This window comes from Artemia sp. Qi Xiang Cuo, chromosome 2 (genome assembly GCF_049724085.1).
Source record: "Artemia sp. Qi Xiang Cuo chromosome 2, ASM4972408v1, whole genome shotgun sequence".
Classification (NCBI taxonomy): Eukaryota; Metazoa; Arthropoda; class Branchiopoda; order Anostraca; family Artemiidae; genus Artemia; species Artemia sp. Qi Xiang Cuo.
Genome location: NC_142795.1, coordinates 83,267,689 through 83,339,777, shown reverse-complemented (window position 1 = coordinate 83,339,777; position 72,089 = coordinate 83,267,689). Strand labels below are relative to the sequence as shown.

The 72,089-nt window shown below is 34.7% G+C and overlaps 3 protein-coding genes across 5 annotated transcripts; 1 reads left to right on the top strand and 2 right to left on the bottom strand.

The window, feature by feature from the left end:
• Positions 1-1,708: 1,708 nt before the first annotated feature.
• LOC148955706 (uncharacterized) lies at positions 1,709-18,931 on the bottom strand. The gene is made up of 3 exons (XM_089108317.1): positions 18,880-18,931; positions 13,767-13,925; positions 1,709-2,913 (listed from the first exon to the last, which is right to left on the bottom strand). Exons 2-3 carry the CDS (start codon positions 13,891-13,893, stop codon positions 1,880-1,882), a joined length of 1,161 nt encoding a protein of 386 aa, XP_088964443.1. The 5' UTR covers positions 13,894-13,925; positions 18,880-18,931; the 3' UTR covers positions 1,709-1,879.
• Positions 18,932-25,815: 6,884 nt separating this feature from the next.
• Dlc90F (dynein light chain 90F) lies at positions 25,816-62,346 on the top strand. 3 transcript variants are annotated; one of them, XM_089108315.1, is made up of 4 exons: positions 25,816-25,947; positions 31,440-31,578; positions 50,279-50,444; positions 62,103-62,346. In XM_089108315.1, the coding sequence occupies exons 2-4, from the start codon at positions 31,525-31,527 to the stop codon at positions 62,249-62,251; spliced, it is 369 nt and encodes a 122-aa protein (XP_088964441.1). In that variant the 5' UTR covers positions 25,816-25,947; positions 31,440-31,524; the 3' UTR covers positions 62,252-62,346. The 3 variants fall into 3 exon arrangements, with proteins under 3 accessions (XP_088964441.1, XP_088964440.1, XP_088964442.1); XM_089108314.1 differs by lacking the exon at positions 25,816-25,947 and adding an exon at positions 26,589-26,719; XM_089108316.1 differs by lacking the exon at positions 25,816-25,947 and adding an exon at positions 26,669-26,690.
• Positions 58,731-59,835, bottom strand: LOC148955705 (uncharacterized). The gene has a single exon (XM_089108313.1). The coding sequence runs from the start codon at positions 59,586-59,588 to the stop codon at positions 59,409-59,411; it is 180 nt and encodes a 59-aa protein (XP_088964439.1). The 5' UTR covers positions 59,589-59,835; the 3' UTR covers positions 58,731-59,408.
• Positions 62,347-72,089: the final 9,743 nt, after the last annotated feature.

Sequence of the window (72,089 nt, the reverse complement as noted above, 5' to 3'; positions counted from 1 at the left end):
ACCTTATATGCCCCCAGGGCATAACTTGCAACCCTTGCCCTGAGGCCTGTTGCCATCCTCAAAGACATAATTTCTGGACCTTTCAACTATGTTCAACAAAATAGATATCTCAAAATTTTTATTGAATGCGTTTGGGGAAATGGTGGGCGTGGAGGGGGGTTAGTTGCCCTCCAATCCCTTTTGACTATTCGAAAGGAGACTAGCCCTTTCAATTTGCAATCGAATTAGCCCTTTTCGAAGTTTCTACGACAACAAACGGCCATCTCAAAATTTCTATGAGATGAATTTCTGGAAAATACATGGTGTGGGTGTCGGGGAGGGGGGGGTATCCACCCTCCAATCACCCTGAATGTTAAAAGGGTCACTAGGACTTCTAATTACCAATCCAATGAGCCCTATCAGAAGTTTATACAATCTCCCTTCCTATGAGAACCTTATATGCCCCCAGGACATAACTTGCAACCCTTGCCCAGAGGGTTGTTGCCATCCTCAAAGACATAATTTCTGGACCTTTTAACTAAGTTGAACAAAATGGCTATCTCAAAATTTTGATTGGATGTGTTTGGGGAAATGGTGGGCGTGGAGGGGGGTCATTTTCCCTTCAATCACTTTTGACTGTTTAAAAGGAGACTAGCCCTTTCAATTTGCAATCAAATTTGCCCTTTTCGAAGTTATTACGACAACAAATGGTCGTCTCAAAATTTTTATTGGGTGCATTTCGGGAAGACATAACGTGTGGGACGAGGGGAGGGGGGGGGTAGTTGCCCTCTGATCACTTTGAATCTTAAAAAGGGCACTAGAACTTCTGATTACCAATCTAATAAGCCCCTACGAAGCTTACATGACCACCCTTTCTATAAAAACCTTTTATGCCCCCATTCAATTTCCAATCGAATGAGCAATTTTTGAAGTTTTTACGACATTTCCTGCGATACGAAGTGCCCTAGTCTAAGAAAAACAAAAAAATAAAATAAAAAAATAAATAACACGTTGTGCCCACATCGCTCTTTACTGAGGCAGCGCTGTTGCGCTGGCTTTGATTCAATAAAATAAAAAAGTTAAATTCACCAGTTTCACTTCTATTCATTCTTTAATTTAGATTTATAATATTACGTTCTTTTTCTTTTCCTCTATCTGAGCTGGTTTGAAAAATTTACCTATTTTCACATGTTTTCAACGAATTTTTAAATCTACAAAAACTAAAAACTAAATTTGAGAAATAAAAGATGGAAAACAGACTCATAGCTATGGAATAACAACCCAGTAAATTCTGTTACTTTTTCAACTCTTTTCAGTTCTTCTTTTTTTTTTGCGAAATAAATGGTGTTTAGGCACCTTTCAAATCATTACCTTGTTTTTTTTTTGTATATTTTTGGATCCCTAAAAATCCTAATAGACATGCGCTTTGGACGTTAGATTCTTCTATTTCTGTTCAAATAACTCATTAAAGAAAATATTGTAAACTAACTGTGCAAAAATATTGTAAACTAACTGTAACTATTGTAAGAAACTGTGCAAACTAAGCTCAAGTATATCTCTGCTTGTGTAGTTCTACAAATGATTGGGTTATTGGATATAAATCAAACTTCACTTGCCAAAGAAGCAGAGAAACTGGAGTCATAAATCTCATTTAAAAAGTTTCTTGGGTGCATGCACTTTTAAGCTTTTTCAAATTGAATAGGCTAGAAAAGCTCTTCTTACATAAACCACATTTAAATGGTTTTTCACCAGTATGCACCCTTTGATGGGCAGTCAAATTACACTTTTGAGAAAAGCTCTTTTTGCATACCCTACATTCAAAAGGTTTCTCGCCACCGTGCACTCTTAGATGCGTTTTTAAATTGTTTGATCCAGAAAAGCATTTCTTACATACATCGATTTAAATGGCTTCTCTACATTCAAAAGGTTTCTCGCCTATATGTACTCTTTTATGCCTTTTCAAACTGAATAGTCTAGAAAAGCTCTTCTTGCATAAACCACATTTAAACGGTTTTTCACCAGTATGCACCCTTTGATGGGCAGTCAAATGACACTTTTGAGAAAAGCTCTTTTTACATACACTACACTCAAAAGGTTTCTTGCCACCGTGCACTCTTAGATGCCTTTTTAAATTGTTTGATCCAGAAAAGTATTTATTACATACATCGCATTTAAACGGTTTTTCACCAGTATGCACCCTTTGATGGGCAGTCAAATGATGCTTTTGAGAAAAGCTCTTTTTACATACACTACATTCAAAAGGTTTCTCGCCACTGTGCACTCTTTGGTGTCTGTTCAAACTATCCAGTAAAGAAAAGCATTTTTTACATATATCACATCGAAAGGGTTTATCACCAGTATGCACTCTTCGATGCTGATTCAAATTACCCGAGGAAGAAAAGCCTTTCTGACATCTATCACATTTATATGGGTTTTTCCCAGTGTCTATTATTTTATGTTTTTCCAATTTTCTCTGCCTTTTACTTTGCAAGCAACTATTCAAAACCATTTTCTGATTATTTAAGCCTTTTGCTTCAGATTGCAATTCAGAAGAATTTAAGTCTAGTTCAGAAAGATTCGGTGAAAAGTGGTCTAGTGAAATTAGATGATGTCGCATATCACCAATATCTTCTCGTAAACAAATTGGACATTTTCTCCTCCCTCCCATTTGGTGTTCCATAAAATGAACAACAAAATTGTTATAATTGCGAACCACTTCAGGACAGACATCGCATTCTATTGGCGAAAGTTCTTCACAGCCAGTGTCTACGTGAAGATCTAATATCAAAAATGACCTCTCTGCTTTTCCGCAAATGCTGCAACGCCAGATACCGGCTGTTAATTCTTCTATATCCTTCTTTGTCAGCCTTTCTACAGCAACGATTGGTTTTGGGTCGAATAGTTTCGGCTGAGGTAGACCATCAGAACTGCACCCTGTAAAATTCAATATCTCTACGGTAAAGAAATTGTTTTATTTTAGTAGAATGATATTAAAAAATTAAATACAGGGGAGTCATAGCAATTATAAATGAAAGGGGAACACTCGACAAATAGTACATGATTGGGATCTACGTCATCTACCACTTGTTTCATCTGATTAGATTAAACATTAACAAAAAGGGCATAAAAACACTCCCAATCAATTTCATTTCATATACATTAGAATACTAAAACAATCTTTTTAAGAGTTAAAAAAAACTTTAAGATGTTTAAATATGTTTTAACGGTTAATTTCCTTTTCTATTTCTCTGTCTCTCTCGGTTGTGCTTACGTTAACCGTGAAAAATAGATTTTCTGACTTAAGTAAAGAGTGAAGATGAAGCTTTTAACAAAAAAAAAAAAAAAATGCACCCTTGGCTAGATCCAATCATAATTGGGGAGGAGGATGTTTTAATGGAAAGACTTTAATTTTCTGAATATAACAAAGTAACAATTTGCCGATTTTAGTGTTTACTTTTGCAGCAAGAAACAAGCAAAATTAACTTGCAAATTAATTAGCGAACAATAAGCAATCACAATTTTTTGTAGCACTCGTAGATAGCGGAGAGCAGAAATTGTAGACAGTAGAAAATAACAGTTAAGTTGCAAGGAAAGAAATATGAATGGAAACGGAGACCTTTTAACGTTTCATTATAATTAATTATAAAAAACTTTTTCCACAAAATAAGTTTTTTTCAAAGAAAAGTAAAGAACTCCATTAAACAAAAAATGAGCAAAAATCAAATAAAAAAATCTTCCAAGCGTGAAATTACCACAAATCAGCATCGACAAATAAATGAAACCCCAAAAAAAAAAGAAATTACAATAAATGACCGAGTCAGGTCAAAACGAGTAGAAATTAACATAATTTGGGCTCAATACCCCTATGCTTTCCCAACCCCAGAACAAAATTTGCACTTTACTGAAAAATATAAATGTTTTTATTTTTATAACTTTAATAAATCAAATAATATTAACATTTTGATAACTAAATATCAGTATATGTATATTAAACTGACAATGCACATTCATTTGTACTTTTTTCAGTAAAGTGCAAATTTTGTTCTGACCTTGGGAAGGCATAGGGGTTTTGAGTCCAACTTATGTTAATTTCTGCTCGTTTTGAGTTTGACTCGGTTACTTATCTTAATTTGTGTTCGTTTTGGGTTTCATTTAATTTATCGATGCTGATTTGTGGTAGTTTCACGCTTGGTAGATTATTTGATTTTATTTTTGCTCATTTTTGTTTAATGGAGTTCTTTACTTTTCTTTGAAAAACTTATTTTGTGGAAAGTTTTTTTCTAATTAATTTCTGTTCGTTTTATATTAATAATAATAATAATAATATATTGCGAAAACAGGCTTGCGCCTCTATCTACAAAAATTTAAATAATCAAATGCTTTATCACTATAATGTTTGTCAATTTTGTTCTTAAATGCATTGACTGAATCTGAGTTAACAGTGTCTGATGGTAGAACATAGTCTTTTCAGGCAAAAAGAAAATAATACTTTAAATCTTTTCGTTTTTTTTAAGACTTTATAGTTTGGCCTGCTATTTGTATGCTGGAGAAAAATTTTCAGCAATTTTTAACAACATACAACCTTTTAAAAATCTGGACACAATAAAAGGGTTTAACTTAGTTTCATACCTCCTCTAGTTGACCTGAAATGGAAAACTTGATACTATTCGGCAAAAATCTGTTTACTTTCTTTGATAGCTTGGATACATTTACGCTATTTTGATTTAGTTAAATTTTAAGAGCAGAAGTAGCCCCGGAAGTCTGAACATAATACCCTCAGTCGTTCTTGGGATACTGCTGAGAGATGACTTATTGGAAATTAGCATTAAGACAGTACATTTTGATTTAATCTTAAGGCAACATTTAGTTTTTAAACACAATGGGCAAATGGGACGGTTGGCGTGGGAGTGGGATTACTTTTGCCCTCCAATCACTTTCGAATAATAAAAAGGGCATCAGCCCTTTCTATTTTCAATCGAATGAGCCGTTTTCGAAGTTCCCCCGACAAATCCCTCGCTAAGAAATGCCCTGGTCTAAACAAAAACAAAAATAATACATTATACCCAAACCGATCTTTACTATTAAAATGTCAAGCCTTCCAATCACTTTCGAGTTTTAAAAAAGGCAGTAGGCTTTTCGATTTCCAATCGAAAGATCCCTTTTGGAAACGACAACACTTTCTATAAACACCTTATATGTCCCCAGGGCATAAATTACAACCCTAAGGGTTGTTAGGGTGATTGTCATCCTCTAAGACCTAATTTCCAGAACTTTCAACTACGTTAAACTAAATGGCTATCTCAAAAATTTTATTGGATGTGTTTGGGGAAATGGTGGGCGTAAGAGGGACGTTATTTGCTCTCCAATTACTTTTAACTTTAAAAAAAGGCACTAGCCCTTTCAATTTCCAATCAAATGAGCCCTTTTGAAGTTTCTGCGACAACGCTTACAATAAAAACCTTATAGGCCCCCCCAGGGCATAGATTACAAACCTTGCCCTGAGGGCTGGGGGGGGGTGTCATCCTCAAAGACCTAATTTTCATAAATTTCTACTAAGTTGAACAAAATGGTTATCTGAAAATTTTTATTGGACGGGTTTGGAGGAATGGTGAGCGTGAGAGGGGGTTAGTTACCCTCCAATCACTTTTGACTATTAAAAAGGGCACTAGGCCTTTTGATTTCCAATCGAATGAGCCATTTTTGAAACGACAACACTTTCTATAAACACCTTATATGTCCCCAGGGCATAAATTACAATCCTTACCCTAAGGGCTGTTAGGGCGATTGTCATCCTCTAAGACCTAATTTCCAGAACTTTCAACTACGTTAAACTAATGGCTAATGGCTATCTCAAAATTTTGATTGGATGTGTTTGGGGAAATGGTGGGCGTAAGAGGGGCATTAGTCGCTCTCCAATCACTATCAGCTATTAAAAAGGGCACTAACCCTTTCAATTTCCAATCAAATGAACCCTTTTGAAGTTTCTACAACAACACTTTCAATACAAACCTTATATGCCCCCAGGGCATAACTTACAACCCTTTCCCTGAGGGCCTGGGGGGGTGTCATTCTCAAAGAATTAATTTCCAGAACTTTCTACTAAGTTGAACAAAATGGCTATATGGAAATTTTGATTGGATGTGTTTGGAGGAATGGTGGGCGTGAGAGGGGGTTAGTTATCCTCCAATCACTTTCGACAATTAAAAAGGACACTAGCCCTCTCAATTTCCAATTGAAAGATCCCCTTTTGAAGTTTTACGACAACTCTATTTACAAAAACCTGATATGCCCACAGGGAATAACTTACAACTTCTGCCCTGGGAGCTCTGAGGGGTTTGTCATCCTTGAATACAGAATTTCCAGAACTTTCAACTGCGTTAAACAAAATGGCTGTCTCTAAACTTTGATTGAATTTTTTTGGGAAAATGGTGGGCGTGAGAGGGGCGTTAGTCACTCTCCAATCACTTTCGACTATTAAAAAGGGCAATTTCAATTTCCAATAAAATGAGCCCTTTTTGAAATTTCTATAACAAGTTTCTATATAAACCTTATATGCCCCCAGGGCATAATTTACAACCCTTACACTGGGGGCTCTGAGGGGGGTTATCATCCTAAAAGACCTAATTTCCAGAACTTTCAACTACGTTGAACAAAATGGATATCTCAAAATTTTGATTGGATGTGTTTGGGAAAATGGTGGGCGTGATAGGGGGGTTAGTCACTCTCCAATCACTTTCAACTATTAAAAAGAAACTAGTCCTTTAATTTCCAATTGAATGATCACCTTTGAAGTTTCTACGACAACGCTTTCAATAAAAACCTTATTAGCCCCAGGGCATAACTTACAACCCTTGCCCCGAGGAGTGTGGGGGGGAGGGGTTGTCATCCTTAAAAACCTAATTTCCAAAACTTTCAACTACGTCGAGTAAAATGGCTATCTGAAAATTTCGATTGGATGTGTTTGGAGAAAATGTGGGCGTTAGAGGGGGATTAGTTGCCTTCAAATAACTTTCGACTATTAAAAAGGGCACTAACCCTTTGAATATCCTATCGAATGAGCCCTTTTTCAATTTTCTGCGACAAAGATTACAATAAAAGCCTTCTATTCCCCCAGGGCATAACTTATAATACTTGCCCTGAAGACTGTGGGGGGGGGGTGTCCTGCTCAAAGGTATAATTTCCTGAACTTTGAACTGTGTGGAAAAAAGGCTATCAAAATTTTCATTGGAGGTGTTTGGGGAAATGGTGAGCACGGAAGGGGTGTTAGCTGCCTTCCAATCACTTTCGACTATTAAAAAGGGCACTAGCCATTTCGATTTTCAATCGAATGAGCCCTTTTTGAAGTTTCTACTACAGCGCGTTCTATAAAAACCTTGTTTGCCCCCAGGGCATAACTTACAACCCTTGGCCTGGGGGCTGTGGAGGGATTGTCATCCTCAAAGAACTAATTTACAGAACTTAAAACTATGTTGAACAAAATGGCTATCTCTAAAATTTGATTGGGTTTGTTCGGGGAAAAGGTGGGCACGAGAGGGGGGGTTAGGTGCCCTCTAATCACTTTCGACTATTAAAAAGGGCACTAGCCCTTTGAATTTCCAATCAAATGAGAATTTTTTGAAGTTTCTACGACAACGCCTTCTACAAAAACCTTATATGCCCCCAGGGCATAAATTACAACCCTTGCCCTGAGGGCTATGGGAGAGTGTCCTCCTCAAAAACATAATTTCTATCTAAAAATCAACTACGCTGAACAAAATGGCTATCTCAAAATTTTGATTGGATGTGTTTCGGGGAATGGTGGGCGTGGATGGGGTGTTAGTCGCCTTCCAATCACTTTCGATTATTAAAAAGGGCAAAAGCCACTCCAATTTCCAATTGAATGAGCCCTTTTCGAAGTTTCTACGAGAACTTCTTCGATACGAAGTGCCCCGCTTTAAAGGAAAAAAAAAATAATGCATTGTGCTAACATCGTTCTTATATGCCCCCAGGGCATAACTTAAAAGTCTTGCCCTGAGGGTTGTGGGGGAGTGTCCTCCTCAAAAACATATTTTCTATCTGGAAATCAACTACGCTGAACAAAATTTTGATTGGATGCGTTTGGGTGAATGTGAAATCTCAAAATTTTGATTGGATGCGTTTGGGTGAATGATGGGTGTGTGTGGGGGGGGGGGGGGTTGAGCAGTTGCCCGCCAATCACTTTCGACTATTAAAAAGGGCACTAGCCACTCTAATTTCCAATCGAATGAGCCCTTTTCGAAGTTGCTACAACAACCCCCTTGATACCAAGTGCCCTGGTATGAAAAAAAAAAATACTTTGTGCCAACATCGTTCTTTACTTAGGCAGCACGATTGCGCTGCCTATGATATCAGAACAAATATATGTTTATAATAAACATTCAATTTCAGTCAAAGGAAAAGATATTTTTGTAGGGTATATAAACTTTTGTCTTTTTCCCGCGTTAACAATTTTCACTTATTTTAAAAGTTCCTTTAAGTAAGAGAGAAAATCTCAAATCATTTCTTTAAGAAGGAAAATTCTGATGATGGATGTTTAGAATGGCGACACATACAACGACAAGGAGGTTCTAAGCATTGGTGTGATGCTGGATCATATCTGGTGAGTTTTTTCGGTGCTATTTTAAATTGAACAGCCACACCCCAAAATGGCATTAGAAAATTTGCAGATTCTAGTTAATTATTTATTATTCAATCCAGTTATTTTTATTATATTTAGTTATACATGTAAAAACACATGTATAACTTATATTGTTTAGATTATATTGTTTAATCTAAATAATTATATTGTTTAGATTTCGTCTGTCCCCTATCTTTTGCAGAAATTGTGCGTGCGCTCGACAAATAGTCGATGAAAGAAATCATAATAAGTGCCAAGTCAGCTTTTATTTTTCCCATTTCTCCAGATTGTCAGTGGATTCCCTCATCTTTTTCCTAAATTAATAAAAAAAATTCTGATAAATGTGTTTTTTGAAGAAAAGCTAAGATCTATAATAAATTTACGATAGAAAAAGTAAAGAACAGAAAACTAAAGCAGAAATTGCAATTAAAACCCAAAACAACCACAAATTACTATTAAAGGATAAATGCAACTCTAAACCAAAAGAACTTAAAAAATAAATGACCATATCAAACATAAAGACAACAGATACTGATATAGATAAAAAAAAATAAGTCTTAATACGAATAAAAATTAAATTGAATACTTAAGCCAAACCTAAAACTCACAAAAATTCTATAAACAGGAGTTTGGCTACTGCCCCATTCCTATCCCCAAGCCATAAAAGCTCTAAGGCCTATTGCGTTATTTCTATTTTACTGAACAATATATTTCTTGGAACAATGTGCTTTAGTTTTTCCAAATAAATAGACAATAAATAAAACAAAAGTCACTATAATAATCAAAATAAGATTAGAGAGCTTACGAAAATAAACTTGAATATTTAATAGATAATGGATAATTTGCATAAGTTACAATGGTTGCCCTGGGGGCTGCGGAGGGATAACTGCTTGAACTTTTGAACAAATTGACCTTTCAGAATTTCTATCACTGAAGAGAAAAAATAGATAGACCTTGATTTTCTTAGTTTTCTGATCCTTTTTTCAATCTCAAAAGGGTGAATAACAGGAAAAAAAGGGAAATTGAATCAGCTGGTAATTGAAAAAATAATGCCGTAAGGCTTTGGACAAAGGAAGCGAGGAACATTTAAACGGTATTGGTTGTAATTTCAAGTGATTCAGGTAGGTTGAAATGAAGCTGCTCGGGTCTCCTGCCATACAACTTTAACCTCGGAATTTCAATTTTTGTTTTGCTATTAAAAAATTGTGCTACCTTATTTTTGTAATAGGATTGGACAGATTACGAATGTTTCTTTAGTATTTTTCTTAGTGTATTGCCTCATTCAAATTCCCATTTTTGAAAAACTTTAATTTACTCCTAATTAGTATTTTGGTAAATTGACCAATGTATAGTTTATCACTGGAGCACTTTTTGAACCATTTTTCTAGGAATTAAGTTAAATATTCATTATCTAGCTTTTTTACGGAAAACTGCAATTTTAAATCAAGATTTTGTAAACTTAAAATATCTGACCAATTTTCGGCATTCCGCCACGGAACAAGAGTAAGAAGACCACAATTGTTAAGAGGGTGGTAATAGCCAGGGGTGTCGTTTGGGGGTGGCAAGGGGGGCAGTTGCCCCCCTCCCCCAATAAAAATGCTGGAGATTCGCTCCTGGTAATAGCTATAGATTATTGAAAAAGAATGCTTAGTTTGAAGACGGAGATAAAAAAGAGAGAAACATGTTAACTAAAACCAAAAGAGGGCATAGCTGAGAGAGGGGGGGGGATAAAAACTAGTCATACTGGTTGGAATCACAAAAAGAGAGGTGTTTTCCCTAATAGTTGGTATTTTAACTATTTGCTTATCATTAAGAGAAGACTAAATCCATCTTAAGTTAATTGGTTTTGCTTTCATCAACTAAAAAAAGTCCAGCATTGAGGTGGTTAGAAATAACAAAATCAACACTAGACTGCAATTGGTGTATGAATCTAGGTTTTTCATTACCATTTTGGTTTGACGAGCAATAAGGATATCATGATCAGATAAACAGGGGACTCGGATAATTTTGTGATAAAAGGTTAATCTCAGTAAAAACAAAACACCACCACCATCACAAACACCTATTTTGTTTGATTCCGATAGGACCTCAATTTGAGTTAGCTTATCAAAATTTAGACTTTCAGCATTAGTAACAAGGAGTTCTAGAAATTTCAAACATTTCGAAAAGCCAAACACAAAATGGATTTGTGTAAAGGATTTGGAGCGCTGAGAAAGAAAAAAGGTACGGTGGAAGAATTAACTTCTATCGAAGCACCCTTATTGTCATGGTAACTAGAACAAGTGAAAAATGGAGGGGCGTGGTTAGGAATGAAATTACCTTGTGTTGGGGGGTGAGGAAGGGGATAGAGACAACAGGGGCAAGCGATCAAGGTGGTGGAAATAGTATACAGTTAGGGACAAGGAGGATTAGTATTATTCATTAGGTGATACCTTGCATCCACAAAAACCATGAAACCTTAGGCATATGGATGGAGTACCCTAGAGGAAAAAAGAGATATGAGGTTATTTTTCGAGAGATCTGGTTCAAAGAAGTAGCATTGCGTGGGTTCACAAGGGGGTTGGGAAGGTTGAATGGTGGAGAAGGGGGATAATGCTGAAAAGCAGTGTGGAGGATGGCTAAGGGGTGATTGGGCTCATTTTGGAAAAAAGAGAAAGGGGGCATGGGTGTGGAGGCGAGGGTATCCTTTGGACAGGTATTCAATTGAAAAAAGAACTGGTTGAACTAGTGACTGGTTCAAAGGCTTTCTTGTGTGCCAGGGATGGTCTAAAAAATAGTCTTTATAATTAGGAGAACCAAGGTGGTTGCAGAACAGCTCGGTTTGGGATATTTTTAAAGAAAATTATAGGGCAATTTAATGAGCTTTTCAACAGCTAAAACATATCTAAAACCGGTTTTCTCTTCATTCTTCAATATCTCCCTTAACCGACCCAGAAAGTTTCAGCTTAAAGCCCTCAGTATGATAACCTCAGAAAGTTTCAACTTAATACCTCAAGTTCCATGTGAATAAAGATTTTATATTCCTGTATTAACATTACTACATTATGATAGACAACATGCAACAACCACAAAAAAATGGTAGAGATTGATCAGGGTCTGAATGTGCTTGGATAATGCAAACTGCGGGACTAATTTCATTGGGTTCTGAGCAAAAGTAATTAACAATGGGGCTTCAAAGAGTGAAACCAGTAGAGCTTCACATTCCACCCTTTGATATGTTGATGGACTTTATCTTTGCCAACTAAACTCACAAAAGAGAACCCCCTTTGGATGAGATGAAGAGTTTCAGTACTGATCATCAGGTGCTAAGTCAAGGTATATAACATATAATCAACTAAAGAACCCCCAACATTAAACTCAGTTGAACTCTACACACCACCCTATGATACATTTATGGAGTTTACCTTTACCAACTAAACTCACAAAAGAGAATTTGCCCCTTGAGATAAAATGAAAAAGTTTCAACATAATTCAAGGAACTCCATCACTCAGGATTAAACAAACATAGTTTTTGAATCAAAAGCAATGAAATACTTAATAGCACTCTTGCAATTTTAACATCATTTATAAAGACTATCATTTGTTATTGTATTAAGGATATTGTTGATTTCCTCTAATTTTATCAATTTAGATCCTCATCAAATTGCTTCCAAAATACTAGACAAATGAGGGAATTTTCTAGATTTTAACTTGTTTTGAAATAAAAAGAAAGCTGTCTGTTTAAAAAAATAACAACAAAAAACTTGCAAGTCATTATATTCAGTGTGATGGTTAATATGCATTTCAAATTAAATTCCATAAATATCAATCTCCAGTCTTATTATATAAAATTCTTAAGCTGTTGAAAGTTTAGCAATATTGAAAAAATAAGGATTTTGCAGAAAAATGCCATAACTGCAAGAAAAACGATTTCCCTGCACTGCAATGGTCTACCTTTCCAGTTACTTAAAAAAGGTTGCAAAAGTTTAAATCTTAAAAGAGCATCACAAGAACTTTTTGTCTCACAATTTTTTTTCATTTTACATTTAAAGTGCTTGAAAACATTTTTTTAGGAATTGAAAATCAAACCCAGCCTTACTTTAAATTTTTAGTGGCATAATTCAATGTCCTAAAAACATAGGATACTCATATGTTATGCATCATGAAACAGTTTCGACGTTATAATTTAATATTCAAACTGAATTCGAAACATTGTTAGTTTGGAAAATACCCTCGTCATTGCTATTTTGGTTTCAAGAGTTCAACTTTGGTGGTAAACTAAAAATTCTGGGTGTTTTTATCCTATGTTATCCATATGTTGATTTTGATTTTCATGAGATAGAGTAGAATTTGAAGCTTTCATGAGCATCTGTTATCACTTGACAAAGTAAATTCAGCTGCTGCAACTAAACAATAAATAAAGAAATTCAAAATACTTGAACAAAAAGCCTGAACAAATTAGATTGTGATAATTTGATTACTTTAAAACTGATTCCTATAGACTAATTAGCATTTTGGTCATAGATATACACATCCAAACAGTCATTAATTAATTTTTATAATTAGACTAACATGGACACAGAAAAATTTTCACTCAGAACTAGCCTTCCAGGATTAGAATAGGAAAACGGCAAAGAAATTGGGCATTTACTAACTGGATTTAACTTTTTTATTTCCTGAAAAAGCGCTGCAGAACTTCAAATGCAAAAATTATCCCACAATAAACTTTCAAGCTCATCATGCTTTGTGTTTAACTCTTATATTCCATTGATGTGTTTTCTTAGGATTCAAAATTAAAACTTAGCCCAAAATAAAAAGACCTCAATATAAAAGATTTATATTCACTTGGAATTACCCTTTAGGGACTAGAATGGGATAATGGCAAAAGAATAAGCCCTTTGCAAACTTGATTTAACTTTTTATTTACACAAAAAGTGCTGTAATACCTCAAACATGAAAGCAGTCCTACAAGAAGCTATTAATCTCTCAATTGTTTTGTGTTTAATGTATAAATTGCTTTAGTGTTTTCTAAGGATTCCCAATGAAAACTTAAGACTTTTAGTAATGCTATTTGAAAGTTTTGTATTATGTCTCATGCTTTATCCAGGATAAGACATTTTTTAACACAAAATTATTTTTTATTGATTTCACAACAATACAGGTTTAAATATACCTTCACCATTGCTATCCACTTCCTGGAAGCCCAATTCTGGCAATAGAGTGGAAGTTCTAGGTGAAATACCACCAGGTAGAATTTGTTGTTGAAGCAGTGGAGTAGAGTTTAAGCTTTCCATGAGCATTTCAGTATCGCTTGATTAAGTATCTTCAAATCCTACAAAAAAACAAATAGAAATAGAAAACATTTTGAATTACTATTAAAAATTCTCAATAAATTATAATCTATAAAAATATAAAGCTATTATAAAAATATATAAGCTTAGAAATTAAAAAGCTTACACAAACAATACATTCCTGAGAATTTTTGTTCACCTGACTCAATTACTTTTCAAGATATCAAGAAGCTCCTAAACTAGAATTTTAGGCTATCTCCTACACTTTTGACCAGGAGCAGCTCTACATTAGTACAACTGAAATTTTCATTCACTTAGCTAAACCACTTTCTAAAATACTTCAACCTATTTAAAAATAGTTAATGTGTGTCACAACAATTGTCTTAAACTAAATGTGTCCTACATTGAGCTTGTCTATGATTTATATTCTTTGCTCTAACTTTAGCATCCTCTTTCTAAGATTAGATAACATTTTTAAAGAAACAGCTCATGGTTTAAATGTGTGTCCAAGATAATGCTCCATTATAGACTATTTGTGTATGTAAAGTATTCAGCATTTTTTTAAATCTATATCTCAAATATTTGAGCATTCATATTCTAATATAGAAAATTTAATAGTAGAAATATATAATTCCAAGAAATATAATATAATAACAATTTACATTTTCCAAATTTTATGAAGAAAGCGGTTATTAGCTATCTGACTAGCCTATTGGGTATCTTGCAATAATTACTAGGATAGTGTAGGACCCCTGGACTTGGATACTGCCTAATCTCAGACAAACATCTTGATTTGTATCTTTCCTGAATATAGGCCTAAACATTGGCCCCCTAATCTTTGACATGATGTAGATAGGTTTAGATAGCTGGGATCAGTTGGACTAGGTTTTATCAGCAAGGGTTTTCCAGTAAACATAATGTTGCTGGATTTTGCAAAAGCATTCAAGAAGGTGTGTGACAGGAGACTGTATATACATGCTACATTCTATTGGTACTAATACAGCAACTACTGACTCAGGGATGTTTTTCTCAGTAATAGAAAACAAGTAATAAAAGTGTTTTGGGAAAACTGGCAAACATTTCTCTCTAATATTTTGGATAAGAGAGTTAGAGTGCCTCAAGGCGCAGTCCTGGGTCCAATTTTATTCAATATTTTCATTACTGGTGCACATCCAAACATCAACAATAAAATATGCCTTTTTGCAGACAATTTGAAAGTAATTGGATCAGTCAAAAGTTCAGACAAAATAGAAGCCATTCAAGCAGACTTGGACTAATTTACATGCTGGGCAGAGAGTCAGAAACTGGAGTTTAATGCCCAGAAGTGCAAATTAATCCACTTCAGTAAAAAAAAAAAATACATAATATATATAATAAAAAAAAAAAAAGCATTATAAAAAAAAAAAAATACAAACAAACAATACTCAATGGAGTCAGTGGACAGAAAAAGGCACCCCATTGTCAGTAGTCATCCCAAACAAAGCCTGGGTCTGTTAGTTGATGAAGGGTTAAAATTTAGTTAACGCACTGAGACTGCTGCCACAAAGGCCAGTCAGACTCTTGATATGATAAAGAAAACTTTCAGTAGTCATTCCCTTTCAGTTGTTCCAAGCTTTTTAAAGGTTTACTTTGGCCTAAGCTAGTCCTGTATGTACATTGCCAACCCAATTAATAAATCAGACAAAGAATCCCTATAATCAGTTCATAGACATACAACTAAAAACATCAAAGGTCTCTGAATCTGAAATCCCTTACCCCTCTTGGCCAAAAAAGATTACCCTCATTGGCTTATTGCCAAAAGATCATCACTTTTTAAAACATCACATGATTATAAAATTCAAGCTACTCAACCATGAAAAGTTTATCACATACATCTTTCTACCAGATATTTCTTCAAGAACAAGAGGACATGATCAAAAACTTTTTAAGAAGCAACCCAGCCCAAGGTACCCTGGAAGTACCAGTGGATGCATTTGATCTTTAGTGATCCACATCATCAAGTATGGAGGTAAGGTTGCATTTAATTCTTTTTGAATCAGGTAGTGAATCTATGGAACTTGTTGGACCAGGATACAGTCTTTTCTGCCAGTATTGAGTCATTTAAATCAATACTTGGCAAGGAATGGTGTAAGTAGCCCTGACAAATAGTTTGGGACTTACCTGATCAGTCAACACATTATCTTCACTAACCAGTGACAAGTGTGATACTTCACTAACCTATAGCTGACAATTGTGATTTAAGGTAATTGGCTGACTGTAAGCTTCAAAAGTACAATTTTTTAAATTTAGACTAAAGTTACCCCTACAGCTAGGCCTATTTAAATACAATTAATCTCCTTCAAAACAGTCATTTAAGAATATATCTGTAATATATCAGTGTGGAAAAAAGCAGTTGTAAAGCCACTCTATAAAGGAGGATCTAAATCCAAATTTGGAAATTATCATCCAATTTCAAACACTTCAATTTTTTGAGAGTTTTTGAAAAGATTGTTGTATATTGGATACAGGATTACTTCAACCAAAAAAAATTATGGCATCTGTCATAACATGGTTTTAGAAAAAACAGGTCATGTAATACACAGTAGCTAGAAGTAGGAAAAAATTTCCAAAATATGGCTGATTTTAGTTTGAAGTTTGATTGCTTGTACATTGACTTCAGTAAAGTATTTGACAAAGTTTCAGTAAGTGTATTGCTTGAAAAATGTGGAAAGTATAAGCTAGGCAGTAGAACTTTAACATGGATTACAGATTATTTATCAGGCCATTCCCAACAAGTTATAGTCAGTAGTGCACTTTCAAGTGAGAGTCCAATTTTGAGTGGTGTGCCACAAGGCAGTTGCTTGGGCCCAGTGTTATTTTGTTTATTTGTCAACGATTTGCCTGAAGTATTTTGTCACTCCACTGTCAAACTGTTTGCAGATGATGTAAAACTGTATAAAAGTGCTACCTCCCTGGTTGATGTCACACTTATTCAAGAGGATCTGAATGTCCTAAATAATTGGTGTAAATTAAACTCCATGCTTGTAAATCATGAAAAACGTTTTTTACTTTAGTGCTTTTCAAAAAGCACAACTTATTATTATTTTCTTGGTTATACACTTGTTTCATCTGCAGATTCAGTAAGGGATTTAGGTGTCCACTTTGATAACCAGTTGAAGTTTCACAAGCATGTGTCAATAATTTTACTAAATGCTAATTACAGTCTGCTTTGGATTAAAAGAAGTTTTATGAAATTTAACCTTCACACTTTTATGACACTATACAAGACAATAGTATGTCCAATGGTGGAATATTGTTCCTCTGTGTGGTATCCTACATAAAAATGTGACTTGCAACAAATTGAAAAGGTTCAACACTGGGCATCAAAGTTTGTGCCATATAGTATCAGTGTTGACTGGAGTCTTTGGGACTTCCTTCTCTGGAGTTTTGATGGGATAGGATTGACCTGATCAATACATTCTGGATTATTAAGGGTGCCAATAATCTGGACTGGGCTGATTTCTTCAAACTTAGTCATTACTCAGCCCCTTGACAAAACTTGTATAAAATGTATCAGCCACAAGTGCACAAGAAAATAGGTCAATGTAGCTTTGTTAACCATGCAACAAAACTTTGGAATAGTTTACCCAATACTGTAGTTTCTACTCAAACAGTGCAATTATTTAACAGTCCTCTTTTTGTAACCGAGTTCTATGAAAAACAGTTTTGTAATATAGTTGTTGTATAGTTGTTTTTTCACTGATGAATATTTAGTTTTGTTTATTTTTTTTTGTGTGTGTCTTGCAGTGTTACTGTTTAAGCTGTCATTTTTTTGTGTTTGTTATGCGACAAGCCTATGGCTTCTTCCTTTATTGGATAAAATAAAGAAGAAATCTTCAGAACAAAAGAATATTGAGCCATAGAAAAAACACTGAAGATGAGTGCCAGAAATGACCAGAGAAACTTAGATGAGTAGAAATCAGCTTAGGAAAAAGAAACAACAGAGAGGTGACTCAAGAGTTGTCTACAAAATCACCAATGAAAAATTGGCAAGAAATCCTTCATTCAACACAGACAGGTAAAAGATGTATCAAGATAACAAAGCAGCTTGTGATGAACAAAGTTTGGACAGCTACTTTGAAAAGCTGTTGAACAGACCTCCATCAGACAATTCCCTAGAGATTGCAGCATCAGCTTTTTTTTTCCTTAAATGTTAACATGGATCTACTATCATTCACCAAAATTGCAACAGCAGCAAAAAAGTTGAAAAATGGGAAGTCACCAAGCAAAGACTAAATTTTTCCCCATTGTTAGCTGCTGAATGCATTACTCTACTGGCAACCATTGGGCTTATGCTACAGAGGGTAACCTAGAAAAACAATGTGTCAAATTTAATAGACAGATATAAAAAAAAAAACATGAATACCTCAATCCAGCCTCAGTGACAGAACATACTGACAGCAGGAAACCAACAGGAAGATTTGTGGCTCCTTCTTAATGCCCTGGGTGCCTGTAGAGGAGCAGGTGGATCTAAGGAAGTTTAGATCCTCTGTTTATTTGTTGTTTTTTTTTATTAGCCTAAGCCAAGAGCAATATAAAGAAGATAAGCATGAATTGTCAAAACACAGACAAACTATAGAAATTAGCATCATAAAAGCTATCTAAAATGTCTTGTTCTAGCATGTCTCCTTCTAGAGCATGCACAGTAGGCCTAGGCTATCCTAGCCTATTGAGCAGGCTTACTTTACTAAGTTGGCTACAACACACACCAAGTATTTGAAAAAAGGTAAAATTCTAGTTTGGCTACTTTGTGCTATCTTGGAAAAGGGTTAGGAAAATGAAATTTCCAGTAGCCTAATGAATCCAGGGCTAAAACATAGGCTACTCCAGGAAGGTATTGCCAAGCTTCCAAGTTAACCTTCTTCTGATTTCTATGTCTTAGAAATTTGCCTAGGATACCAAACCAATTACCGAATAAAGCGACACCCCCAAAAAGATTAAGAAAACAACTTATACCTCCCTGATTATCCTGATTATCCTCAGGAATGAATTAGGAATGGCAGTTTTTCATTTTATTCTTCCTCATGGTTAATGTAACTTTGTCAGGGTTGCCACTAGTGACACTTTAGTGTCAGTTTTGACACTTTTTTTAAAAGAAACTTTTTGGGACATCTGACACTATTAGGACACTTTTTATCAAAAGTGGCAATTTTTTTGCTAAGTAGCACTATTTTACAAAAAAAGAATTTTTTCAGACAAATAACCGGAAGGAAAACTGTCAATGTAGATATGCATGGATATCCTTTTTCTGTCAGTTAAGATTCTCATCTTAACTCCGCGAGCGGCAATTATTGGATGCAAGAATCTTTCTCTGCGGTGAAACACGTAAACGTGTTTGTCTCTACCTGTGTGTGAGAAATTTTAATATTCTTATCACTGATAAGCGAAGATCACCCAGTGATCTTCTGTGCGAAATACTTGGCAATGAAAAGGAAAGAGACAGGCATTTAACTGCAATGTGGTGGAGAAGCCTTCAATTGTTTTCAGTTGTTTAGTTCAACTATTTTGTGTTGTTGCAATAATTTGTAGGCTCATAGACGATAAGTCAGTCAAGCAGTTTGCAATTCTTGATTGGATCCGAATTCAATTTTTATGTTTTATTAGTTGCAGTTTGACTACAATTCAAAGAAGAAAAGAGCAAGAAAAGCTAAGAGTATATTTTTGCGCCACTATGTTAATAGCTGTTACTATGTTAACCAGTCACTGGGCCAATGACTGCTTAACTTTACGCGTCTTTTATCGATTTCCGTCACTGGAGCTCTTGAAGCCCAGTGACTGAAAAGCTCACTGGTGACATCACACAACGACTCAGCAACACAAAAACATTCACTGAGCTCACTGGTGTCCCACAAGAATATTTGGTGACGTTTTCAGTGACTGGGCCAGCGACGCAAAAATGCGCTCTAACAGTTCCCTTCATATTTTTCATATTTTTTTCTTTGAACTCTTGGCAATGGACAAATGAATATTCATGCATAACCATCATACTAAAAACAAAATTGATACCAAAACTTCCATTATCTTAAATCCTATGCAATCATTAGCAAAATCACAATATAATTTCACTTTTTTTCTCTTACTTAAATTTATGTTACATCATTACATAAATTGAATTTGGACGCACTTCCTCATTTTAGTTATTTCATTCCCATTAATTTTTGATTGCAAATGTGCTTTCACGCTGATACTCTAAATGCTCGTTTTTTATTATAAAGGTGCTTTCATATTGATACTTAAAATGCTAGTTCACGTTTCTTATGCCCTAGTCCCTTGAGACATCATGAAGAAAAATTTACTGGGAGGGGCGAGAGTGCTCATAAAACTTATTCTATTCAGGTTATGATAAACAGATTAAATGATAAAGCTGTCTTATTGTTTTTCCACAAGTTTTTCCGAAAAAATCATTTGAAAGAGTTAGCGTCTGAACAACTATTAGTTGTGTTTATTATAGAGCCATCAATAGCTACGATCTATGTTAGTGGCATTCTCTTCAGTATTTTCGGAGAAAAGAAAAGTTTCAAGCACCTGAATGCACTGCAATAATCCAGATAGTCTATTTTATGGAAAAACTGGATGAAAAACTCTCAATGTAGACGAGTATCAAAAGAAGTTCCCTGTACCAGCAAAGTCTATTGCACCTACTTTCCCCCAATCCCCTCCATGGAATATGTCATTTCCCATAATAAATACTGAATTTTCAAAATGGAATAAAGATTTAAAACCCATTGCTTTTGTCAAGAAAAAATTTGAAGAAATTAATACAATTACATATAAAAATAACTTACAAATATTTGTTGATGGGTCAAAAATGAATGAGAAGGTTGCAAGTGGTGTTTTCCTTCCTCACCTGAAAATTGCAATGGGCGAGAGATTATTAAATAATTTGTCAATAATGTCTGCTGAGTTAAATGCCATAATAATGGCATTAGAACAACTTAAGCAAAACCATTCTTTGATTGAAAATTCGAATAATATTATCATCTTTTCTGACTCTTTATCAAGCCTAGAGTTGCTGGCCTCAGCTCCTCAATATAAGTTGGACATTGACACTTATCATTGTCTCAGTATTATTGATAATCTTGCTTCAAGTGGCATAAAAACTTACTTTCAGTACATTCCTAGCCACTCTGGCATAAGTGGTAATCATCAGGTTGATGAAATAGCAAAAAATGCTATAAATATTGACCAGCCAAGTGGGAGACCAATCCCAATTAGAGATATTTACCGATGGAGGCTATCAGATATTAATTTTAATAAGATTAATCCCATCCTTTCCCCCTTTCCCAATAAGTATCTTTCTAAAATTTATCATAGAATTCGTTCTGGAACAAATGGACTAAATTTCCTTGCATTCTCATATAAGCTTTCTAATTCAAGTGGTTCAATTCCCCTGTCCCCTCTTTGCAGGCATTGTAATATGAATAATGAAACAATTGACCATTGCCTATTTGAATGTAATATGCTGACGTCTGCACAACATACCTTGCTTTCTAAACTGTTAAAATACCTCAAACACCACAAAATCCCACTATCAGCCAAGAGCCTAGCCAACTATACCTGCACACAGAGTATAGAAATCGACATCTATCATCTTATATTTGAACTCCTAGAGTCGAAAGATCTGCTGAAAGATATCTGAATATATCTAATAAATATGAGGCAATCAAGCCAGTAGCTCTGTAGCCCACAGAGTGAAGCAAAAGGAAAAGGGCTAAATAGTGTTACTGAACAGCCCGCTTGCTGTTAAATAGAAGAAGAAGAAGAAGAAGTATTGCTGTCCTTTTTTTTCCGTTTTCTCAAAAGAAAAAACTTATGTTTTTTCCTATTTTATTTTTTCGTACATTTTACACGCTATTAACAAAGACTGCTCAGAAAAAAAAAGAGAAAAAAGTACTCTGTGGCACGAGTTCCCATTTTATACAGTAAGCACCATTTGTCTTTTAGCGGGTTTTTAGGAGGAGGGCTGGAAATTTGACAAGAGTGGAAGTGCTACGCAAAGCTGGAAATCAGCACTGACTAATTAAAATCAAAATTTCTTTTTTATAGTTGATAGATGGCATTAGATCCGACATTTCATGGTGGAGGTTGGAGAATTTAAAGATGCGGGAAACCACGCGGGGGTGTTCCCATGCTTCAATTGACAAAGCTTGTTGACATGAGTGCGAGTGACGCAAAGCGCCGCGAGGGGTAAATTTGAGGCAAATTACATTTTTTATACAAAATTAACACTATTTTGCCACCCATAGTGGCACCAAAAAAACCAGCTGAGTGGCAACCCTGAACTCAGTTTGATGCATCTATTGACACGAACCAGAGCCTAAATTCTGTTAGTCTGGGAATTTTGCCTGGATTTAGAATTTTTGAAAGGCATATACTTATTATTAATAATTAAACTAAATTTTGATCAGTTAGACGAAATTCTTAACAATAAAATTTATCCCTTCAATAATCCGACAGGGTACAGTTTCGCTTTGCTGGTCACACTCACAGCCAATTTTCACAGCTATTTCCCGACATGGTCGTTTTTTTTTAATTGAAACAGAAAACCGGATGAACGATCATGTCGTAAAATTGGTTTGGAGCCTTTTCTCTTGAATTGTGGCCATACTGTTTGTAGAATAAATAAAACAAAATAATTTTTAATTTAGTTTTATTCAGAATACTGATAGTCTTAAGGCTCTGCCTCAAGTTTTACCATTTTCTTTTTTCCAACCTTTTTCTAAGGTTTCGGTAATCTTTAATGTTTAAAAAAATTACATTTGCAAAGTTTCTTTGCCATTTTTCAAGGATTTAATCAAATTAATTTTAATATGAATACTTTATTTGGGGAAAAAGTTAGACCTCTCAGACATTTTGTGGTAACAAGCTGTAAGTAAGGAGTGAAACTGCTCACAAGTAACTGAAACGCTAAGAAAGGGAATTTTTATACCAATAGACATATCCAAAGAATTGATTTATTATGGTGATTCCGAATATATAAGTTCTTTAATATATAAGGAATTTTGATCCATTAAAGGCTAAGAGCTGGAGAGAATTTGCTAGATTTTCAAAAAAGGGGAGAATCACCCCTTAAAAGTCAAAGAATTTTGAGAAATTTCACAATATCAGATTAAGTGTTGTAATTTATAAGATTTTTTTTCAAGTATAGGATAAAATACTTCAGCTAAATTGTCTGTTTTCTTTTAGGTAGAAATAAGCCTGCAGTGAGTTCTGGTGACGGTGGCGATAGTTGGTTGTATTTATTGCCATGAAGCTTTGAACAGTTGTGGATGCTTTGGGTCACTTGTAATAGGTGTGAGGGGCATTTGCATCGGCAACGTATCCCTGAAGATGAAATGTATCCCAGCTTTGCTTCAGGGGAAGGCAAAGCTGGCTTATAAGACGTAAAAATAGATTAATGTAAAAAAACGACCGTGCATTTATTTTCACCATAAAGTTTTATGCAGAAACCAGGGTAAACAAATCGTCTTCACTTTTGTTCTTCAAGATTTTCGGAAATTCCATTAAATTCTTGTAATTAATAATAACTAGTCCCCGAAGCCGCGCCGAAATAAGATTTGGTGGCACCGGACACAAGTATGCTCGGTAGCGGTGCGCCATCGGCGCGCCGAAAAAAATTCTTCGGCACACCGCTGAAAACTGATCAGTGGCGTGCCGTCAAATCGGCGTTTGTTCTATTTTTAGAATTTTTTTTGCTTGTTTTTTAAAGTTTCGAAAACTAAATTGGTATCAGTTCTTTTCAGAATTTCTTCTAAGCAAGAGTTTTTGGGGTCCACCAATCCTTTTCAGCTTATATACCGTGACTAAACTTCGGAACAAACAAGGATGAGACATCAATCTTAACTTTTCTCAAACATTCTTTTGATATAAATGATCGACAATGAGACCGTAAACTGCCTAAATATTCAATTAATCCGATAAAACAGGTAGTTTAAAATCTAAAAATTTAAATTTTGATGCTTAAATTAAAGCAAATTTATTTACACCATATCTGGTGCAAAAAACCGCAAAGGAATTTGAGGCATATGCTTTATTCCACGTATGGATTTATTGGTTTTGCATCCTACATAACATGTGATGCGTCCCAGTTGAATCCGCGATCGAAGAGAACAATCTTATCGAATCCTTTGATGACTCCTGGACTCTTTAAACGCAGGAGGAAGAAAAATAATGTTTGGAAGGCCTATATATCTTCTAAGGTAGTTACGTGCGATTCTCGACTTTGAATTTTAAAGTTTATAGAAGAGTTTATAATTCGCTTAGCCGGAGGGCCAAATCGTCATTTTACTCTAGTAAATTTTCTGCTTGCGGTAAATACATTAGGAAAACATGGCAAGTAATCAATTTTGTTATCAGGCCATATTCTCAGCCACCTTCTGTCTCTTTAAGTGTTTTGATTGATGTTAAAATCGTAGAGGGTGAGTTCAAGACGCACTTACTTCTTACTTTGCCAATATCAGGAAAACTACAGTCTCTTCTGTAAGTCCTTCTTCTTCTCTAATTTAGGTTTTATCTTGGACCATCTTGTCTTAAATCAATGGCTTTGGAGTCTATCTCTGAATTTGAAATGGCCAGATTTGTTAATAGTTTGAAGGGCTGTTCATCTTCTGGCCCAGACCGTATTTCTACTAAGGTTGTCAAGTTCCTTTTTCCTGTCATCGTTTCTGCTCTTATGAGACTTGTCAATGTTTCTTTTGAAAATAGTGTCTTCTCAAGTGTTTAGAACGTGCTCGTGTTATTATGCTTTTTGAAGGTGGTTCACGGAACAACCCTGCTAGTTATCGTTCTATATTTCTCTTATCAGTGTTTAGACATTTTTTTGAAAAAGCTGTGCTTTCTCGACTTCTTGGTTTTCTTTTTTTCGAAATTTTTTCATGATTCGCAGTTTGGTTTTAGGACAAAATACTCAGCTGAGTATCCATTTGCAAATCTCTTGAATCATTTACAAGCATCTTTTGACTCTGGTCTGATACCTGCTGCTCTTTTCCTGAATGTACGAAAAGCATTTTATTCAATAACACGCAAGTTTCTTCTTTGGAAACTATCCCATATTGGAATACAAAAGAGTACTTATTTTCGATTTCTATCATATTTATATGGTCGAGTTATGTCGGTTGATCCGCTCTTTTTTAACCCGTCTGAAATAAAATTTGGCGTTCCACAAGGATCAGCGATGGGGCCGATACTGTTTTTAATTTATGTCAATGACTTCATAAATGCGGTTAAAAATAAGAAACCTACCACTTTTTTATCGTCTTTGTCAACCTATTTCTGTCACTAATTGTGACAAGAGTTCGTACTTCTCCATGCTTTTACGGATGACGGCATTCTTGGACTCTTGGCACATGTGGCGGACCTGAATCTGATCTCCGTTCAAACATGATTGTCCTTTTTGAAAGAGTTATTCAATGGTTTGATGTTTATTATCTTCCCTTAAATGATGGAAAATCATGTTTTCTCATTTTCTCAAGAATTTCGAGGGCTTGCTCTGGTTTTGATATGTATCCCTTTTTTCTTTTCTACCACGGCTAGCGGGCTGGCAGAGTATCATAGAGGAATGTTTAATGGCTCATTTTAAAGGAGATTGCTCCATCTAGTGTCTTTTGAAAGTAAGAAAAAACTATTTGTCAAACAAAAATCAATTTTTTTCGTAAAAAATATTTTATATTAATTTTTTTTTCAATTACAAAAAGTTTTTAAATACAGCAATTACGTTTAAAATGAGCCATTAAACGGCTCTCTATGATGTTTTAGTGACCTGCAAGCTACGGAGAAGCAAAAATGGAAAAAAAAGATACTGTCGATACAGAATATCTTGGGTGCGGGCACTTTTCTTCTTTTTCAAGTCACTGAATTTTTTCTTGTTCTGATCATCACGGTTACCAAAAATATCCTTTAAAGTACACTTCTTTATCTAGCCAATGATTTTCACAAAAAGCATTTGAAGCTCGTCAAATCAAGCGCAAAAGCTCAAGAATGCTAAAGACAAATTAAAATTCTGAAGCTATTGTCTCATCCCCATGAGTAATTGCTTTTGCCATGTTTCCAAGTGCTTTTTGCACATTCTATTGTGCAATTCTTTTTTAGTTAATTAAACCCAGATATTTGAGATGGAAAAGGGTTTATTTTTATCATACCTTAAAAACCCTTCCTTACCGAAATTAATACCATGAGTTTGTCCCTGAGACATTGCTGAAACACTCTTTTAACAACCTGTATACACATAGTATTCTTACTACGTTTAGAATTTCCTGATATTTTTACTTTAATACCCTTACCTTTTTTGGAGACCTGGGCTCAAGCATGGGTATATATTGAATAATTTACATAAAGGACCTATGAATAAAGTGAAAATACCGCTCGATGCCTTTATTATGCTCCTTCCGAACATAATAATTGTTTTTGGCACAAATTCAATTTTATGCCCCTTGCAGATCCTCAAAGATGATTCCTTTTTCTCTTTTCTTAGATACGGCTTATATACCCTGTTAGCGTCACTATTGTTAAAACCGGCTTACCCATACAGTCCTTACCCCAGGGGCTGTGGGAGTATTTTCACTCCCAAGGGTGCAGTGATTGCACCTTTCGACTATTTTAAATGAAATAGCAATCTGAAAATTTGGTCAAATGTCTTCGGGGGAAGGCAACGAAACGAGTCATTAGATGGGTGCTGGTTGTGCTCCAATCACTTTTATACTTAAAAAGTGCTAAAAAACGGCAACCCTAGCTCATAAGCTCAAAATAATACAGTGGATTTTATTTTAATTGTAAAAGTTTGTAGGCAACCATAGAAAGGGTAATAATAACTAGCAGAGGTTTGAAGACTATTGAAATGGAAATATGATTTATCATCTTAGCCATTGTCTATAGGGTCTATAGATAATGATTCTTGCTTCATGTCATAGGCTAGCCAGGAAAGGCAATCTATCCTAGGCTAGCCTATAAGGCAGATATCTAGCAAGACAATCTCTCTGGATTTCCTGAAACATTTAGTGACTAGGATCTCCTGAAGGAAGCATGCTATTACTATTCCCAAAAACCATGGTTTCTTTTCAACCAATGCCTAGGGATATAGGCCTGCACAAAATTTTAGTGAGTTTGTGGGTTTTGCATTAGGCCTATCTTTTATGATTCTTGATAAAGGTCTAGACTAGTGGCTGTTGAGAAGGAAACATGTTAAGAAAATAATTGTTACTTCACAATATTCAGAATAATTTTAGGTAATTTTTTACCACATCATATTATTGACTTACAAATAAAGTGAATATGCCACTCAATGTCTTTTTTATGCTCTTTCCAAATATAATAATCATTTTTGTTAGAAATGAATTTCACCCCCACCCCTATAGCCTATATACCAATTCAGGGGGTAAATTTTTACCCAGGGTATATATTTCTACATTAGGGGGATAAAGTTTAAACTTACCTCCCATTTACATCAGAAATAAAATTTGCCCCCCCCCCCGAATGTAGAAATATAGGCTATACCCTGAATTGGCATATATAGGGGGGGGGGCTAAAATTCATTTCCAATAGAAATGATTGTTATATTCAGAATCAACATAAAAAAAGGCATTGAATGGTATATTCACTTTATTTTAAACTCAATAATATGATTTGGTAGGTATTTACCTATATTTGCACATTAGGGGGGCACATTTTATTTCTGATGTAAATGAGAGGTAAGTTTAAACCCCCACCTCCATAATGTGCAAATATATACCCTGGATTGCTATATAGAGGTGGGGGTAAAATTCATTTGCAACAACAATGAGTATTATATTTGGAAAGAGCATAAAAAAAAGGCATCAAGTGGTATATTGTCTTTATTTGTAAGTCAATAATATGATTTGGTAAAAATTTACCTCAAAAATGATATATTTCTAATGCACTCCATCACCCATTGCTTTTTTGTCAAAGTTTATTGAATTTGCAGGTACATGGGTTGAAAAAAAGAGACATAGGCCTATGGTGGAATGCATGAAGGGGCAAATCTTAAGCATTTTTATTGGGGAGGGGGGAGGGCAAGAGGGGTTCATATCCAGATAGTCAAGGGTATGGGCTGTATAATTTTTTTTCTTCAAATTGTTGAGGAGGGGAACCCTTTGCCCCCTAAACAATGCCCCTGAATGTATGTTCACTTTATTTGTAAGTCAATAATATGATTTGGTAAAAATTTACCTCAAAAATCATATATTTCTAATGCACTCCATCACCCATTGCTTTTTTGTCAAAGTTTATTCAATTTGCAGGTATATGGGTTGAAAAAAAGAGACATAGGCCTAGGGTAATGCATGAAGGGGCAAATCTTAAGCATTTTTATTGGGGAGGGGGAGGGCAAGAGGGGTTCATATCCAGATAGTCAAGGGTATGGGCTGTATAATTTTTTTTCTTCAAATTGTTGAGGAGGGGAACCCTTTGCCCCCCAAACAATGCCCCTGAATGCATAGTAGATACACAATTGTGCATATATATTTGCACATTAGGAGTGTTGAGGGTAAAATATAGGAGAGCTGTATATAATATGTATTAGTGACACTTATTCTACATGTTACTACTACAACTAATAACTCACAAAGCCACCTGAGGCCAACACATCTATGCATACTCCTCCTCCATCCCAAGCTATTCAAAGCCTCCCTCTTTACACCCTCCCAGGAAGTTTCCGTTTCCTTTAGATCTTTCTTTATGACATCATCTCACCCCAATGATGGATGACCTTCTTTTAGCTGACCTCTATTTGGCCCTAGATGGCTAGCCAAACAGGACACTTTTCAGCAATCTGCTATTTTTCATCCACAGAATATACAATAGCCATCTGAACCTTTTTCTCATTATAGCCCTAGAAAGCAGGATTGAATCACACTTCATACAGCCCACTGTTTGAAATATGGCCTGGGTATCCAGAACAATCCATAGGTAATTTCTCTGGAAAACATCTAGCAAATCTTCATCCGCTTTTTAGAGCATCCATGACTCATACCCATATTTGGCTACTCTTGTCACTGTAGCTTCCACAATTCTAATCTTGGTTTGTAGACTTATCTTCCTATTTCAAAACTTTTTTTAACTATGAAAAACACCCTGTTTTGACTTTTCTACATATAACATCTTCACTGCTCCTACCATTTTTACTAACAATACTACCAAGGTAAGTGAAGCTGTCCACCAGTTCAATCTTTTTTTTACCCAATGTCACTTTTTCATCTTCACTTACTCCTAGCTTTAGTGACTTAGTCTTCTTAACATTAATTTTTAAACCTATTCTAGCACCCTGAACTTACAAAACCTCTAAAAGTTCATTCATTTTACCTTAGAGCTCTGGAATGATGACTAGTTGTATGCAGGTTCACTGGTGACCATTTGTTGTTCCATCTTCAATGGCATCCCAATTGAGTTTACATTCTCTGGAGGACCACTCAGCATCTAGCCTTTGTTTAAAAACATCAACAGATTCAGCAGTAACTGTTTCATTAGCTAGTTTGTTCCAATTATTGACAATGCATATTGAGAATAATTGTGTACAGACTCTAGAAATTGTTGACTGCTTGACAAGTTTCAGGTGATGACCTCTACTTTTTGAATTGGTACCATCAGTAGAGAATAATGTAGGGAGGATATTAGCCCTCAATAACTTAGAGGTTAAAATAGCATCCCCTCTATTTTCTTGTAAGCAAGTGTTGGGAGATTCAGCTTTGATAGTCTTGCAGGGTAGGAAAGCTCTTGCATGCCAGGTATCACTTTAACAGCATGTCTCTGCACATCTTCAAGAACATTTTGTTCACACTTTTGTCTACGATGCCTAAATCATCAGCATACTCTAAGTCCAGGAGAGTTTTTCCTCCCCATTTGGTTTCATGGTCTCCTATTTCTTTTCCTGTGCTTCTTAAGACAAAATCCATCAAAATGATTTATATAAAGAGGGATAGAACACAACCCTGCTTAACTCCTGATCTAGTTCCCTACAAGGATTAGATTGTCACTGAAGTTCTTTTATCAACAGAACCAAATTCTTGCTCATAATCTATAAAACTGAGGATCAAGGGTGTTTAATATCTCAGGCACTTCTCAATTGTTAACCTAAGAGCAAAAATTTGGTTGATACATCCTCTACCTCTTTTAAAATTGCACTCTTATTCTCTTATAACTTTGTCTACAGCATCTTTCAGTCTAAAAAGTATCATATTAATTAGTAATTTGCTGTCTACAGACAGACTAATGCCGCAATATTTACCACACTCACTCTTATCGCCTTTCTTATATGGTACAGTGGTTTAATTAGGGTTCTCATAAAATTGCTAGGTATCAAAACTTCTATCCTCAGACCCACCATATTTAAGAAACTCATTTACCACACTATCAGCACCTGGAGCATTATAATTTTTTAATCCTTTTAGTGCCTATGGAAGTAATATAGACATGAAGTAGCTATTGTATATATGTATATTTTTTTTAATTATATTTTTTGTTTAAGATTTTATTTTATTATCTTTTCTGACTTCCCCCTGGTTTATACAATCTCGAAAACTTAATTTTCATTATGAAATTTCAATTTCAATATTACTTTATCAATTATTGACGAATTAGAATTTATCTAATTATAAAATAATAGATATTTTTGTGACTTCTGTCTGGTGTGTTTCAAGGGTTTGTTCTAATTTATCTATTATTGTCTAATTTATTATGAAATTTGAAATTTCATAATAAAAATTAAGTATTGGAGATTGTATTAATTCTCCATTTTGGGCAAGGAATGAGTTGGAAATGATAGATCAGAAACAGGATAATTACAAGATAATTGACAGAAGAGGGATAGAAATCACAAAAACTTGAAAAATTTGGGCCTGAAATTTACTTTTTGCTGTGCAAGACTAGAAAATGGGTTCTTATCCCTTTTGAAAGTGGTGTTGGAAGTTTTCCTACCTTTCATAGTTCACTGTGTGTAACTGGTGATGGGTCAACAATATTTGACGTTTTTATCCAAAATTGTACTTCATTCTTTTTTTGTTTTTTCTGTTGACTGGTTATGATTGGGACCACTGAATAAAAACCTGAAATAATGGGATTTTTTTTTCAAAATGGAGATAGACAAGACCGTTTCAAAAGATGTCACCCAGCAAGGAGGGCGGCCTTAAATACTAAGATTGACTAATTTTATATAATAAAAATATTTTTTATATATAATTTTATAAGAAACACTATTTATTCTTAAATATTCTTCAGGGGGAAAGGAAGGATCTGAGTTCACAAACTGTAGCCTACACTCAACAAAACAATGCAAAAACACCTATACTATTGAATTGTATGGCTGGTGTTTTGAGTCCAGACAAGAATGATATACATTGGTAAATTGTAATATATTTCAAGAATCAACATATATCAAGAAGGACATATGCTGGTAAATTAAACATATTTAAACAATGAATATTCAGTTGTTTGAATTATGGAAGCATGAAGGTTTTAACAGTTTTTAAGCTTTTACTTGAAAGCTTCGAATTTTTTTCTTTTTTTTTCAGGAAATTGGCACAATTTAGCCTGTGTATTGAACTAGTGCTTTGTATGCATTGACTGAAGACTTTGCCCCTTGTCAAGAACAGTAGAATGGAGCCAAATGCAGAATGCCCTTCCCTAAATAGTAGCTTGAATTTATCAGAGGTAATTGTACTTCCATCTCTATATGCAGTTTTTTGATTAATTTCGTAATTAAAATAGCCTTACAGTGACATTTTTCCTTAAGTAGCATAGAACAGTTTCAATCCTCTTGGAGATAAAAGAATGAAGATCTGTGTAAGATCTTAAATCTGTTGAATGTGATTGAGTATTGGATTCCTGACTTTGTCAAATTATAAGAATTAAAACCAAATACCTAACAACCAAAACCGAGTCATTCACCAATATTGACGATTTGCACGAAATCCAAAAACTTTTGAACTGCCATCAAAGGATAATAGCAAATTCTTCTCATTTTGGCCTTTATTGAATTTTATTCATCTTAATTTTGTTTTTTTGTTGGTTTGTTTTTTCACATTGACTCTTTTTTCTTTGTCTTTTTTGACATTTTCCTTAGATATTTTTTTTGATCGCGCTTAAGAAGAGAAGCGGCTGTCCTTTCGAAATATTCGCTTTGTTTTTTCAGTATTTACGTTTTGCCTTTAAAAATCCAATTTTGGTTCGATTTTTATCTATGTTATGGCAAGCCAACGTGGTTTAAAAAATTGTCAATGTCAGTATGCAAAATCCAATTAAAAACCTTTTGTCCAACAGCCTGGCACATAGCTAAAACTAAAACAAAAGGTATGGAAAAAATGTCTTAGTTAGTGATGATGATGCTTAATGAATCTATATCATAAGAACACTTTGAAGACACGTGACGTCGAGCATCACAGCGAATCACAAATGAAAAGGATGCTCAACGAAATCTGCAGTTAGAAAACATGCGGCAACGAGAATCACATATATACGAGCTTAGTATCTTTAGTACTCAATCAGTATCTTAGTATCGAGGTACTCAATCTTTATGTTAACTATTGCTTCCTGTCAGTTAATTTCAGCAAGAACGATTTATTTAAATTATGTCAAGGTTGCTGGGAGGGAAAACGAATTTTCCCAAAGACATGACCTATTTAGATCATTTTTTCGCACCAGAAAATCTTTGTGGCGTTTTTGAGAACAAATACACACTTTTACATATTTTATATTAATTTAAAAAACTTTTTCCACAAAATAAGTTTTTCAAAGAAAAGTAAAGAACTCCATTAAACAAAAAATGGAGCAAAAATAAAATCAAATAATCCACCAAACTTTAAACTACCACACATCATCATCAATAAATAAATGAAACCCCAAACGAACAGGAATTGCAATTATTAACAGAATCAAACTCAAAGGGAGCAGAAATTAAAATAAGTTGGGTGCAAAACCCCTATGCCTTCCCATGGCCAGAACATAATTTGCACTTAATTGAAAAAATATAAATGTTTTTACTTTTATAACTTTAATAAATCAAATAGTTTTAACATTTTGATTACTAAATATCAATATATGTATATTAAACTGACAATGCACATTCATTTGTATTTTTTCAGTAAAGTGCACATTTTGCTCTGGCCTTGGGAAGGCATAGGGGTTTTGCACCCAACTTATGTTTATTTCTGCTTGTTTTGAGTTTGTCTCGGTTAATTATTGTAAAATCTGTTCCTTTTGGGTTTCATTTATTTGTCGATGCTGATTTGTGGTAGTTTCATGCTTGGTAGATTATTTGATTTTATTTTTGCTCATTTTTTGTTTAATGGAGTTGTTTAATTTTATTTTAAAAATTATTTTTTTGAAAAATTTTTTAAATTAATTTCTTTTCGTTTTATATTGACATAGTCTTTTCAGGGAAAAAGAAAATAATACTTTAAATCTTTTCTTTTTTGAAGACTTTACAGTTTGGCCTGCTGTTTGTATGCCAGAGAAAAATTTTCAGCAATTTTTAACAACATACACCCTTTTTAAAAACTGTACACAAACTGTACTGTTTAATTTGTTTCCATGCCTCTTTTAGTTGTCCTTAAATAGAAACTTTGGTACCATTTGCAAAAAAATCTCTTTAGTTTCTTTGATAGTTTGTACACATTTGCATTAATCTAATTCGGTTAAATTTTATGACCAAAAGTGGGAGGGTTGGAGTGGAAGGGGGATTAGTTGCCTCAAATCACTTTCGGCTATTAAAAAGGGCATCCGCCCTTCCTATTTTCAATGGAATGAGCCCTTTTCGGGGTTCCCACGACAACTCCTTCGATACGAAGTGCCCTGGTCTAAACAACAACACCAACCAAAAATAATAATACATTATACCCACTTATATCTTTATATAAAAATGTCAAGCCTTCCAATCACTTTCGACTATTAAAAAGGTAACTAGGCCTTTCGATTTTCAATTGAATGAGCCCCTTTGGAAACGACAACTCTTTCTATAAACACCTTATATTCCCCCAGGGCATAAATTACAACCCTTACCCTAAGGTCTGTTAGGGTGGTTGTCATCCTCCAAGACCAAATTTCCAGAACTTTCAACTACGTTAAACAACATGGCTATCTCAAAATTTGGATTGGATGTGTTTGGGGAAATGGTGGGCGCGAGAGGGGCGTTAGTCGCCTTCCAATCACTTTCGACTATTAAAAGGGGCACAAGCCCCTCCAATTTCCAATTGAATGAGCGCTTTTCGAAATTTCTACAAAACTTCTTCGATACGAAGTGCCCTGCTCTAAGGGAAAATATTAGTAAATAATACATTGTGCCAACATCGTTCTTATATGCCCCCAGGGAATAACTTAAAACCCTTGCCCTGAAGGTTGTGGGGGAGTGTCCTTCTCTTTACTTAGTCCCCGTTCCTTCTCTCGTTCTTGAGTGTCCCCGTTCTTTACTTAGGCAGCGCGATCGTGCTGCCTATGATTTATACAACAACTTTCTATATAAGCCTTATATGCCCCCAGGGCATAACTTACAACCCTTGCACTGAGGGGTCTGAGGGAGTTATCATCCTAAAAGACCTAATTTCCAGAACTTTCAACAACGTTGAACAAAATGGATATCTCAAAATCTTGATTGGATGTGTTTTGGAAAATGGTTGGCGTGAGAGGGGCGTTAGTCGCTATCCAATCACTTTCACCTATTAAAAAAGGCACTAGCCCTTTCAATTTCCAATTGAATGAACCCTTGTGAAGTTTCTACGACAACGCTTTCAATAAAAACTTTATATGCCCCTGGGCATAACTTACAACCCTTGCCATGAGGGCTGCGAGGGGAGGGGTTGTCATCCTTAAAGACCTAATTTCCAAAACTTTCAACTACGTTGAACAAAATGACTATCTAAAAATATTGATTGAATGTGTTTGAGGAAAAGGCAGGCGTGAGAGGGGGGTTAGTTGCCCTCAAATCACTTTCGATTGTTAAAAAGGGTACTATCCCTTTTAGTTTCAAATTGAATGAGTCCTTTTTCAAGTTTTTGCGATAAAGATTTGAAGAAAAACCTTATTTGACTCCAGGGCTTAACTTATAATCCTTACCCTTAGGGTTGTGGGGAGTGTCCTCCTCAAAAACAGATTTTCTATCTGGAAATCAGCTACACTAAACAAAATAGCTATCTAAAAATTTTTATTGGATGTGTTTGGGGGAATGATGGGCGTGGGGGGGGGGGGGCTAGTTGCCCTCCAATCACTTTCGACTATTATAAAGGGCACTAGCTCTTTGAATTTCCAATCGAATGAGCTTTTTTTGAAGTTTCTACGGCAACAACTTCTTTAAAAACCTTATATGCCCCCAGGGCATAACTTAAAACCCTTGCCCTGAGGGCTGTTGGGGAGTGTCCTCCTCAAAAACATATTTTTCATATGGAATTCAACTATGCTGAACAAAATGGCTATCTAAAAATTTTGAATGGATGTGTTTGGGGAAAACATGGGCGTGGGGGGGGGGGCTCGTTGCCCTTCAATCACTTTCGACTATTAAAAAGGGCACTAGCCCTTTGAATTTCCAATGGAATGAGTCCTTTTCGAGGTTTCTACAACAACTCCTTCGATACGAAGTGCCCGGCTGAAGAAAAAAAAACACATTGTGCCCACATCGTGAGAGGGGCGTTAGTCGCTATCCAATCACTTTCAACTATCAAAAAAGGTACTAGCCCTTTGAATTTCCAATTGAATGAACCCTTTTGAAGTTTCTACGACAATGCTTTCAATAAAAACTTTATATGCCCCAGGGCATAACTTACAACCCTTGCCCTGAGGGCTGTGGGGGGAGGGGTTGTCATCCTTAAAGACCTAGTTTCCAAATACTTTCAACTACGTTGAATAAAATGGCTATCTAAAAATTTTGATTGGATGTGTTTGGGGGAAATGTGGGCGAGAGAGGGGGGTTAGTTGTCGTCAAATCACTTTCGACTATTAAAAAAGGTACTATCCCATTGAATTTCAAATCGAATGAACTCTTTTTCAAGTTTCTACGACAAAGATTTCAATAAAAACCTTATATGCCCCCAGGGCATAACTTATAATCCTTTCCCTGAAGGTTGTGGGGGTGTTGCCTCCTCAAAAACATATTTTCTATCTGTAAATCAACTATGCTGAAAAAAATGGATATCTAAAATTTTTGATTGGATGTTTTTGGGGGAATGTTGGGTGTGGGGTGGGGGGCTAGTTGCCCTCCAATCACTTTCGACTATTAAAAAGGGCACTCGAACTCTCAATTTCCAATCGGATAAGCCTCTTTTGAAGTTTCTACGACGACCCCTTCCATATGAAGTGCCCTGCTGTAAAAGAAAAAAATAATAAATACTATATTGTGTCAACATCGTTTTTATGTGGCCCACGGGTATAGTCGGCCACTCAGGTCATGTGGGTGGTGGGGGAGTGTTCACAAAATAAACATATTTTCTATCTTATAAACAACCATGCTGAACAACTCGGCTATCTCAAAATTTTGTTTGGAGTTGTGTGGGGGAATGATGAGCGTGGGGGGGCTAGTTTCACCCCAATCACTTTCTACTATTAAAAAGGGCACCAGCCACTCCAATCTCCAATGGAATGAGCCCTTTTCGAAGTTTCTACGACAACTCCTTCGATACGAAGTGCCCGGCCGAAGAAAAAAAACACATTGTGCCCACATCATAAGAGGGGCGTTTGTCGCTATCCAATCACTTTCAAATATTAAAAAAGGCACTAGCCCTTTGAATTTCCAATTGAATGAGCCCTTTTGAAGTTTCTACGACAATGCTTTCAATAAAAACTTTATATGCCCCAGGGCATAACTTACAACCCTTGCCCTGAGGGCGGTGGGGGGAGGGTTTGTCATCCTTAAAGACCTAATTTCCGAAACTTTCAAATACGCTAAATAAAATGGCTATCTAAAAATTTTGATTGGATGTGTTTGGGGAAAAGGTGGGCTTGAGAGGAGGGTTAGTTGCTTTTAAATCACTTTCGACTATTAAAAAGGATACTATCCCTTTGAATTTCAAATCGAATGAGCCCTTTTTCAAGTTTCTACGACAAAGATTTCAATAAAAACCTTATAGGCCCCCAGGGCATAACTTATAATCCTTTCCCTGAGGGTTGTGGGGGAGTGTCCTCCTCAAAAATATATTTTCTATCTGGAAATCAACTACGCTGAACAAAATGGCTATCTCAGAATTTTTATTGGATGTTTTTGGGAGAATGATGGGCGTGGGGGGGGGGGCTGGTTGTCCTCCAATATATTTCGACCATTAAAAAGGGCACTAACCCTTTGAATTTCCAATCGAATGAGGCTGTTTTGAAGTTTCTACAACAAAGCCTTCTATAAAAACCTTCTATGGCCCCAGGGCATATTTTAAAACCCTTGCCCTGAGGGTTTTGGGGGAGTGATTGGGGTGGAGGAGGAGCGTGCATAGCTGTGTTGGCCTCAGGCGGCTTGGTGCTGCGATGAGTTGTTAGTAGTAGTAGTAGCAGTCCTCCTCAAAAACATATTTTATATCTGGAAATCAACTACGCTGAACAAAGTGGCTATCTCAAAATTTTGATTGGATGTGTTTGGGGGAATGATGGGCGTGGGGGGGGGCTTGTTGCTCTCAAATCACTTTCGACTATTAAAAAGGGTACTATCTCTTTTAGTTTCAAATTGAATGAGTCCTTTTTCAAGTTTCTGCGATAAAGATTTCAATAAAAACCTTATATGCCCCCAGGGCTTAACTTATAATCCTTGCCCTGAGGGTTATGGGGAGTGTCCTCCTCAAAAACATATTTTCTATCTGGAAATCAACTACGCTGAACAAAATGGCTATTCTAAAAATTTTTATTGGATGTGTTGGGGGGAATGATGGGCGTGAGGGGGGGGGGCTAGTTGCCCTCCAATCACTTTCGACATTAAAAAGGGCACTAGCCCTTTGAATTTCCAATGGAATGAGCTTTTTTTGAAGTTTCTATGACAACACCTTCTTTAAAAATCTTATATGCCCCCAGGGCATAACTTAAAACCCTTGCCCCGATGGTTGTGGGGGAGTGTCCTCCTCAAAAACATATTTTCTATCTGGAAATCAACTACGCTGAACAAAATGAATATCTCAAAATTTTGAATGGATGTGTTTGGGGAAATGATGGGCGTGGGGGGGGGGCTAGGTGCCCTCCAATCACTTTCGACTATTAAAAAGGGCACTAGAAGAAGAAGATTTTATTTGAATAAATCAACATAACAAAAAAACATATACCCCCAACAGAGAGCAAAGCTCGTAAAATTGGGTATTAATAAAAAAAAAAAAAAAAAAAAAAAAAAAAAAAAAAAAACATTTCCTCATCATAACAAAAGAGAGAAAGAAAAAAAAACCTGGTTAAAGAAAAAAACAAAAAACATAACAAACATAAAGAAAACAAACGCTGGACAAGTGGGGCATGGAAGGCTATCCCAACATGGGTAACAAATATAAACAAAAAAAATAATAATAATAAAAAAATTTCTATTCCACCATCACAGGTCAATACATAATTTTAATATTTTCTTCCTTAGAACTGATATTTGCCGAAATGACTCAATTTGAATTCTATCTTTCAGCCTATATTTATTTGAAATAAATGGTATTTGGTATCTAATTGAAAATTTAGATCTTTCACAATTAACAAAGGGAATTCGATATGTTCCAGAACACCTAAGAGCCGAAGGAGTTGGCAGAATCAACAGAGATTTTTCATAAAAATAACTACTAGGATCTTGTATTTTAAAATGTCATATTGATATATTAAGTTCTCTTATATGTTTCAGATCTAAGAAATTCAAGAAAAGAAATAATGTTTCAGTTTCCGATGCATCTCTAAGTTTTGATGGACGATGTAAAAAATTTCCAAGTATTCTCACTGCTTTATTTTGAAGGATCTGTAGGGGTTTTATATGCGTCCAAAAAGTATTTAAATAAATAATTGTGCAATAATTTAAATAAGGAGCAATCAAAGAATGATAAATTATTTTTAAAATTGAAAATGGAAAAACATGTTGCAAACGATACATAGACCCAATATTTTGCGAAAGTTTCACCCTTAAATGATCAATATGAGTTTGAAATGACAAAAGGGGATCAATAAAAACTCCTAAATAACGATATGATTGAACTCTACGTATTTTATGCTCACCAACTTGAAGCTCCTGACATGAAATTTTTTTAGTAGCACGTTTTGAATGACCAAAAACCATAAATTCAGTCTTCTTAAAATTCGGTACTAAATAATTAGATACAAACCATCGATTAACTGAACTAACAGTGTTAAACAGATTTTGAATCAATGTAGACGAATCCTTCGCTTTAACAGAAACAGCTGTGTCATCTGCAAATAAAATTGCAAGACCATTATTTCCCTGCAAACATCGTGGGAGATCATTAATATACATCAAAAATAAAAGCGGTGTGGGACACCAATATCTTCAAGATCATTTAAACTAGACAAATGTCCATCAACATCTACCACGATTTTACGTTCATAAAGGTATGATCTTATTATTTCTAGTCCTTTCCCTCTTTTACCGGAATTTTCCATTTTATCAAAAAGAATTTCATGGTTTAAAGTGTCAAATGCTTTTTTAACATCATAAAAAACAGTAGATACATGATAATTACTATCTAAGCAGTCATTTATTTCTAATACAAGAGCTGCAACTGCTTGTTCCGTCGAATGGCCTGCCCTAAATCCAAACTGATGTTTGGTAAAAAAATTTATTTTATCTAGATAATTAGTAATCCTTCCTTTTGAAATTTTTTCCAATACTTTAGACAATGGTGATAAAATTGCAATAGGACGATAATTATTTGTATCAGATTTATCTCCTTTTTTATGCAATGGTATTACACGTGCAATTTTCCATCTTTTAGGAAATGTACCTGAGAAAATACATAAATTTAAAATATGAAGCAATGGTTCAAAAATTTCACCTGCAATATTTTTTAGCAAATTAGTTGAAAGTTCATCATATCCCAATGAATTACCATTTTTTAAATTCTTAATGACCTTTTGAACTTCTGCAAAAGTAACAGGGGCCATAAATATGCTCGTATCTTCAGTGGGTGGTAGATATTTTTTATGCGACCTTGGGGAAGAAAGGTCAACTTCTCCTGAAACAACAGATGATCCAATACTAGCAAAATATTCACTAAACTTCTTAGCAACAGCTTGTGGTCCTCTAAATTCTTTACCATTAATATCAAATAACACTTCAGGGTGTAACAACTTTTTATTTCTTCCAATTTTATCTTTAATCAAACTCCAAGTTTTTCTAGGGGAATCTGAATTTCGAAAAGAATTTTCATAATAAAGTCTTTCACTTACTCTAAGGATCCTTACCAGCATATTCTTATAATTTTTAAAACGCATTATATTTATTTCCGTGGGATATTTTATTCTAATTTTATATAAACGATTTTTCTCATTAATAGATCTCAAAAGTGATTCATTTATCCAAGGTTTTTTTGGGGTAAGTTTCTTTCCTCTCGGGCTTTTATATGGGCAAAAAAGATCAAGCTTTTCATTCATAATATAATAAAATTTATCTAATGATTGGTTCGGATCCTTCTCATCAATTACAGGACTCCAATCAACATCACCAAGCCCTTCTTTTAACCTTAACACAATTTTATGTGAAAAATCTCTACGCTTGGTTTGATTTTTTTTATTATGCGGAAAATTTATAAGAAAATCAGACATAATTATACAGTGGTCAGATGAATCATCAGGAATAATAAATGTATTAACAGCACTATAAGGTGAAAAAATATTATCAATAAGTGAAAATGATGTATCAGCTATTCTAGAGGGCACAAAACATACGGGGTTTAGTCCATAAGATAGTGGTTCCTCCAAAAACTGCAACATATTTCTATCTATTCTATTCTGATCTGCAGATAGGAGTTTCATTAAATCAATATTAAAATCACCCATAACTAAATAAGGAGTATTAAGACTAGCTAATTTATCCAACATACTTTCAATATGATTTTTAAATTCTATCTGGCTGGATGACGGAGTACGGTAAGTAACTGCAATTAAAAGCTTCCGATTATTTGGAAAAGAGCATTCAACTACACAAGATTCAAAAATCATTTCAATATTCATTGGCAAAAAATCAATCCTTATACGTGCTGGTATGCAATTTTTAATCAAAACACCTAGACCCCCTTGTTTTTGTCTTTTCCGACCGATGTGAAAAAATTGGTAATCTTTTACATGTATATTTTCAATTGAAAAATCATCTAAAAAAGTTTCACATAGGCCTAATATATCTGTATCTGAATCCGACAAAAAAATTTCAATCACATCCTGCGCAGTCCTCCAACCCCGGCAATTCCAAAACGACATCCTACTTGTATTTACATTTTTTCTTACCAGCTCATTCATAAATATATATTGATTTTTTGGGATATCAAAATTACTAGAAGTATTTTCATCATCACCAGCTACAATAGTTTGAAAAATTGACTGAAATGAAAGAGAATTCCGCTCAAATTCTTTTAACCTTGATGATGGAATTTCACGATTATCTCTATCCATTATCAAATAGTAACCCCACGTTAAGAGAAACCACACCATGCCCTAAAAGACCAGCAAACCATAATAAAAAATAACAATTAAAAAAACAAAACAAAAAAAAAGTAATCTCCATTCCAAGTCGTTTTCCCTCATTACGACTAATCTGCGCAAATTTTAATTTAGAAACATAAATATCTTCATCAAAACCAAAAAACACTACTACTGTTTCCAAGCCTAGTATAACTGAAAGCCAAGACCAATCCATAAGAACTCCAATCACAACCCGGTACGCTCCGCACAGCGCTATACATTATACACCATTAATACTTTTCCTCATTTTGTTTTTTTTACATTATTCCATCCACAACATCTTTTTTAAAAAAAGGAAGATAAAAAAACACGAGACAACATTACTTCATACCAATATGCTATCACAAAAAAAAACAAAGAAGTAAAAGCACAACAAAATAATAACTCAAAACCATATTAAACTAAAATAATTAATATGAATATAAATATGACAACCCGCCTAGCATTGCATAGGCCCACCTCGAGGATTTATCGGCACTGACAATTCAGGAATCACGTCATTCACGGAGAAAGAAACACGCAGGCCATTTGGCCGATCAAAACAAAGGAGAGGTGGAACCGATTTTGTTACCCAAGCTTGAATACCACAATCAGCAAACTTTGATCTTTTTTCAATCAGCCGTTTTCTAATATCTCTCACTGCCGTCGGAGCATCATCACTAAGATAAATATCTTTATGACCGCAAACAGTCTTTCCTTTAAGTTTTTTACTCTGTTTCAGAATCGTTATTTTTATTCTTTAGACCGAACAGTAACTTTAAAATATCTACGCTCTTTTTTAACTTCTGTAACAGCAAATTCTGGGGTCTTGTTTACACCTAGTCATTCTTCACAAACAGTTTTGAAAATCGATTTAGCTTCCTCTTTATTATCTCAAGGTACATTCCAAACCACTATATTTTTCTCATTCATTCTATACTCGCAATGCATTAACCGATTTTTCAACTGATTATTTTCTTCACGGAGAAACACTGACTCAGCTGTAACAACACTAATCTGTGATTTTACATTTATTATTTCATTCTCAGTAGCCGCCACAAGGGTCTGGATCGTCGAAAATTTCTGCGATTGGCCAGATAGCGCTTCCTCAAGCGATTTGACCCGGGTTTCCAGAGATTTGAACTGGTCCGTGATACCGTCAAGCTTTTTTCCATTGTCTTTCACTATAGTTAGAATTTCAGAAAAGCTCCGAGCCAGCGTCGAAATTGACAAAGTTTCTCCCTCTTTAGGTGAAGATGACGAATAATCATTTTGATCCTCTTCGAATGAGACTTCTTTACGGTTTCTTTTATTTCGCCCCATGAATAAGCAGCAATTAAAAAAATGGACAAATAGTCTTACCTCAGCCGGCAACGATTGTTTATCCACGATGTTGCTAGCGTGCAGTGCTTTTAGCCGTTTGGCACGGCAAACACCTTTTCCAACGTCGGTAATCAAAGGCTCTGTTTATAATGACTCAAATCCAATCCTCTTTTACTCCATGCAATTCTTCAGTTCAAAGCAATAATCACACACCAAAAAATTTTCTTTCATCAATTCAAAACATTAATCTCACAAGATATTTCACTCCTCAGCCAAAACTACCGCAGGCACGGAGCGCCTAAGGTGTTACTCGTTCGGGGAATGAATCATGACTGAACACTAGCCCTTTGAATTTTCAATGGAATGAGCCCTTTTCGAGGTTTCTACGACAACTCCTTCGGTACGAAGTGCCCGGCTGAAGAAAAAAAAACACATTGTGCCCACATCGTGAGAGGGGCGTTAGTCGCTATCCAATCACTTTCAACTATTAAAAAAGGCACTAGCCTGTTTTGGCATATGCCCTCAGGGCATAACTTAAAACCCTTGCCCCGAGGGTTGTGGGGGAGTGTCCTCCTTTAAAACATATTTTCTATCAGGAAATCAACTACGCTGAACAAAATGGCTATCTCAAAATTTTGATTCGTGGGGTTGGGGGAAATAATGGGCGTGGGGGGGGGGCTAGCTTCCTTCAAATTACTTTCGAGTATTAAAAAGAGCACTAGTCACTTTCGTTTCCAATCTAAAGAGGCTTTTTCTAAATTTCTACGAAAACTCCTTCGATACGAAGTGCATGACTGAAGAAGAAAAAAAAACACATTGTGCCCACATCTGTCTTTACTTAGGCAGCGTTAGCGCGCTGCCTATGATTATATACTACTACTACTAACAACTCACTGCAGCACTAAGCCGCCTGAGGCCAACACAGCTACGCATGCTCCTCGTCCATCCCAATCTATTAAAAGCCCCCCTATTTACGCCCTCCTAAGCAGTTCCCATTTCCCTTACGACATCCTTCCACCCCACTCGTGGACGACCTACTTTTCGTTTGGTCCTAGACGGTTCGGTGACAAGGATAATTTCTGGCAATATGTCATCTTTCATCCGTAGAATGTGTCCTAGCCAGATCATCCTTTCTCTCATTATAGCCATAGAAAGCTGAATTTAACCACGTTTTTCGCACAGCTTACCATTTGAGATACGGTCAGTTAGGCTGATACCCAAAATAATCCGTAAGTAATTTCTCTGGAAAACACGTAGCAACTCCTCATCTGTTTTTCGAGGCGTCCACGCTTTGACCACTTCTGTCACTGTAGCTTCCAATATTCTAATCTTGGTTCGGAAACATATCTTCCTATTCTTCGTAACTTTTTTCAACTGTGAAAAGACACTCTGGGTTATTTTACTTTTAACATCTTTACGGTACCCACCTTCTTAACTAATATTGCAACCTAGGTAAGCGAAGCTGTCCACTTGATCAATCTTTTCGCCATCCAACATTACCTCTTCACTTATTCCTAGTGTTAGCGACTTAATCTTCTTAACATTAATTTTCAAACATATTCTTGCACCCTGAACTTGCAAAAACTCAATTTCATTCATTTTACTAACTTTTCATATAGGATGCTTTAATCACCAGCATAATCTAAGTCTAGGAGACTTTTACTTTGCCATTTGATTCCATGTTCTCCCATAGCCTTTGCTGTGGTCCTTAGGACAAAGTCCATCAAATAGGGTCCATGTAAACGGGGATAGAATACAACTCTGCTTGACTCCTGATTTAAAACGAAACCAGCTACTAGCCTCACTTTCTACCTTAATTGTACCAATGTTCTTCTTGAATTAACTGAGGACTAAACGCATTTGATGACTCAGGCTCTTCTCAGTTAATAATCTAAGAGTGCAAATTCGGTCGATGTATCCTCTACCCTTCCTAAAACCACACTGTTCTTCTCTTAAAACTTTATCTACGACTTTTCTAAGTCTAAAAAGTATCATCATATTGAGTAATTTACTTCCTACAGAAAACAGACCAATGCAGTCACTATTATACCCTTTCTTATGGAAGGATTTAATAAGAGATTTCCTGAAATCTAGGTACTTCTTCTTTTTCAAAAGTAAAATTCATAATCTTCAGTAACTTATCGCTAACTAATATCACAACCACCAGGTATGCGAAAAGTTTCAAAACAACCAGTAACAGGACTCGACAAAATTCCAAAAGCTGCCGAAAAAATTCAAGATAGTGGTAGCACTGGCATTTTCTGAAAAAAATCCGCGGGTAAATTTAACTAGGCCATGAAAACTGCCAAGTAGCATGGCTACTATGCTACCCCACTTTTTGCACGCCGGACAACCATCATATTTAAAAACTCATTTACCACAATATCAGCATCCGGGGCTTTATAATTTTTTACTCCTTTTTGTGTCACAAACTTTTTCTTTCCTTTCTATATATTTTCCTGTAACTCCATCACGGTTTGGCACATTCTCAAAATGTTCTGCCCATCTTTCTTTAACCCTTTCCTTCTCGATAACTGTGGCCCTGTTCCCATCTTTAACTGGGACAAGTCCAGGTTGACTATTCCCTCATTTTGTTAACATACCAGTACGATATTTTACTATTATGCCGTCTGGCTGCATCTTCCAGATCTTCGGCAGTTATATCCATGGCCTCCACTTCACAGCTACTTAATTCAGATTTTAATGCTTTCTCCACATTCTTTACATTCCTCTGATTTCCATATAATCTATCATTCAAATAATGTTTGTAGAGGCCCCTCCTCCTCTCTATCAAACATAAAGAATTTTCACTAATTTCCTAGCTGCGTTTCTAACTTTCCGCCCTAAGACAACATCAGTGACTTCATAAACTATTCTCCTAAAAGTATTCCATCCATATTACTATATTGTCAAAATTTAAACTCTCCAGTGTAGTATTCAACTGTTCCTGGGAAAGTTCCCTCAAATTCTCATCCTGGAGTCTACCAACATGATAGCAGCACTAATCAATAACAGCAATAACATGTAAACATCAATAACAGCACTCCTATATACCCTAGTATCTTGTATCGATCCTGCCAGTCTTCGGTTTAGAATAACATAATCAATAAGGTTAGGCCTTATCATCATGTGAATACCATATTAACTTATGGACCATTTAATGACCGAATAGTGTATAGGTTATAACTAGTGTTGTAACTGGTAAAATTGGTCACGATAAAATTGGGTATTTTGCGTATTTTACCGTAATTTTACGGACCCCCGTAACATTGGTATTTTACCTATTTTACGTAAATTACGTACTTTACCTATTTTACCGGTATTTTACGTATTTTACCGGTATCTTACATATTTTACTGACATATTTTGTGAGGCCTTGTAATTTTTAGAGCACAAAAGCGCGAAGAGGCTGGCAGAAAAAGGATTGAATTACTGAATATGATTTTGTTTTGTGTTTAGTTGTTCCCTGGTTTAAAAGGCCGTCTGTCCGACACAGGTCTCTTGTTGTCAGAACGATAAAGTGTATTATATTACAGGTAATTATAATTTTAAAATGGTGAAATATTAGCTGAACTAAAATTAAATTAGTTCTGTGAACTGCTAAAGACAGAAAGGGCTACAAGCAGGATCGACATATGACAAAAAAAAATAGATAGCCGAAAAAAAAATGATCTTAGACTCGTCATAAAAAAAATACTCTTTAAGTCATCAAAGTCATACTCTAAGTCATCAGAAAAAAAGATGTAGAGACGTTATTTGCCAAGTTAAATGTTGATAATGATAGAGGTAACGTGAAAAATATACTTTTGTCTTTTTGTGGACAAACGTTATTTTTCAGTAACTACTGTAGGGAGAAACCGCCCTCATATACGTAATAATTTCTATTCGTTTTAAGTTTTAATGCTACTCCTTACTTTCAGTTGAAAAAACTTGTTTTATTTTCTTTATTTAATGAAGCTTAGAGACAAACAATTTTCTAAAGGCAATGGAAAGAGTATATCAATTAAAGTAAAAGTGTTCAAAAACAACAAAAAGTAAGTAGTTACAAAAAATACAGAAAACAGTAGTCTACTTACGTAAACTAAGATACAAACTCCTAGCGTTAAGTTTTGTTGAGCAATGCCGAAGTGTTTGACGGATATTTTTTAACCAATATCGACACTTTTACACCTAGTTACAAACCCTCGAAATATTTAACGCCTTTAGATTCAGTGCTTATAAAAAGTGATGCATTATCAAAGTAGTTTGTTAAAAATAGAACATTAAAACTCGGATTAGTAAAATCAAATAAAATATCTTAGCTCAGTATTTTCAATTTAATTTTGAATACCAAAAGCCAGTACATTTGTCAACTTTATACTTCATAACTGTAGAAAATTAAATCTTTTTTCAAAGCGACAAATAGATAAATACAATCACTCCTAGAAACAAAAAAAAATGACAATAAAAATCACAAAATCGTATCCGTTCAGGGGGAAAATACAGAAATTCTTAGCATTTCGTTCAGGGGAGACATTTCTGATTATAGTGGCTTTATATATCAGCTAATTGGTACTCTTGCAATACAAGCAAAAGTTGACGGCAAATTCTTACCGAAATTGCCCGTTATTAAGTTGTTTTCCTTGTGTTTTCTATAATTTTACGAACTTTCTTGTGTTCTAATAACTGCACTAATTACTAATAAACGAATACATATTTAAGATCACAACAAATAGCTGATTATTTGACTGAATGTTATCAATAGTTAGGCTCTTATACTTTCGTTATTGACAAGGATTGTTATTTACTTACCATTCATTACTATGAAGAGTTTTTTTGCTCCAACCAAATCATATAAAACAAATGTGTGTGGAAAACTGGTTAGGGGTTACTCAGTCAAAAATTAGAACTTATATTTTCCTTATTATGGGTCAAAATCAATTGGCAGGTAGCCAACAATGGAGAAGCAAACTTTTTCCCATGGTTTTTTCCTATTCTGCTCTCTTTCCTTTAGTTTCCTTATAGGCTAATTACTTTATAGTCCCAAATTTCCAGGGGGCATGCCCCCCCCCCTCTGCCCCCCTTGCCGGCGCCAATGATCTATATGATATGAGGAATGTGGCTGAATACGGCTATTTAAACAAGCAATTTTTCTTAGGTTTAAATGTAGAAAGAAAAATGACTAATACCATTTTACTCCCAAATAATGGTAAGTTCGATTTATTTATTTTTTTTTTTTGTTTTTTTTTTGTTTTTTTTTTACAAAATGGATGTCGGAAATCAGACACTGTCGATTTGCTGAGGTATTACCCAAGAAACAAGATTACTAAAGGGATAAATTAGACAGTTAATAAAATTGATGAAACTCTAGATGAACGGATATTGCCGTTTTTAAGCCCAGGAAAATCAACTAGTGTGTAGCTACAAGGCAACTCTAAAACACCAATTTTATCCTGTATTTCTTAGGGAGCACCTTGCTTTACCTTGTCTTATCAATGTTACCTTATTTTACCAGTTTTACTTTATTTTACCAATTTTACTTACCGAGTTTTTATTTTACAGTAATTTTACAACACTAGTTATAACTAGATTTTTTATACCTATAAAATTGCAGCAGTCTTTAACCATTACTGTTTCCTTTTACTGCATCAAATTTACCTACGCTAGGATACCATCTATCCGTATTTCTACCTGGGCCTGACTATTTGTTCCTGTAGCTGTAAGTAATATTTATTGTAGTCACTACTGTCTTCATAATTCGTTTCTATAGGGGCTACTTGCATTCTATCATTAATACCTTCCCAATCTAAAGAAGACTTAGCAGCCCTGGTATATGGATATCTGAAACTCCTAAAAAGTCCAGTTCAAGGCGTCTGAATTCGTCAGTCAAAATGCCAATACGCAGTGGCGGATTCAGGGGCTGGGAGGAAATCCCAAAGATTCCACAAGATTTCATCCCAAAGATTTTTCTGGCGCCCTCATTCATTGCTTTTTTACTCTTTTTTAGAATAAATTTGGTCAATTATTGGCAAATTTGTCACATTGCCCGCCTCCCCTCCCCCCAAAATTTTTCTCATTGGTACCCTTGTCACATTGGTTCTCCCCCAAGATTTTATTCTAGATCCGCCCCGCCAATACGATAGTCATTTTTTATGTCGTAACATTCCAGGTTGCAATTTTAATATTCTTTAAATCATTGAAATTATTATGGTCTGAGGAAAAGTAATGGTCCCAAAAACAGTGCAGGACAGGGACTAACATATCTTCTCAAGTCTGGACGAAGCGCTTAAGCTGGCTTAGAATTGGACAGCAAGAAGTCCGTGGGGCTTCCAGTTGAATTGAGGCTTTGTGCAATCTTGGGCCCATCTTGATCACAATAAGACTTTCCACACTTGGCGATGCTCTTCTATCAATAAGAGTCGAAATACTGCACAGACAATGCCAAGCCTATTACCTCCAACTCATTATATATTCATGCCTACAAATATCATGCTACTACGGGGAGGCAACTCATAATAGATAACTTAGCTCGGAAGGAGTTTTTCAGCCAAGAAAGCCTGCCAAACCAAACGAAACCCGTAAGAGTTGTCCATTCATCGTTGTACAGTGCAAATTCTGTGTCATGTACTAGGCTAAAATTTTCTCGAGGGGTGCCACTCCTAAACGTTACCATTTAGCGCTGATAGCAGTCACAGTTCGGTTAGGAAAGCTCTCACAAATTTGTTTTTGCAATAAACTTTTATTATTAAGAACAATTAAAGTAATAAATATTATTCCTGAATCAGCTTCGATTAGCGATTCTTGCTTACTTGACTTTTTTTTTTTTTTGAACTGCTAGAGTTCGTTCTTTAGTCGGTTGCTTGCCTCTATAGGGGGCAATCATTATAAGTGAGTACTTGCATGTAAAAAAAGAAAATTCATTTTACCTTGTTTGTTTTAAAGATTTCATTTTGAACATGCGTAATCTAGATTACTTAGGTATATAGTTTATATAGTTAAAGATTCTAGCAAAAGGTTGGGTCTCACCTGCTCTTGCTTTGTAAAGATCTAAATCAACATTTTGATATCAGCCACTGTGCCTTGTTGGACAAAATGAAGCCCCCTTTCACTATACTTTAACCATCAAATCAGGCGTGTACGCATGTATTTATTTCAAAGAGAAGCCAAAAATAAATGAAAACAAATTTTATTGATGGTTTAAGTAAGAAGTCCCCAGAAATTCCGGAGAATTTGTGATTTCAAGGAGGTTCCCAATGTTTTTCCGAGTGTTAAACAATTTCACACTTTTGGTGTATTTTTACCTTTTACCTTACATCCTCTGAAAGTCAACACAACCAAGAGTCAACAGAAGTTTTGGATGGAAACCCCCAAAACTGGGGTTAACTTATTTAGCTAAGTATAAAAGGGTGAATATCATTAAATGTTTCCTTGACAAAAAAGATTAATTTTTTTTTTTTTTTTAAAGAACCAATTTGTTGTCGATGAAGTAAGTGCCATTATTAAAGAAGCAATCGAATCAACTATCGGAGGAAATAGTTATCAACATGGGAAAGTTAGCACATGGTCAACAACAATTATGGACACTATTCTGGCAAATTTGGTTAAGCTCCATAAACCATTTAAATATGTTGGTAGGTGCTATATTTATATAGCTATGTATATCTTATCTCTTTAAATGAACAATAATTGTATATATATATATATTTATGTAGCCTATAAATTTTTTTTATCGAAAACGGTTCCATTTTTGTTTTTTTTTTTTTTTTGAAAATTGACATCCTGGGATATTCTGGCCGGAAAAAAAATATAAATATGTCACGAGTTTGAGAATTTTTTTTTTTTTTTTTAAAGAACCAATTTGTTGTCGATGAAGTAAGTGCCATTATTAAAGAAGCAATCGAATCAACTATCGGAGGAAATAGTTATCAACATGGGAAAGTTAGCACATGGTCAACAACAATTATAGACACTATTCTGGCAAATTTGGTTAAGCTCCATAAACCATTTAAATATGTTGGTAGGTGCTATATTTATATAGCTATGTATATCTTATCTCTTTAAATGAACAATAATTGTATATATATATTTATGTATAAATTTTTTTATCGAAAACGGTTCCATGTTTTTTTTGTTTTTTTTTTGAAAATTGACATCCTGGGATATTCTGGCCGAAAAAAAAATCTAAATATGTCACGAGTTTGAGAAAACTTGTTAAGAGTCTTAATTTTGGGAAAAAAAATCACTTGAGTGACGTCATATATATGGGCACATTTCAAGAGCATAAAATACGTCATTTTTGCCTCAGGAGTGGTTGTATCACTTGCATTGTCTATGACGCATGCAAAGTTACACAAACAGCTTAGCTAAGTATAAAATACCAAGTGTAATGAGTCTATTTGCTAAAAGCGTTTTTAGCGTTTTCATAATACCTAGACAACAAAATGTAAACTAACAATTGCTTAAAATGAACGCACTGGACCATCAAATGAGGCAAGATCAAGAGGACGACCTGAGAAATGTAAATTCACAATTGGTGAAAATGAACAACATAGACACATCAAAGGTGAGACGGCCAGTCCAAGCAGCTAGGGCAAAGGGCATTGAAAAAAAAATATCTGAAGTAATGATGGACGAAAATGATGAGTAAAGAATTATGTCGTTAGAATACTCGCGAAAACTACAATTAAAACGAGTCAAAAACGAAAGTGAAGAACAGAGAAGTATGCAGTTAAAAAATAAGCGGCAGTAAAAATTACAATGAGTCAAAAACGAAAGCGAAGAACAAAGAAATACACGGCTACAAGACACGTGACAACGAGGATTGGAAAGAATCAAAAATGAAATTGAACAAAAAAGAAGGCGTTTTAAGTAGTTTCATAATACCTAGAGGACAAAAATGTAAATTTCCAATTGATCAAAATGACCAAACTGGACCATTAAATGAGACAAGATCAAGAGGACGACTTGAGAAATGTAATACACGGATGAAAATGAACAACGTAGACCATCAAATGTGATGAGACCAACTGAGTAGCATAGGTAAAGGGCATTGAAAAAATGTCTGAAGCAATAATAAACGAAAATGAATAACAAAGACATATGTCGTTAGAATACTTGTGGAAACGGCAATTACAACGAGTAAAAAACGAAATTGATGAAAAAAGAAATGTGTGGTTAAAAGATAAGTGACAGTGAGAATTACAATGAGTCAAAAACGAAAGTGAAGAACAAGAAAATGTGCGTTTACGAGGATCACTTTACTGATTCCTCATTGCTGAAATGAGGATCAGGACGAATCAAAAATGAAAAGGAAGAACAAAGAAATACGTGGTTAAAAGGTATGCTACAGCGAGGACAAAGAAATATGCACTTAGAAGATAAGTGCCAGCGAAAATCACAAGCGACAGCGAGAATCAGAACGTGTCAAATGAAATTGACGAACAAAGAATTGTGTGGTTAGCAGACACGCAAAAGTGAGTATAAGAACGTGTCAAAAATGTCACTTGTTCTCTGAATAGTTCCACAAACAAATGTTTCGATTTAGCTTCATTCTACGTAAGAGATGGCCGAACCATCAATAGCCGTAAGCTTTTCAGCTTCACAGTAGCTGGACAAATTTTTTACAAAATCAATTTAGCGGTATATCCATCACAAACCATTGAAGTTTGAACCATCTTCATTTAGCCAAATTTACTTTTTAGACCCTATAAGGCTGTGGAAGAACGCCTTGCACATCCAAGAAATTATGGGATCTCACGTAACCTAATGGATCCCTTGGAAGAAATTTTGTGAGACACAAACAACTACACCGAAAGTCACACGAAAATGTGAGAAGGGGAGGATGATGTAAATGAACCTGCTGATTCACTGGGACATCAAGCTCAGTTAAAAAACAAGTGACTATATATATATATATATATATATATATATATATATATATATATATATATATATATATATATATATATATATATATATATATATATATATATATATATATATATATATATATATATATATATATATATATATATATATATATATATATATATATATATATATATATATATATATATATATATATACTTATTTATAATTTTTTTTTGTCAAGACGGCTCAATTTTTTTATCGGTACCCTGGAATTTTGTGGCCTGAAAAAACGATCTAGGTGGGTCCTGAGTTTGAGAAGAGTCGTTTAGAGCCATGATTTTGGGGGAAAAGCATGTGAAGGACGTCATATTTATATGCAAACCAAAAGCATAACTTGCATTATTTTCCCCCCATGAGTGGTCGTATCGTTTTTGTTATATACGACACAGCAAAATTACAGAAGATGGCAAATGACTCCGAACAGCTAAAGAAAAAGGAATGGAACAAGGATCAGCAAAAATAACGTTGAATTGCAAATGAAAATGTTGAATTACGAAATCAGCGGTTACAAGTCAAACGAATGAAGGAACGTGTTAGTTTAGCTTGGTTGAGTCTGTGAAGGATAAATAAGAGGAAGGAAGTGAATTTCAGGATCAACTGAAATTGCTGACTTTTCTCCCTAGAATGAAGAATTGTTATTTTAGTGTCTGCAAAGATACACAAGAAGGAGAAAATGAATTTACGCCTGAATTTCATAACAACCCTGGAACGAAATAAAGTATTTTTGGCTTCTGTGAAGGATAAACAGGAAAGAACAATTGAATTCATGCCAGAAAAAAATCATGTGAGCGACGTCACAGTTACATACTTTGAAAGGGAAGAATTACATCATTTTCCCCTGGGATGGCCATATCGTTTTAAGTATTGATGGCGCATGCAAAATTACAAAAGAATGACAAATGACTCCAAATAGCTTAAGAAAAAGGAATGGAACAAGAAACAGCAAAAAAAACATTACAATGACATTGAATTTCAAACGAAAATGTTACTTAAAACTAAAGAATAACACGATAATGATGCTATTGTGTAATTTAAATATTTCAGATATGACAATAGAATAAAGACCGTGCTGTTTAGCTGTGCTGTTTACCCTGTAAAGGATAAACAGGAAGGCAGAATTAAATTCCTGCCCGAATTTCTTAATTCAACCGAAATTTTCTGATTTGCCACCATATGACTTGAAACTAAAGAATAAAACGATGATTATGGCAATGCGTAATTTAGATATTTCAGAGGGCATAGGCATTGGAACATTTCTGGTTGTTACTTAATTATATAACAATGTAATTGAAGCAAAAATATAACGCCTGGGGAAAGGCTGGGAAAGAAGTTTTTTTTTGGTATCTATGACGTCATACAAAATTATAAAGTTATGAATGAAACCGAACAGCTAAAGCAAAAGGTATGGAAAAGCGTCTGAGGGAAAGATGCTCGGTAATGAAGCGCAAACAAGATTTGTTGTTAGAAGAGATGCGACAGCAACCTCCACAATGAATCCCAACTGACAACAATTGACAAAGAAATCTTCGGTTGGAAGAAAAGCAACAGTGAGAATCACAACGAGTCCCAGGAGAAAACAAAGCCTGTAAAATGAATACACCAGCGTTTTTAATTCGGTTCAAATTGCTGATTAGACACCTCATGACTTAAAACTAAAGAATAGCGCAATTATTAAGCTAATGGCACATGCGCCCCTCCTTGGCTAGCACTGCAGGCACTTGTTCTGTCCATGAAATTGTATGCCTGAAAAATTTGCCCGATATTCAATGAAGGAGGGAAATATCCCCAAACAGTCACGGAATCTTAATGAAAATCGCATCGTCATATTCAGTGTATCGGAGAACCCTACTATGGATGTTTCAAGCTCTCATCTGCAAAAATATAGAATTTTGTATTTTGTTGCCAGCTATTAATTAAACAGAAAAAAAAAATTCAAAGATATCTCCTGATAACACATTATAGAGTTATGTCAGTTCGAAAACGAAGAGAAGTTAAGAAATAAAGTCAAGCAATTATTCAAACTCTAAAAAAAAAACAAAAACAAGAATTAATAGTAATGAATGAATAAAATCTGAAACGAAAGCAATTTAAAATGAGTAACAAGAAGAAACTTAAAACGGACGTATGTAACCACAAATAATAGTTTGGTGCCAACTCTCAATCCCCCGAAGGAAGATATAGTTGTCCTCGCGTGCTTATCTAGTCTATGATAGTTTTGGTGAAATTTATTTATTAATCCCATTCATTTGTAAATTTATTTGTGAAATTTATTTGTAAACCTTGAAAAATATATTTTCAAGGTATGTCGAATGGTGCAACTTAAAACATCCCTGAGATTTATTTAAAAGGATATTAAGGCCAAAAAGGATAACCGTATCGTTCTTGTTCAAGCCTAGAGAAGCTTGTGTAATGTTGTGTGAAAATCCTTTCGCGAATGATACCTGACCTTTCCTACAAATTGTTTACTTTTTCCTATTAGCTTATAGGCGTTTACAAAGCGCTCTCGATTGGTTCAACTTGAAAACTTTTCCATTTAGTTTTTTCGTTTCGTCTTTTGATAAATTAGTACTAAACAGTGTGCATATATATATATATATATATATATATATATATATATATATATATATATATATATATATATATATATATATATATATATATATATATATATATATATATATATATATATATATATATATATATATATATATATATATATATATATATATATATTTTTTTTTTTTTTTTTTTTTTTTTTTTTTTTTTTTTTTTTTTTTTTTTTTTTTTTTTTTTTTTTTTTTTTTTTTTTTTTTTTTTTTTTTTTTTTTTTTTTTTTTTTTTTTTTTTTTTTTTTTTTTTTTTTTTTTTTTTTTTTTTTTTTTTTTTTTTTTTTTTTTTTTTTTTTTTTTTTTTTTTTTTTTTTTTTTTTTTTTTTTTTTTTTTTTTTTTTTTTTTTTTTTTTTTTTTTTTTTTTTTTTTTTTTTTTTTTTTTTTTTTTTTTTTTTTTTTTTTTTTTTATATATATATATATATATATATATATATATATATATATATATATATGTATATATATATATTTTTTTTTTTTTTTTTTTTTTTTTTTTTTTTTTTTTTTTTTTTTTTATATATATACACATGATTCCTTAAACACTTGTATGCTATCTAAGTACTAAATCTTTCGCCATCCCCCCCGATCAAATAATTTTTTTTTAAACCATTTTTTTTTCTTTCATTTCTTTCATTTACATTTCGTTTTCAAAACTACTTGAAAATTAGCTGCAGGGCAATAGTTTCCACCTCTTTTTGTTTGATAAGTTAGTTTAATGCATCTTTAGTTCAGTTTTGCTAAATTGGAAGCGCTGAAGCGATCCCACTAGGTATATGCGCTGTTCTTTAAGATTGTATTTAAATAAAAATGTTGTAATGTAATCTAGAACAACTTTTATTCAACTCGATTTTCTAGCCTACACATGAACGTAAAAAACGAAACAAACCCTATATACACTAGGGGCAATGGGCTAAACAGAAGAGGCTAAGAGTAAAAAATATCCTTGATACTGGTTATTCATATGAACTAACTACATGCACAATACTGATGATGCAAACAAACATGCACTTCTTTCCCCGCCAATATACTACTGGAATCGCCATACTAAAATCAATCCAAAATTTCCACAATCATCCTCCAGTCATAGATAAAAGGAAATCAAACAGTTCGTTGTAACGAACTGTAAGTAAGAAGCGACCCGGCTCAATGGTAACCAAAACTCTAGAAAACGGTATTTTGTTACCAATAGATACATCAAAAGAATCAGATTTTATTGCTGATTTCAAATAGATAGGTTTCATCAAATTTAGTCCTACCCATCAAAAGTGACGCGCCTGAGAAAAGTTGGCTGATTTTCGAAAAAAGGGGGGAAGATCCCCTAAGAGCTATAAAACTTTAATGAAAATCACACCATCATATTCAGCGTATCAGAGAACCTTACTGTAGAGGTTTCAAGCTCCCATCTACAAAAATGTGGAATTTTGCATTTTTTGCCACAAGAAAGATCACGGGTGCGTGTTTATTTGTTTGTTTTTTTTTTTTTTCCCAGGGGTGATCGTATCGACCCAGTTGTCCTAGAAGATCGTGGGAGGGCTCATTGGAATGGAAATTAAAAGTTCTAGTGCCCTTTTTAAGTGACCAAAAAAAAATGGAGGGCCACTAGGCCCCCTCCCACGCTAATTTTTTTCCCAAAGTCACCTGATCAAAATTTTGAGATAGCTCATTTTGTTCAGCATGTTCGAAAATATAATAAATATGTCTTTTAGGATGACTTAATCCCCCGAAGTTCTCGGGGGAGAGGGCTGAAAAGTTATGAACTTTACCCAATGTTAACATATAGTATTGGTTATTTGGAAGTATACAGACGTTTTCAGGGGATATTTTTCCTGGGAGTGGGGGGGGGGGGGGGTCGTCGGTTTTTTGGGAGGATCTTTCCATGAATGAAGGTTTAATGGGGGAAGGGACATTGCTATGAAGGGGACGCCGGACTTACCAGCATTATTAAAAAAAAGATCAGAAATTTAATATAAAAAAAACAAGTATTTTAACTGCAATAGCAGCAACATCGAAACTTTAAACGAACAGAAAATATTACATATATGATTGGGTTCACCCCGTAGTCCATACCTCGCTCTTTAAGCCAAAGATTTTTTAGTACTTTCATAAGAGCTATATATTCTAATTAACGGCCTTTGTGATTAAGCGGTCATTTTTAAAGAATTGGAACAAAATTTGAACTTTCGCTTAAAGAGCAAGGTGTTGACTAGGGGGCGAACCCCCTAATAAACAAATTAAAAATATATGAATATAGAAGTTGGTTACGTAAGTTACTTCGTAAGTTACGTAATTAATATGAAAATTTTGTTTTAATTATTCATGTACGGTGAGCCAAGATCAAAACCTGCATTTATTCAAAAACTTTCAAATTTAAATAAAAAAAACAAGTTTTTTAAACTGAAAGTAAGGAGCGACATTAAAACTTAAAACGAACAGAAATTATTCCGTATATGAAAGGGACTGTCCCCTCCTCAATGCCTCGCTCTTTACGCTAAAGGTTGACTATGTCTCACAACTTTGTTTTCTAAAACAATAAAAATTGTAGCGTGAAGAGCGAGGCGCTGAGGATGGGACAGTCCCTTTTATATACGGAATAATATCTGTTCGTTTTAAGTTTTAATGTTGCTCCTTACTTTCAGTTTAAAAAACTTGTTTTTTTATTTAATCACTGAAAGGAATATGACAAACACAAAGGAATTAGTGTTTAAATCTAAGAAATGATCTTACATGTTGTGTGATATTCCTTGTGAATTGGGCACTTTTTTCTATAGGTCTTTTAATTGGCGAATGTTTGGAGGTTTTTCCATTATTTTCCCATGTCTTGTTTATATAGGAACGTTCCAATAGGAACGTCCTAGGTTTAGTCTTTTTACTGGACAAAATTCTATCCTTCTGTCACCATTACCTCTGTTGAGTCCTTTCGACTGAGGTATTAATGATTAATCTTTTTAAAGTTCATTTTCCGTGCATTATTTAAATTGGGGAAGAGTAGAAAGGAAAAAAAAAATCTCCTTCTACCATTACCTCTATTGAGTCCCTTTAGTTTGACTGTCTAATCAATCGTGACCAGTCGAAACATTCTAACATTAGCTTGTTTTATCTGGTAAATATACACATGTTTCCATTGGTGCTATAGGGTCAAGGTGAAGACACTACTTAGTGCCTTCTTTATGGTCTCTCAAAATATATAATAATCATTTTCCTTACAAATTCACCCCCCTTCTTGTGATCCCATATATAGCCTTAAAATATAGGCTTTCCAAGATTAAAACAAACGCTTAGACAGCAAAATTCTTTCTTTATTAGGCACCATGTTTTAATGAACCCTTAACTGGTCGGGTGTTTTTTTACGTAACTGGTCGGGTTGGGTAAATATTTACCCCATAACTAAAAACGCTTGTAAATAAAAGCTATTTCAGATAGGAACTTGTAATTTAGCTTTAAGCAAATACAATCAAATACAATATATTTCACATTATAATGAATTATCTAGATATATTCTGGACAAACTTCGTTGAGGTGGTCCTTGAAGCACCCCTTTTTGCAGATGTTGCAGACCCTAGTCTTCTTCTGGTCAGCTGAAAGAGGACAGAGACTGCAGCGTCTAAACTACCTGTAGACTCGATTCCAACAATATTGAACACCTAGCTTTCGAAGTTCTCGAGGAAGGGAGTTGATGGATACTCTAACCTTCAAATGAGGCTTCTTAAGGGATAGTCTCAACTGTGTGAGGATTTGTTGGCGCTGGATCAATTTTTCTTGACTTCTTGTTGTGTTGACAAGTACTCCTGTGTTTACGCCTGCAATATCAAGCATTGCAAAGAAGATTGCAAGTGACCAGCGCTGACAGTGGTGGCTGGTAGCGTAGTTGGCACATTTTTGTCGAGGAGTACCAGCTGTCCGCGGTTATATTTTTGTTCGCATTCAAGACTGGCACACCCAGAGTCAGGCGGTGGCTGCTTAGATCATTTCGTTCTACGTCTCTACTGACAAATACACCCACGGGCTTTTTCCGCCACCTTGCAAGAGAAACGTCATTTTCGTGTAACGTACTCAAGATCTAGGGTTCCTGTACATCTAGAGATTTAGTTTGAAGGGCTTCTACATCTTCCTCTTGGTCAGCTTCGACTTCTATGGCATCTTCTTCGATGTCTTCTAACTGAAAATCAGGATCTCTATCGCGACCTTCATCTCCATCTGTTAGATCTGATAGATCTTCTTCTCTTTCAAGAAGCTCCATGACTTCTTCCTCAGTTAGCTTTTTGTGGCTACTGATCTTGGCTTCCTAGAAAAGTAAGGAATTAATGGGAAAGGCAAAGGAGGGTAAAAATGTTCAACTTCTTGGCAAGAAATACTTTGGAACTGCAGAAACGCGAAATTTACTACTAAAAATGTTGCAAGACCTTCAGTATTGGTATAGATAAATGATGGAAGTAGTGCAATTATAGTCTCCCTATCGAATGTTAGCCATTCAGACTCTCTAAGAACCGTTTTTCAAAATATTTGACCCTCTTTTCAGTTTTTTTTTTTGTTACGTAAGTGTTCGGGTGTGTTAAAAACAACCCCAGGCTCCCTAACCTCCTTTCTGGATGGATGCAGTAGGTCGAATGACTCACCAAAGGTTCTCCGTGGGGTGTTGGAAGTTTACAAGGAACCACTATGGCGTAGCCCCAGGGGTATTGAGAAATATCAAAAACAAAAGTACTTGGGGTAATATTTTACCCCACCTGACCAGTCAAGGGTTAAGCACATTAATTTGCTTACTTTCATTGATATCCACCCTCGTGAATCATTTTTAAATAATATTCGATATCCAACAAATCTGAAATTCTTTTACTATCAGATATTGGTCTAATGGTTTTAATGAGTCAAAAAATCTGTTTGCAAAGAAAATGATGTATCAACAAATGCAAAACATCACAAAAATATATTAATTAGGGCTATGTGTTGGACCACCAGGGGTGAAAGGTGGGGTGCATTTGCGAATGAATTGATTATTACGTTTAGAAAGAGTATAATAAAAGGTAGCGAGTAGGAGGCTCACCTTATTCCTAAGAAGTAATGGAATCATGTATATATTTACCAATAACGAATCCAGGATTTTTTTTTGGAGGGGGGGGGGCAAAGATACTTACGTGTTATAGCGACCACACCAAAAGAGTGAAGTTATGTTAATCGTAATGAAATATACCAAAATGTGATGAAAATATAACACTTTAGAAACAAGATAATGGAAAACACAACAGAGAATTATGGAAAACAAGCCGCCCAGAACGCATTATATTAAATACCTAACCACCGCTATATATTAAAAATTTAATAAAAATATACCTGCAAAGTAGTTTCTCTCGCTCAGGCAAAGCTGATTATCTCCGAGTGAACAAAGAAAACCGGTTTTATTACAGATCCAAAGCAAAGTGTGGTCGCTATAACAGGTAAGTACCTTTACAAAAAAAACTTTGAAAACGCATAAAATTTTTTTCCATTTTCATTTTTGTTACGTTTTTACGAGTTGGACATACATTTCAGGGGCGGGGGGCTAAAAAAATTGTAAGCAGAGAGCCTAGTATAATATCAACGCCAAATAATAATATCTTAAACCATATTTGCATGACATAGCAAGAATACAAATTAAAGATGGGGATACAGAATGAGGTTTTTAAGATCAACGAAAACACTGCGAGTAACATTGTTTTTGTTAATTTGTAAATATTTGTAAGTGGCTCGCTTTTAAAATTAAGATATTTTGGCTTTTGAAATTCTTGATTCTGGTAAATTTGATTTATTCCCTTGTTGGTATCCCTTATTGGTCGGATTATAAGGTTTTTGAATATTTCGAATTTAGTATTTCATTATTTTTTATTTTCGTTCCCTGCTTTGATTTTTCTTACCATTTTGTTTTTATCCAATATTTTTTTAGTATTTTCAATCAGAAAATGTGAACGTGTTTCTTTGTAACTTTCTCTTATAGTGCTGAAGAAGAGAAGCTGTTGTCCTCGCGAAATATTTGCCTTTTCGTCCAGTATTTTCGTTAACCTTAAAAAACTTAATTCGCGATCTTTATTTTCTTTATTTTTTTTCTTTGAGCAGATACGGCTTATATGTTGTAATTCCGGACAGTAGTTTCAAGGCCAAAGTCTTTAATTTGTTATTGTACTGATAAATCACACTACTGAATAAGAGCCGGGAACTAGGAGGAGATTGGAGGAATTTTGATTGAGATTGGAGATTGGAAACTAGGAGGAGTCTCTGTTTCCCTCTGAAAGGATTAAGCTTAATAGTCCTGCCCGGAGGAAGTCTATAGTATATAAGGTTTTACAATGTTGTCACAATGTAGACCAAGTTTTAAAGTCTAGTCTTCCGGCTTTCAAGTCACGGGCAAGTAAGTTTCTTATTTCTCGTGAGTGAATTTGATGTGAAGCCCGCTCCAGGTTGTCATTCTATTAAAGATTATTTCACTGACTTTCTTAGCTGTTATTTTTTTCTATCTACTTCTTGTCTTTTCCTCTTTCTCTCTTTTTTTCCCTTTATTCCTTCATCAGATGAGTTTCTTGTGTGTTGAGTAGCTCGGTATGAATGTTGTTTTAATTAGCTGAGAGTGATAACCTCGCTTGCCCTTTCAAGCTTGTTGCCTTTCTTGGCAGGCGAAAGGCGAATAGTGTGTGTTTTCTTTTTTAATAAATGTATATCTCATCTCATAGTAATATAAAGTCTTAACTGTATTACAAATAAAAGTTGAAACTTTCTTTTGTAGTGTCCTGTGTGATAATGCAGAAAACTGGTGCTGGCCTCCAAACAGCTGCTTCATGTCTGTGGGACAACGATACCGATGGCAGCTCTACACTCAGATGGGAAAACAAAACTATGTATTGCATAGTGTCTGTCTACGGGCTAGCTGTTTAGTAGATATTCATGCCATTTTCTACAAATTTAATTGAACGCTTTGATTTACTGCTTTCTTTTGATGTTTATACGGAATTAAATGAATTTTAGAAGTTCTTTCCTTAAGTCTTTAATTTGTTACTGTACTGATAAATCACACTAATGAATAGAAGCCCGAAACTAGGGAGGAGATGTGGCCGAGCCCTATTTTCCTCTGAAAACACATTTTTTCAGTACTTTGCGAATAGTTTACCTGATTTGGTGTGCTTTTAAATTATTTTGGTGCTTTTTATTTGGGACAATTAGGATGTTAAACAAAGTGAACTCGTGGGTATCGATAATGCTGTGGATGTTGTCAGTGGTGTCGTTGAGGGTGGGGGAAAGGGGAGGGGGGTCAGTTCCCCCCAATAATTTTGAAAAAATAAATAACCTATTAGGTATACCACTACTAATGCCACCACTGCTACTACAACTATTGCTACTACACAAGCTAAGGGTATCAAGGTGAAACTCTCAATGAATATTTAAGTGGATGTTAAACTAAATCAAAACGAGCTATGATCATGTAGATTGTCGAAAGGGCGACAAAGCAATAGCAGAATAACGGCTATTGCGCTGCCTATTATTTTTTGTTTCGGCTTTGTGCGGCCTGCTGATATCAATGCTATTCATTAATATAAATCAGTGAACCTACAACAAATCAATTTAATAAAAAATCATAAATAATATTTCAATAAATCACGTATGTTAAAAGTTTAGCATAACGCATTAAATCTTACTGAGTCAAAATCCATTCAAAATTATGAGCAAACAAATAGCGCCATACCCGGCGCTACTAGAATAGAGCTTGGTTCAATTATGAAATTGAGCATCCTGTGCTGGGCGTGGGGAGCTGGGGGAATTTGAGGGTGGTTGTGTACTGCAGCATTAGTGGTGAATCTGGCTGAAGAAAGCCAAGTGTTTACGACATTCACCTTTGCCCACCCAAAAGCTTGTTTACGCTATACTACTGTCTTCTGCCTTTTCTTCACTGCCGCTTAAAAAGCTCCTACTTCAATAGTACTCCCTCTTGCCCCCCCCCCCTATAGAAATACTCTAGCTGCGCCCCTGGATGTCGTGGTCGTGGATGTTATGGGAAACAAAATGAACACATGGATTTCAATATCAAATTATTTCTTCAGTGATCAGTGATTTGATCAAATGAGTTCATTTATTTGCAAATATTTTTGACTGCACACCATTTGGAGATCCTTTGTTGTCGTCGCATGCCACCTGCTCGTTTGGCTACTGTATTTGTTACAAAATATTATATTACAATAAAAGCCCAATTTACGGGGTTTTTATGGTCATTGCTTCGCTCGCAACCTGTGACTTCGGCGTTTTCGAACGACATGCCGTATATCGCAAATGAATCACGTCATTCTGATGGAAGTTCTATGAATTTTTGATTTTCACGTTGTTTGCAAAAAAATTATAACTCTGTACATTATGGTGCTTACTACAGTATATGTTTAAACGTTTGTAAGACTTCGTTTAATAGTGTAGGAGTACATCGCATATTTAGATTTTTTCATAGACCACTTCATGGGCTCTTTGTCTACCTTGTCAGTTTGCCCATTGCCTGGTCATCATCAATATCTAGTCAGTATTTTACAGTAAAACCTTCCAGTTTATAATAAGAAAGCTCATTTAATGTCAAAAAAAGGCCCTGTCTAAAAAAATTTGTTTGTGGTCATATGGACTGACAATAAAAATCATGTAAGTATTGGGGACAATGAGAAACTACTACTAATACTAACAACTCGCTGCTGCAACAAACCGTCTGAGGCTTGGTCACCCACATCACGTCACGACAAGTTGGTCACCACATCTGTCACCCACAGAACGTATTCTAGCCATCCCAACCTTTCATTGTAGTCCTCAAAAGCGGGATTGACCGACATTTTTCGTGCATCTTACTGTTTGAGATACAGTCAGTCAGTCGGATGATTAATCTTAACGGGGGTGCTATGTTGGTATATGATAAATTCAAAGACAGGGAATGTTGATTCTGGCCAAATTTTAGGTACGGTCGAGTCAAATTATAATCACACCTGTGGATAAAATTGAAATCCTGAGTGACTACAGTGCCAGTGATATATATCGTTAGTAAGTTTTTAAGTAAAGCAATATTCAACTATCAAGCGTAATGTCTATTGTTGACCCATCAATGTGAAGATGTAATCCATGGTTTGTCTAAAATTAGAAAAGAATAGTAGACACTACTCGGGAACTATATAGTGTTGATATGGGTTTTCCAAAATAATACTGTCTTTTCGGCTGGTCCTTCACTAAAGTTTGAAAGTAGACCGGGAAGCCGAAGTTGACTAACCTACTTTCGCTTAGTTTAATTTTAATTCAATTTTAAGTATCTTTAACTGAACTTGCTCGAAATAACTGTGAGACTCATCGGACATTTCTATTTTTGTGTTTCTAAATAATTTTATTATTCTAATCTCGTTCGCCACAATAAACAAAGCACTCTTGCGAATTTTCGATAACTCGAACCATTTCCACCTTCCAAGTACTTTCAAGGGTCATATCAGATAGAACTTCTCTGAAGAAGTAAAACTAACATAAATTGGTCAAATGGTGTTTTTGGCAACCTTCAGGTTAACAACAATTGATGGAGACATCAATTGATATTGATGTTGATTGATAACTATCAATTTCTCCATCAATTGATAGAAATTGATGGAGACATCAGATATATAAACTTTATTCATTTTAATTTTACCCATGAAAAGCTAAGACCGTAAGAAAGTCTTATTGATTTTCGAAAAACCGGGCAAACACGCCCAAAAATTCAAGCGTTATTACTGAAAATCACATCATCGGATGCAAAATATCAGTAAACCCTAATGCATAGGTTTCAAACTCTACAAGTATATACAAAATTTGGAGTTTGTATTTTTGGCCAGAAGAAAGGTCACGGATGCGTGTTTTTTTTCAGGAGTGACCGTGTATAACCAATGGTCCTAGAAGATCGGGAGGGGGCTCATGCGAATGGGCCCCCTCTAGCACCCTTTCAAATGACCAGAAAAATTAAAGGACAACTAGTCCCCCTCTCATACTCTTTTTTTCCCCAAAGACAACCGATAAAATTTTGGGATTGCCATTTGATTTGCATTGTTGAAAAGTCCAATAACTATGCGTCTGAGGATGACTTGACTCCTCCCCACCAGCCCCTGGGGAAAGGGCTGTAAGGTATGCAACTTATCCATTGTTCACATATGGTATTTGTAATTGGGAAGTATTCCGACATTTTTTTTTTGGGGGGGGGGATATTCCACGGTGGTGAAAGGGTCTCTGTAATTTATATACGGAATTATCTACACATATTTTGATATCTTACTCCTATAACCATAATTTTTTGGAATGTCATCCAAATGAGTGTTTCATTTGAATTTATAAGATGAATTGCTAGTGGAATGACCTCTACCACTTGCATTTTGCAAAAATATGATACTACTACTAACAACAGTAGAAGGGGAGGTTCTACTCCCACGCGACACCCCTGCTGCCACCTATAACTTTTTTACATAGTTTAATGAGGACAGGGTCAATGACCTCTTTCTCAATGGTCTCTTTCTCCAGGTGTGTTTTTGGCACGCTCTCAGCGAATGTGAGTTTCCAAGGTACCTAACTCGACATGACACATGACACGTGACACATGACACATGACACATGACACGTGGCACATGACACGTGACACATGACACATGAAACATTACAAATGACACATGACACATGACACGAAACATGACACATGACGAATGACACATGACACGTGACATATGACACAAGAATGATGTAATCAACTAGGACAAATGGTTTTTCTGAGAAATTTATTACATAATCGGTAGAACCCTATCAGGAGGTCGTGACGGGGGTCCATATATGGACATAGAATGACGTATTCGACTAGGAAAATGGATTTCGGAGAAATTGATTACATAATCAGTAGAACCCTATCAGAAGGTCATGACGGGAGTCCATACATGGGCATAGGAATGACGTAATCGACTAGGACAGTTGGATATCTGATAAATTGATTAAATAATCGGTTGAACCATATCAGGAGGTCGTGACGGGGGTCCATATATGGACATAGAATGACGTAATCGACTAGGAAAATGGATATCGGAGAAATTGATTAAATAATCGGTAGAACCCTATCAGAAGGTCATGACGGGAGTCCATACATGGGCATAGAATGACGTAATCGACTAGGACAGTTGGAATATTTCAGTAGTGGTATGTTGTGACTTACCTTGTCACAGTTACATTTTCTTGATTTCTCAAAGTTCATTTTGGATTTCTTTCGTTGAAATGCAAGAGTTGGAATATTTCAGTAGTGTTTTGTCGTGGTTTACCTTTGTCACAGTTACATTTTCTTGATTTTTCAAAGTTCATTTTGGATTTCTTTCATTGAAATGCAAGAGTTGGATTATTTCAGTAGTGTTTTGTCGTGCTTTAGATTATTACAGTTGCATTTTCTTGATTTTTCAAAGTACATTTTGAATTACATTCCTTGAAATGCGAGATTTGACATTTTTACGTAGGTCGATGTCGTTGTTTACCGTGTCACAGCTGCATTTTATTGATTTTTCAATCTTAATTTTGAATTTCTTTTGGTTAAAATTAAGACTTTGAATATTTAAATAGTATTTTGTCTTGGTTTATCTGGTCACGCTTACATTCTCTTGATTTTTCAAAGTTCATTCTGAATTTCTTTCATTGAAATGAACGAGTTGGAATATTTCAGTTTTCGTGGTTTACCTTGTCACGGTTAAATTATCTTGATTTTTCAAAGTTCATTTTGAATTTCTTTCAGTGAAATGCAAGAGTTGGAATATTTCAGTAGTGTTTTGTCGTGGTTTACTTTGTCACAGTTACATTCTCATGATTTTTCATAGTTCATTTGAATTTCTTTCCTTGAAATGCAAGGGTTGGAATATTTCAGTAGTGTTTTGTTGCTGCTTACCTTGTCACATTTACATTCTCTCGATTTTTCAAAGTTGATTTTGAATTTCTTTCATTGGAATGCAAGAGTTTGAATATTTCAGTAGTGTTTCGTCGTGGTTTACCTAGTCACACTTACATTTTCTTGATTTTTTAAAGTTCATTTTAGATTTCTTTCATTGAAATGCAAGAGTTGTTAATATTTCAGTAGTGTTTTGTTGTGGTTTAACTTGTCACAGTTACATCTTCTCGATTTTTCTAAGTTCATAATGGATTGCTCTCTTTGAACTGCAAGGTTTTTTGTATTTCGGTATTGTTTTTTAATAGTTTATCTTGACAGAGCTAAATTTTCTTGATATTTCTAATTTAATTTCCGATATCTTTAACTTAAAAGCAAGAGTTTGAATATTTCAGTAGTGTATCGTCATGGTTTACCTTGTCGCAGTTACATTTTCCTTATTTTTCAAAGTTCCTTTTGAATTTCTTTCGTTGAAAAGCAAGAGTTGGAATATTTCAATAGTGGTTTGTCGTGGTTTTCCTTGTCAAAGTTACATTCTCTTGATTTTTCAAAGTTCATTTTGAATTTCTTTCTTTTGAAATGCAAGAGTTGAAATATTTCAGTAGTGTTTGGTTATGGTTTACCTTGTCACAGTTACATTTTCTTGATTTTTCAAAGTTCATTTTGAATTTCTTTCATTGAAATGCAAGAGTTGGAATATTTCAGTAGTGTTTTGTCATGGTTTACCTTGTCGAAGTTACATTCTATTGATTTTTCAAAGTTCATTTTGAATTTCTTTCCTTGAAATGCAAGAGATGGATTATTTCAGTAGTGTTTTGTCGTGGTTTACCTTGTCAAAGTTATATTTTCTTCATTTTTCAAAGTTCATTTGAATTTCTTTCTTTGAAATGCAAGAGTTGGAATATTTCAGTAGTGTTTGGTTATGGTTTACCTTGCCATAGTTACATTCTCTTGATTTTTCAAAGTTCCTTTTGGATTTCTTTCATTGAAATGCAAGAGTTAAAATATTTCAATAGTGTTTTCTCGTGGTTTACCTTACCACACTTACATTCTCTTGATTTTTCAAAGATCATTTTGGATTTCTTCAGTTGAAATGCAAGAGTTGGAATATTTCAGTAGTGTTTAGCCGTGGTTTACTTTGTCAAAGTTACATTCTCTTAATTTTTCAAAGTTCATTTTGGATTTTGTTCGTTGAAATTCAAGAGTTGGAATATTTCAGTAGTGTTTTGTCATGGTTTACTATGTCACAGTTACATTCTCTTGATTTTTCAAAGTTCATTTCTTTCGTTGAAATATGTTTTGTTGTGCTTTACCTGACACAGTTACATTTTCTTGATTTTTGTTAAGTTAGGTTAGGTTAGGTTAGGTTAGATCAAGTTAGGTTAGGTTAGGTTAAGTTAGGTTAGGTTAGGCTAGCCTACGTACGCGCGCTTACGTAGGCTAACCTAACCTAACTTAACCTAAATTAACCTAACCTAACCTAACTTGATCTAGCCTAACCTAACCTAACCTAACAAAATCAAGAAAATGTAACTGTGTCAAGGTAAAGCACAACAAAACATATTTCAACGAAAGAAATGAACTTTGAAAATCAAGAGAATGTAACTGTGACATAGTAAACCCTGACAAAACACTACTGAAATATTCAAATTCTTGCATTTCAACGAACGAAATCTAAAATGAACTTTGAAAAATTAAGAGAATGTTACTTTGACAAAGTAAACCATGGCAAAACACTACTGAATTATTCCAACTCTTGCATTTCAACGAAAGAAATCCAAAATGATCTTTGAAAAATCAAGAGAATGTAAGTGTGGTAAGATAAACCACGAGAAAACACTATTGAAATATTTTAACTCTTGCTTTTCAATGAAAGAAATCCAAAAGGAACTTTGAAAAATCAAGAGAATGTAACTATGACAAGGTAAACCATAACCAAACACTACTGAAATATTACAACTCTTGCATTTCAATAAAAGAAAGTCAAATGAACTTTGAAAAATTAAGAAAATGTAACTTTGACAAGGTAAACCACGACAAAACACTACTGAAATAATCCATCTCTTGCATTTCAATGAAAGAAATTCAAAATGAACTTTGAAAAATGAATAGAATGTAACTGTGACAAGGTAGACCATGACAAAACACTACTGAAATATTCCAACTCTTGCATTTCAATGATAGAAATTCAAAATGAACTTTGAAAAATCAAGAAAATTTAACTGTGACAAGGTAAACCATAACCAAACACTACTGAAATATTTCAACTCTTGCATTTCAACGAAATAAATTCATAATGAACTTTGAAAAATCAAGAGAATGTAGCTTTGACAAGGTAAACCACGACAAAAAACTATTGAAATATTCCAACTCTTGCTTTTAAACGAAAGAAATTCAAAAGGAACTTTGAAAAATTAGGAGAATGTAACTGTGACATGGTAAACCATGACGAAACTCTACTGAAATATTCCAACTCTTGCATTTCAACGAAAGAAATCCAAAATGAACTTAGAAAAATCAAGAGAATGTAACTGTGACACGGTAAACCACGACAAAACACTACTGAAATAATTCAACTCTTGCATTTCAACGAGAGCAATCCATAATGAACTTTGAAAAATCAAGAGAATGTAACTGTGACAAGGTAAACCACATCAAAACACTAGTGAAATATAACAACTCTTGCATTTCAATGAAAGAAATCTAAAATGAACTTTGAAAAATCAAGAAAATGTAAGTGTGACAAGGTAAACCACGACAAAACACTACTGAAATATTCAAACTCTTGCATTTCAATTAAAGAAATTCAAAATCAACTTTGAAAAATCAAGAGAATATAACTGTGACAAGGTAAGCAGCAACAAAACACTACTGAAATATTCCAACCCTTGCATTTCAAGGAAAGAAATTCAAATGAACTATGAAAAATCATGATAATGTAACTGTGACAAAGTAAACCACGACATAACACTACTGAAATATTCCAACTCTTGCATTTCAACGAATGAAATTCAAAATGAACTTTGAAAAATCAAGAGAATATAACTATGAAAAGGTAAACCATGACAAACACTAATGAAATATTCCAACTCTTGCATTTCAATGAAAGAAATTTAAAATGAACTTTGGAAAATCAATATAATGTAACTGTGACAAAGTAAACCAATACAAAACACTACTGAAATATTCCAACTCTTGCATTTCAACGAAAGAAATTCAAAATGAACTTTGAAAAATCAAGCGAATGTAAGTGCGACAAGGTAAACCACGACAAAACACTACTGAAATATTCCAACTCTTGCATTTTAATGAAAGAAAACCGAAATGAACTTTGGAAAATCAAGAAAATGTAACTGTGACAAGGTAAACCACAACAAAACACTACATGAAATATTCCAACTCTTGCATTTCAACGAAACAAATTCAAAATGAACTTTGAAAAATCATGAAAATTTAACTGTGACATGGTAAACCACGACAAAACACTACGGTAATATTCCAACTCTTGCATTTCAATGACAGAAATACAAAATTAACTTTGAAAAATAAAGAAAATATAACTGTGACACGGTAAACCATGACAAAAAACTACAGAAATATTCCAACTCTTGCATTTCACCGATAGAAATTCAAAATTAACTTTGAAAAATTAAGAGAATGTAACTGTGACAAGGTAAAGCACAACAAAACACTACTGAAATATTCCAATTCTTGCATTTCAATGAAAGAAATCGAAAATGAACTTTGAAAAATCAAGAGATTGTAACTGTGACAAGGTAGACCACGACAAAACACTACTGAAATATTCCAACTCTTGCATTTCAATGAAAGAAATCCAATACGAATTTTGAAAAATTAAGAGAATGTAACTGTGACAAGGTAAACCACGAAAAAACACTATTGAAATATTCCAACTCTTACATTTCAATGAAAGAAATTCAAAATGAATTTTGAAAAATCAAGAGAATTTAACTGTGACAAGGTAAACCTCAACAAAACACTACTAAAATATTCCAACTCTTGAATTTAAATTAAAGAAATCGAAAATAAATTTGAAAAATCAAGAGAATGTAACAGTGACAAAGTAAACCACGACAAAACGCTTCTGAAATATTCCAACTCTTACATTTCAACGAAAGAAATCCAAAATAAACTTTGAAAAATCAAGCAAATTTAACAGTGACCAGGTAAACCACAACGAAACGCTACTGAAATATTCCAACTCTTGCATTTCAACGAAAGAAATTCAAAATGAACTTTGAAAAATCAAGAGAATGTAACTGTGATTAGGTAAGCCGCAACAAAACATTACTGAAATATTCCAACCCTTGCATTTCAATGAAATAAATTAAAAATGAACTTTGAAAAAAACAAAAGAATGTAACTGTGACAAAGTAAACCACTACATAACACTACTGAAATATTCCAACTCTTGCATTTCAACGAATGAAATTCAAAATGAACTTTGAAAAATCAAGAGAATGTAACTGTGACAAGGTAAGTCACAACAAACCACTAGTGAAATATTCCAACTCTTGCATTTCAATGAAAGAAATTCAAAATGAACTTTGAAAAATCAAGAGAATGTAACTGTGAAATGGTAAACCACGACAAACCACTAGTGAAATAATCCAACTCTTGGATTTCAACGAAAGAAATTCAAAATGAACTTTGAAAAATCGAGAGAATTTCACTATGACAAGGTAAACCACAACAAAACACTATTGAAATATTCCAACTATTGCATTTCAATGAAAGAAATTCAAAATGAACTTTGAAAAATCGCGAGAATGTAACTGTGACAAGGTAAACCACAACAAAACCCTACTGAAATAT

What these genes read in the sequence shown, in the direction of transcription:
- Dlc90F (XM_089108315.1), top strand. Translation starts at nt 31,525, where the DNA reads ATGGAGCCAAATGCAGAATGCCCTTCCCTAAATAGTAGCTTGAATTTA. An exon ending in GTAGCTTGAATTTATCAGAG is followed by an intron (nt 31,579 to 50,278) that starts GTAATTGTACTT and finishes TTTTTTTTAAAG; the next exon opens with AACCAATTTGTTGTCGATGA. An exon ending in TAAACCATTTAAATATGTTG is followed by an intron (nt 50,445 to 62,102) that starts GTAGGTGCTATA and finishes TTTCTTTTGTAG; the next exon opens with TGTCCTGTGTGATAATGCAG.
- LOC148955705 (XM_089108313.1), bottom strand. Translation starts at nt 59,588, where the DNA reads ATGGAGCTTCTTGAAAGAGAAGAAGATCTATCAGATCTAACAGATGGA.
- LOC148955706 (XM_089108317.1), bottom strand. Translation starts at nt 13,893, where the DNA reads ATGCTCATGGAAAGCTTAAACTCTACTCCACTGCTTCAACAACAAATT. An exon ending in AGTGGATAGCAATGGTGAAG is followed by an intron (nt 2,914 to 13,766) that starts GTATATTTAAAC and finishes TGAATTTTACAG; the next exon opens with GGTGCAGTTCTGATGGTCTA.